Source organism: Sorex fumeus, unplaced genomic scaffold (genome assembly GCF_029834395.1).
Source record: "Sorex fumeus unplaced genomic scaffold, SorFum_2.1 ptg000047l, whole genome shotgun sequence".
NCBI classification, from domain to species: Eukaryota; Metazoa; Chordata; class Mammalia; order Eulipotyphla; family Soricidae; genus Sorex; species Sorex fumeus.
Genome location: NW_026606104.1, coordinates 53,810,384 through 53,881,808, shown reverse-complemented (window position 1 = coordinate 53,881,808; position 71,425 = coordinate 53,810,384). Strand labels below are relative to the sequence as shown.

Sequence of the window (71,425 nt, the reverse complement as noted above, 5' to 3'; positions counted from 1 at the left end):
ATACCGGGTGGTGCTTAGGGTTTACGCCTGGTTCTGGTTCTGTACTCAGGAATCACTCCCGACGGTGCTTGGGGAAACCGTATGGAATGCCAGGGACTGAACATAGGTCATACACGTGCTAGGCAAGCACCCTACCTGCTGTATTGCTCCAGCCCTGTTTGCTGGTTTGTTTTGTTTTATTTTGTTGGGTCACAACAGTGTTGTTCAGGGCTTACTCCTGGCTCTGAACTCAGGAATCACTCCTGGCAGTCTCAAGGGATACTGTGGATTGAACCAGTGTCAGTCTCATGGAAGGCAAGTGCCCTACCCACTAAGCTATCTCTCTGGCCCATCATTTTTGCTAATTTTTGTTTATTAATTTTTTATTTTGGTTTTGGGCCACTCCTGGAAGTGCTCAGGGCATACTCTTGGCTCTGTACTCAGAATCACTCTTGGCAGTGCCCTGGGGTGCCAGGGATCAAACCCAGGTAATCTGCCTGAAAAGCAAGTGCCTTACCTCCCATACTACCTACATGTGTATATGTATAATATATGCATTATATCTTATACCCAGTTGTGCTTAGAGCATATTCCTGGCTCTGTGCTCAGGGATCACACTGGTAAGGCTCAGGCACAATGGATCAGCTGCATGCAAGGCAAGCGCTCTGCCCACTGTACTATCTCTCTGGCCCTGATAAATTGTTCCGAAGCTAAGAAAATTGGCCTGAGATAGGAATGGTTTCCAATGGAGTATTTTACAGGCTGTCTTTTGCGTGTAGAAGAGGCTGACTTGCCAATTCATTCTTTTCTTTTTTTATAACACAAACACATTTATTTGTTAATCAAAGGGATGATCTTGATTAAACCAATACTTTAAAATAGATGCATGTAAAATACTTGTGATAAACATCATGGATAGAGTCACTTAAATCACTTAAATCACTTAACTTCCCGTTAGTCATCGATTTGCTCGAGCGGGCACCAGTAATGTCTCCATTTGTCCCTGTCGCGTGCTAGTGTAGCCCAATGGCATCTGTTCGCTCTGGGAACATGAAGAGCCTCAAACCCGATCGTTCATGATCTTGACGAAGAAGTCTGACCATCTTGTAGGTGGGCGGCCACGCGGTCTTTTGACATCCCGTGGAATCCAGTCAGTAACAGCTCTAGTCCAGCGGTCGTCTCTAAATCTCATTACGTGACCAGCCCATCTGATTTTTGACATCTTGGCAAATGAGACAGCGTCCTTGATTCTTGATCGTCAATGGATGTCGGAACTCCGGATTCTTTCTCTCATGGATAGAGTAATGAAGGGGAAAAAAAGCATAGAGATTTGCTCATTGAACTGAGCTTGTCAATCCTTGAAGCGAATTCCTGTTCAAAATGATGAAATTTTTATTCAACTTTTCATAGGTACAGGTGACATTATTCATGATGCATTCCACCACTAACTTTCCATTTTCCAATTTTCTGTTTCTTGTGCTTTCCTTTCTATCCCATTCTTGGTGCTGAACCAATACACTATCCTTAAAACTGCAGATGATCTGAGTTTTTCAGCCATCAGCTGTAGTCTCCTCAAAGTTCTCTCCCAGGTTAGGTGAAAACGGTTTTCAAAGTGCTCTAGGTTTTTACACAGAGGTTATTGCCATCTACAGTGATGGCAAAATCTGGCTTGGTCCTTGCACCCATTTTTCAAAGATTCCCACTCCGAGCTCCTTCATGTACTCGTCAAAGCCTTTGCTGTGCACCAGGCACCATCTCCCCACCAGATCCTGAATGCTGGCCATGGCGGGGCAAAGCATGAGCAGAGGGCACAGGGCGGCAGAGTGGGACCAGTTCATTTTTTTTTCTTTTTTTTATGTAGGAGTACTGCCATTTATTCAGCCACTGATTAGCTGATTGAATTGGGCATGAACTCCACCTTACTTATTTTTTTTCATTTTTTATAATTTTATTTATTGAATCACCGTGAGAGCAGTTACAAAGCTTTAGGGTCTAAGTCTCGGTTGTACAATGAAACACCCGTACCTTCACCAGTGCCCATTCTCCACCACCAAAACCCCCAGTATACCCCCATCCCACACCCTCCCCCTACCTGTGGGGCAGATGATTTCCACATTACTCTGTCTCTACTTTGATCACATTCAATATTTTGACACCAGGCCCACTATTATTATTTGGGATTTTACCCCAACATTCAGATCTGCTGAAAAGGTAACAGTAGATAATTTGTTTTCTATTGCTGTTTAAGAATAACTATGATGTCATGCGGCTGCAGTAGTGGCCGTGCAATTTTGAAATTCTGAAATTTTAACTACGGCTGGGTAGTGGAGGTAGTGTCGATAGTGGAGGTCTGCCAGTGGGGTATTTATCTGGGTAGGGTGGGTCTTCTGTGCGCAATCCGATCCCTGGGTGGTTGATGGAAGCACACAGGGCAGGGTAGGGTGGGGCTCCTGATTAGAATCCCTTTGTCACCTGTGGTTGGTGGGAGCAAGCAGAGAAACTCTGTCCCTGGGTCCACCGAGCTGGAGTCTAAGGTCTCAGAGAGTTCCACTTATCTTGTTCTGTGGGTCTTCAGTCGTGCGTGAGTCTCGGCCGGAGCTGCCACGCGGGTCCAGAAAGCGTCCTGGAGTGTGGCTACAGCTGGGTAGTGGAGGTAGTGTCATCTGTACTTTCAATGCACATACGCTAGCATCAGATACATCCATCGAGGACCTGATGGTACAAGCGCGAATGATCAAGTATGACATCATTGGTCTGACCGAGACAAGAAGGCACGAATCTCACCATGCCGTTTTCGACACTGGAGAAGAATTGTTCCTCGGAACATGCGATAAAAGAGGTGTTGGAGGCGTCGGTGTTCTTGTCAACACAAACTTGGCCAAAAGCATTGATTCATTTGAATGCCTAACAACCCGAATCGGATGTTTACATTTGAATAGATGTGGCTCACTGCCTGCAGTTTCTATCTTCGTTGTCTACGTTGTCTACGCACCAACATCTCATTATGATGAAAGAGAAATTGAGAAGTTCTACATGGAGCTGGAGAAGTTCTATAAAGAAGACCACACCTTCTACAAGATCATTGTGGGTGATTTTAATGCCAAGATAGGACCGAGAAGATCAGCTGAAGAACCTCACATTGGGACCCATGGCCTAGAATAGAACGAACAGGGTGAGAGACTGTCTGAGTTCATCATGTCGACCAAGACCATCCATGGTAACTCACAGTTCCAGAAGGCAGAATCTAAACGTTGGACATGGGAGTCTCCTGGTGGACGATTCCACAACGAAATAGACCACATCATATTCAATCGACGGTTTTGCCTGACCGATGTCGCTGTTGTCCCAAAATTTCGAACGGGATCGAACCACCATCTCCTTCGTGCAAAATTCTACTTCACAGAGCGGGGAGAAAGGGCTGCAAAGTTCAAAAAGAGAACTCCTAGAACAACCACCAACTGGGAACTCTTTGGCACTATTGCGGCAACATGGGAAGATGCCATTGTTGACAACATTGACGAGGAATACGATCGACTGGTTCAGCACCTCCATGAATGTGCGAGGAACGCCAAGAGAGAGAGATAGCCACAAAAAAAAAAAAACGCCTGTCTTCGAAAACTCTTGAGCTAATTCACCAGCGTGGTTTGGCGCATGCCTCAGGCAACCACAAGCTAACGTCTGAGCTCGCAAAGCAGTGCAGAGATGCAATCAAGGAAGACCTCAAAGAGAGAAGAGCAGAAGTACTGGTAGATGCGGCAGAAGCTGGGAAAAGTATTCGTTACGCCCACCTGTCCTTCACCAACTACAAGACCAAGATGACTGCCCTCCGACGCCCTGATGAATCCATCACATCCTCCAGAACGGCAATGGAGAAGATTATCCATGACTTCTACTCAAATCTCTTCGATAGCCATGTCCACTTGCCGACATACCAAATTCCACAGGATGGATATGTCGTTCACAACGTTCTCCCTTCCGAAATCCGACACGCCATTTCGTCGGTAAGGAAACAAACAGCACCCAGCCCAGACAAGGTCAGACCTGAACACCTGAAGAACCTGCCGTCAGTACTCATAAATACACTGGCTCGGCTCTTCACTCGCTACCTGTCTGAATGCAAGGTTCCGTCCCAATGGAAAACCAGCAGGACCGTACTACTGTTCAAGAAGGGAGACATCCATGACATTGGCAACTATCGCCCGATCTGCCTATTGTCTGTCATCTACAAGTTGTTCACTCGAGTCATCCTGAATAGGATTGGCAGAACACTAGATGAAGGACAACCATGCGAGCAAGCAGGGTTCCGCAAAGGATTCAGCACCATCGACCATATCCACACGATAACCAAGCTCATTGAGGTTTCTCGGAAGTTCAAGATGCCGCTCTGTTTAACGTTCATTGATTTAAAGAAGGCCTTTGATTCTGTTGAGACGGAAGCGGTCATTGAAGCCCTAGCCAATCAGGGCATTCAAGCCCAATACATTAGGATCCTCCGTGAGCTGTATTGCGGATTCACTACCAGGATCTCACCATTCTACAAAGAAGTGATCGTTGATGTCAAGAGAGGGGTGCGGCAGGGTGATACCATTTCACCAAAACTCTTCAGTGCCACCCTCAAGAACATCATGCGACGACTGGAATGGGAAGGAATGGGAGTGAAGATAGATGGTCGGCAACTACACCACCTCCGCTTTGCTGATGACATTGTTTTAATAACACCAAACATCAGCCAAGCGGCACAAATGCTGGCCGACTTTGACCGTGAGTGTGGAAAGGTAGGACTACAGCTGAATCTTACGAAGACAATGTTTATGAGAAACAGCCTCGTTCCTGACGCCCCATTCGCTCTCAATGGAACGACCATCTCCGAATGCAACAGCTATGTGTACCTAGGTCGAGAGGTCAACATGACAAATGACCTGGCACTTGAACTGTGCAGGAGGAAGAGAGTGGCTTGGAATGCCTTCAAGAACGTCGAAGAAATAGCTAAGAGGACGAAGAACCTCCGGCTCTGGGCACATCTCTTTGATTCCACTGTTCTTCCTGCATTAACATACTCCTCAGAGACCTGGGCCCTACGCAAACAAGATGAGAACGCCATTCAGGTCTCCCAAAGAAGAATAGAAAGAGCTATGCTTGGAATATCACGTTTCACTCAAATGAGAGAATGAATCCGGAGTTCTGACATCCGTCGACGATCAAGGATCAGGGACGCTGTCTCATTTGCCAAGGTGTCGAAAATCAGATGGGCTGGTCACGTAATGAGATTTAAAGACGACCGCTGGACTAGAGCTGTTACCGACTGGATTCCACGGGATGTCAAAAGACCGCGTGGCCGCCCACCTACCAGATGGTCAGACTTCTTCGTCAAGATCATGAACGATCGGTTTGAGGCCCTTCATGTTCCCGGAGTGAAGAGATGCCATTGGGCTACACTAGCACGCGACAGGGACAAATGGAGACGTTACTGGCGCCCACTCGAGCAAATCGAAGACTAACGGGAAGTTAAGCGATTAAGTGATTAAGTGAAATTTTAACATTTAAATCTGGAGGGATTTCTGCCAAAACCTGCTGGGTTCCAAGATTTGTTCCTGAGTCTCTGGGGTCATGGCCATTAAGCAGCCAGATCAAGAGCCAGAAAGGCCGTTTATGGGCAGTGACTCAGAGGTCTCGTTGGAACAGGGAGGAAAAGACCGGCTCCACCCCATCCCGTGAGGCCCCACGTGTGTCATCACTGAGGGCCCAAACATGACTGTCCAGTGGCCTCTGGAGGATGGTGGCCACCGAGCCATCTAGGGGCAGCAGGTGGAGGGACAACACCCTTTCTCCCTGGGGTGGCCCGGCGACAGTAACCTACTGCAGGGTCCGGGCGCATTTCTGCCAAAAGCCACTGTGTTCCAAGGTTTCTGAGTCTCTGGGATCATGGCCGTTAAGCAGCTTGATCAGGAGCCAGAGAGTCTGTTTGTGGGCAGCGAATCGGGGTCTCATTGGGGTGGGGAGGAAAGGACTGGCTCCACCCCCATCCCGTGAGGCCCTGTGTTTCTCATCACTGTGGGCCCAAACTTGATTATCCAGTGGCCTCTGAAGTTTGGCGGCCACAGGGCTGCCAGGGGGAACGGGCCAAGGCATGAAACCTATTCCCACCCGGATTGGCCCAGCGCTTGTAACCTACTGCAGGGACTGGACGCATTTCTGCCAAAAGCCGCTGGGTTTCAAGATTTGTTTCTGAGTCTCTGGGATTATGGCCATTAAATGACTTAATTAAATGACTTTTCAGGAGCTAGAGAGGCCATTCATGGGCGGTGACTTAGGGTCTCTTTGGGACGGGGAGTAAAGGGCCGGCTCCACCCCCATCCCGTGAGGCCCCGCGTGTCTTGTCACTGCAGGCCCAAACTTGACTGTCCAATGGCCTCTGGCACATGGCGGTCACCGAGCCGCCAAGGGGGAGCAGGCGGAGGAACAGCACCCTTTCCCCTGTGGGGTGGGCCAGCGCCGGTAACCTACTGCAGGGACCAGATGCATTTCTGCCAAAAGCCACTGGGTTTCGAGATTTGTTTCTGAGTCTCTGGGATCATGGCCATTAAGAAGCTTGATCAGGAGCCATAGAGGCCGTTCGTGGGTGGCAACTCAGAGTCCCGTTGGGGTGGGGAGGAAAGGGCCAGATCCACCCCCATCCCATGAGGCCCTGCATGCCTCTTCACTGTGAGCCCAAACCTAACTGTCCAGTGGCCTCTGGAGTATGGCCACCAGGGGGAACAGGCCAAGGCACAAAACCTATTCCCACCTGGGTTAGCCCAGCGCCAGTAACCTACTGCAGGGAACGGACGCATTTCTGCCCAAAGCTGCTGGGTTTCAAGATTTGTTTCTGAGTCCCTGGGATCATGGCCATTAATCAGTTTGATCAGGAACAAGAGAGGCCATGCCTCCAATTATATAGCTGAACCCAAGGTGGTTGTGGGTGTGTCTCCCACATACCTTACTTTTGGCTGTTTACTTTCTTGGTAAACTTTGCCCCAAGTTTTTGGGGTCTGGCCAAAGGCATAGCAGCAATTTTGGGGTATCTGGAAGTCTGAAGGTGCCATCAGGCTGCTGATGCACTCACCTCACAGGTACAGATTGACCTGCTGGCGGCACCATACCCCCACCGAATTCATTCTTTTTTTTTTTTTTCACCCAATTCATTCTTAAGTCTGAATTTCCCCTTGCAGCTGAAGATACAGTACAGGGGTTTTATTTTTGGCACCACATATGGTATCCTGAGCACTTCTAGGAGTGATCCCTGAGTACAAAACCATGAGTAGCCCCTGGTCCCTACAAGTTGTGGCCCCCAATTTTTAAAAAATTAAACTTTAGAGGTCTATTTAGAGAATCCAGGATGAGCTCATTTGTGACTCTTAAACTAATCACATATGCAAAGATCCCTTTTTCCAAATAAGGAAATTTGAAAATTTTCAAACATTTATTTGGAAATTTCCAAATAAGAAAATTCGGAATTTTTAAACATTTCAAAACACCCAGCAATCAGGACATAGTTTTGAGGCGGTCCCCTTTCACCCACTATGCATCATGTGGATATTCCACATTTTGTTTAACTATTTAGTTGCTTGCGGGGACATGTGGTTGTTTCCAAGTACTGGCTATTACAAATAAAGCATCTGTGAATAGTAACAATAAGTTATCATTCATCTGAAAGTTCACTCATCTGGCATTTCAATTTCTGGGTTGTATGAAAAGCTTGTTGAGGAGACACAGGTGTGTGTGTGTGTGTGTGTGTGTGTGTGTGGTGGTTTTCTTATTGTTTTTCTTATTCTAAGAGTCACTTCCTGGAGATGGAGCAATAGTACAGAAGTAAGGGCATCTGCACATGACTGACCGAGGTCCGATTCCCAGTATCCTATATGGTCCCCCGAGCACCTCCAGGAATAATTCTTGAGTGCAGAGTCAGGAGTAACCCTTGTGCATCACAAGGTGTGACCAAATAAATAAATAAAAATAAAACAAAAACTAAGAGTCACTTTCAGGAGGTCTGGGTAAAAAAAAAATTTTTTTTTTGGTTGGTTTGTTTTGGGCAATATCTGGTGTTGCTCAAGGGCTGTTCCCAGCTAAGTGCTCAGGGGTTGCTCCTGACAGTGCTCTGGGGATGCTGAGGTGCCAGGGATTGAACTCATGGCTCCCACACACAAAACATGGCTCCAGTCCATTCTACCTCTCCAATCCATGATTTTTCAACATTGTACCTGTTTTGCATTCTTGGAATAAACCCCTTTTGGTTATGTTTTATATATATATATATATATATAGTGGGGTTTTTTATATATTGTGGGATTCTATTTCTAATATTTGGTGGTTAAGAATATTTCTATTGGGGCTGGAGCGATAGCACAGCGGGTAGGGCGTTTGCCTTGCACGCAGCCAACATGACCGACACAGGTTCGATTCCCAGCACCCCATATGGTCCCCTGAGCACCGCCAGGAGCAATTCCTGAGTGCATGAGCCAGGAGTAACCCCTGAGCATTGCCGGGTGTGACCCAAAAAGAAAAAAAAATATTTCTATCAGTGATCATATGAAATATCTCTTTTCTGGTATTGTCTTTTCTTGTTTTGGTATCAAGTAATACTGGCGTCATAATTTTATTTTTATTTTGTTTTGTTTTGGGACCACACCCGGCAGTGTTCAGGGCATACTCCTGGATCTGCACATAGGGGTTACTCTTGGCAGGGCTTGGGAATCATAGGGGTGCCAGGGATCAAATAAGAATTGGCCATGTTCAAGGCAAAAGGTCCTACTCACTGTACTACCTTTCTGGCCCCTGGCCTCATAATTTTAGGAAATATTTCTTCTCATCTCTTTTTCTGGAAGAGATTGTACAAAATTGGTCTTAATTCTAAATGTTTGGTAAACAACATCTCTGGAACCTTTCAGGTATGGGGATTTCTTTTATCAGAGTTCTAAAAGTACAAATTCAGTGTCCATAGTTGTTATAACACTATTCAAATGATCATTTTTGTGGGAAAATGGCCCTTTAACTGACGAAGGAATGTAGCCTGCCCACAGGGCAGAGTCTGGCAAACTCCCCGTGGCGTACCAAATATGCCAAATACCAGTAACAATGATGGGTCTCATTCTCCTAAAGAGCCGTGAATATAATCTCAGGGCTAGGATGAAAGAGACGTTACTGGGGCCTGCTCGAGGCAATCGACGATTAACAGGATGATGAAAAAAATGAAATGAAAATATGAGACATATTTATAGAACCCAACACCCCTAGCTTTTAGTTTTGTCTTCTGAGATACTTTTATCCCTAGTGTTCAAAAATGCTCTCTCCCTCTTTATTGGTTTTGTTTTGGGGCCACACACAAAGCAGTGTTTGGAGGTAACTCCTGGCTCTAACTTCAGGAATAACTTCTGGCAGGGACCATGTGGGATGCTGGGGATTGAACCCTGGTCCCTGACAAGTGTCCTACCTGCTGCACTATTGTTTCCCTCCTCCCCCCCCCCCCCCACACACACACCTTTCTCTTATAATGTAAAGTGTTTGGAAAGAGTTTCACTGTTCAACAAAGTGATCAGAATCACCTGGAGATTCATGTCAAAGGCCCATTCCTGTGTGTGTGTGTGTGTGTGTGTGTGTGTGTGTGGTGCTCACTGGTTGTTCCAGCTCTGTGCTCAGAGATCGCTCCTTCTAGAGAGTTCATATATGGTACCAGGAATTGAACTACAGTTGGCCATATTCAAGGTAAGTGTCTTAGTCCCTGTACTATTTCTCTGGCCCCTGGCTCTATTTCTAGTTTTTCAGTTTTTATTTATTGTCAGTTGAAGAAGAGGATCCCACAAAAGGAAGTAAATTTTCTGGGTGGTTCTCATATTATATTGCAGCAATTTCTTTGGGCAGACTTGCCAGATTCCTGGCTATCCTAGCCAAGTAATATATGTGACTTGGGAGCAAGAAAGGTAATAGCTTCGAGAGGCAAATGCTACTGCCTTCCTGCTTGACCCAGCTCAGTCGCCAGGGAGGTGCATGGGAGGATTAATATAGGTAAAGTTTGCTGAGAGCATCCACACAGCACAGACATTAGTGACCCACCAGCCTCACCAGGCAGTTATCAGATGGTGCCCGAGCTCATCTGTAGATGCATGATCATCCTGTTTCCTATTCCAAGAGAAGGAAAGGAAAGAAGTCTGATACCATTAAATTTTCTTTCTGTAGGTCATGTGTCATTTCCTAGTCTTTAGTTTTGAGGAGTTTGATTATGAGGTGTCTTGGCATAGCTCTGTATGATTGAGATTTGCTTACTTTTGTTAATCTATAGCTCGATGTAGGTTTTGGGTCAAATTTGTGGAAATTTCAGCCATTATTTCCTTGAACACTCCTTCTTCTTTTTACCTGTGACACTAATTATATAATGTTTTATCTTTTGTGGGGGATGGAGCACAGCTGGTGGTAGTCAGGACTTACTCCTGCTTCTGTGTTCAGGGCTCACTCTGGCAGGAATCAAATGTGGTGGTAGGGATTGAACCTGGGTTGGCTACATGCAAGGCAAGTGCTTTAACCCCTGTACTTCCTCTTATACCCTCCACCTCTACTTTTTGTTTTTGTTTTGAGGTGGTGCTCAGGAGTTGCTACTGGCTCTGCACTCAGGAATCATTCTTGATGGCTTCAAGGGACCATAAGGAGTGCTGAGATCAAACCTAAGTTGACTGTATACAAGGCAAGCACCCTAAAAAGTAAAAGTAAAAGGTAAAGGCCCTCCCGTGGTTCGTCGATTTGCTCGAGCGGGCCCAGTAATGTCTCCATTGGAGACTTTGTTGTTACTGTGTCTGGCATATCCAATACTCTCGGTAGGAGGGGCGGAGGAATCGAACTCGGGTCGGCCATGTTGGCCGCTTGTAAGGCGAACGCTCTACCCGCTGTGCTATCGCTCCAGTCTTTTTCTTTTTTCTCTTTCTGTTTTTGGACCACACTGGTTGTGCTCAGGGGTTACTTCTTCCTCTGTGCTCAGGGATAATTCCTGGGTTTGGGGGCTGTATTGGATGCCTGGGACTGAACCCCAGTCTGCTGCATGCAAGACAAGTACCCTACCTGCTATACTATAGCTCTGACCCCATTCTGTCTTTAATTTCACTGGTTCTTTTTTTGGGCAGGGGGATGGGAGAGTAGACAGCGTGTCACACCTGATGATGCTCAGTGGTTACTCCTGGCCCTGCACTCAGGAATTACTCCTGGTGGTGCTCAAGGAACCATGTGTGATGCCAAGGATCAAGCCCAGGCTGGCCAGGAAAATGCTGTACTATTGCTCCAGCCCCTTATTTCATTGGTTCTTTCCTCTGTTCTCTCTATTCTATTGTTCAGCCTGTAGCACCGTAGCAATGTCCTCCCGTTGTTCATCGATTTGCTCAAGCGGGCCCAGTAATGTCTCCATTGTGAGACTTGTTGTTACTATGTTTGGCATATCGAATATGTCACAGGGAGCTTGCCAGGCTTTGCCATGAGGGAGAGATACTCTCGGTAGCTTGCCCGGCTCTCCGAGAGGGGTGGAGGAATCGAACCCAGGTCGGCAGGGTCAGCCACTTGCACAGCCAAGCCTGGCAAGGTACCCATGACGTGTTAGATATGCCGAACACAGTAACAAGTCTCACAATGGAGATGTTACTGGGCCCACTCGAGCAAATCGATGAACAATGGGACAGTGCAGTGCACTGCAGTTCTCCAACATTGCTAATGCAGGTTTTCCACATTGTTCAGCCTACTCACTGAATTTTTGTTTAAATAATTGTTATTAGGTTTGTTTTGGGACAATACTCAGTGGTGCAGGGATTACTCCTTCAGGGCTTGGGTGTCACTCCCAGTAGTGCTCAGGGACCACTGTGGAGTGCTGGACACCAAGCCCGGGCTTCTGCGTGCGAAGCATGGGCTCCAGTCCTCTGAGTCACCTCCTCAGTCCTGCTACTGTATTTTTCAGTTCTAAAATTTCCCACTTGATTCTTATTATTAGATTAAATTGCTCTGCTGTTTCTTTGCTGTGAAGTTTTTCTTCTTTCATTTGCTTCAAATGTGTTTGTCATTGAACACAGCGAAGCATCTTTATGATGCTGTCACATATGCTTGTCAATCAGTCTAAAGCCTGTGTCATTTGAACACTGGGGTTATAACCTGTCTCTTCTTATTCATTAAAGTACCCAATTTTCTGGTCTTGATATGACAAGTAGCTTTTTGATTTGTGTTTTGGGTCAAAGGTGCTGGGGTGCTCAGGACTATTTCTGGTTCTAGTTGTTCTTTGCAGTGCTCAGGGGGCCATTGTAGCTGGGGACCAAACCAGACCTCTTGCAGGCCAAGCCTGGGCTTCAGGGTTGACTGAGGATGAAGACCTGAACCTCTTGGATCTGTGTCACCAGCCAACCTGGTCTCCCCTAATGGGGCTCTGTGGGGGAACAGGGAAGCTTCCTCTTGACTGCCATGGCTGTGGAGGTCCGGGTCCAAATCAGATGCTGGAGGAGCAACCCTGACCTCTGAGTAGGGTGGGGTTCACATTCCCAGCAGGCCTTAGAGCAGAATGGCTAGAGCAGAGGTAGTACCTCTTTACTTCTCCCCAAGGCATTGCCAGGACTGGTGACCTTGTTGGCTATCAATGGGCGAAGGTGTGAGTTCTGGGCCAGAGCAATAGCACAGTGGTAGGGTGTTTGCCTTGCATGTGGCTGACCTGGGTCCAATCCCCAGAACCCCATATGGTTTCCTAAGTCTGTGAGGAGTGATCTCTGAACTCAGATCTAAAAAAGTAAACCCTGAGCACTGCAGGGTGTGGCCCAAAAACCAAAACCAAAGCCCCCCCCCCCCCAAAAAAAAAAAAACAGGGCTAGTTCTGAGTTTTGGGCCAAAAAACTGACTGGACACTTCTGCCTGGAAGCAGATAACAGTCACAGTCACAGGCTGGTGAGGAAAACCCTAACTGTCACATAGCTCCGCAGGTGGGATGAGGGGCTGGAGGGAAGGGGTGCTCTCTAATGATTGCCTGACCTCCCAGCTGCCTCCTTTGGACTGTTTTGGTTCGGCACTCGTTGGGGGGCCTTTGTCTTTACCCAGAAATGTTCCCTTTCCATCACAAAATTTTGCTGTAGCAGGAACTGTTCTGTGAGGACACAGTAAAATAATAATAATGAATGCATTGGCATAAAGGTAAAGGCCCTCCCGTTGATCGTCGATTTGCTCGAGCGGGCCCAGTAACGTCTCCATTGGAGACTTTGTTGTTACTGTGTCTGGCATATCGCACACACAAATACACACACACACACAGAGCTGTCTCAGAAGAGAGCCAGCTCATTCCTCCTATTGAGAAAGTCCTAATCATGTCACAAGTCAGAGTAACGCTTTCAACCTTTTCTGGAGGAAACACCATGGAGTGAACAGGAGAACACAGAGAGCAAAATCTTGGGTTCTCAGGGACTGAAGGTGGAGCCCTGAGAGGATCTGAAAAGAGCAAAGGTGCTGTGTTTTGGGTTTGCTGGCTTCTCCCAGTCTTACATTGTGAGGCAAAAGGAAAACTTCTTTTTTTTTTCTGCTTTTTTTTTTTAAATGGAGGAGTACTGCTATTTATTCAGCCACTGATTAGCTGATTGAATTGGGCATGAACTCCACCTTACTTTTTTATTTTCATTTTTTATAATTTTATTTATTGAATCACCGTGAGAGCAGTTACAAAGCTTTAGGGTCTAAGTCTCGGTCATACAATGAAACACCCGTACCTGCACCAGTGCCCATTCTCCACCCCCAACAACCCCAGTATACCCCATCCCACACCCTCCCCCTACCTGTGGAGCAGATGATTTCCACATTACTCTCTACTTTGATCACATTCAATATCTTGACACCAGACCCACCATTATTATTTGAGATGTTACCCCAACACTCAGATCTGCTGAAAAGGCAACAGTAGATAATTTGTTTTCTATTGCTGGTTATGAATAGCATATGATGTCATGCAGCTGCAGTAGTGGCTGCACAATTTTGAAATTCTGAAATTTTAACACTTAAATCTGGAGGGATTTCTGCCAAAACCTGCTGGGTTCCGAGATTTGCTCCTGAGTGTCTGGGATCATGGCCGTTAAGCAGCTTGATCAGGAACCAGAAAGGCTGTTCATGGTGGTGACTCAGGATCTCGTTGGGACGGGGAGGAAAAGGCTGGCTCCACCCCATCCCATGAGGTCCCATGTGTCTCATCACTGAGGGTCCAAACCTGACGGTTCAGTGGCCTCTGGAGGATGGTGGCCACCGAGCTGCCTAGGGGGAGCAGGCGGAGGGACAACATCCTTTCCCCCCTGGGGTGGCCTGGCAACAGTAACTTACTGCAAGGTCCAAATCAGGTGCTGGAGGAGTGACCCTGACCTCTGAGTAGGATGGGCATTTCTGCCAAAAGCCACTGGGTTTTGAGATTTGTTTCTGAATCTCTTGGATCATGGCCGTTAAGCAGCTTGATCAGGAGCCAGAGAGGCCGTTCGTGGGAGATGACTTGGGGTCTCGTTGGGGTGGGGAGGAAAGAACCGGCTCCACCCCCATCCCATGAGGCCCAACATGTCTCGTCACTGCAGGCCCAAACCTGACTGTCCAATGGCCTCTGGAGGATGGTGGCCACCTAGCCACCAAGGGGGAGCCGGCGGAGGGACAGCACCCTTTCCCCCCTGGGATGGCCCGGCAACAGTAACCTACTGCAGTGTCCGGGCACATTTCTGCCAAAAGCCACTGGGTTTTGAGATTTGTTTCTGAGTCTCTGGGATCATGTCAAGCAGCTTGATCAGGAGCCAGGGAGGCCGTTTGTGGGTGATGACTTGGGGTCTCGTTGGGACGGGGAGGAAAGGACCGGCTCCACCCCCATCCCGTGAGGCCCTGCGTTTCTCATCACGGTGGGCCCAAACCTGACTGTCCAATGGCTTCTGGAGGATGGTGGCCACCGGGCCGCCAAGGGAAATAGACCAAGGCATGAAACCTATTCCCACCTGGGTTGGCCCAGCACTGGTAACCTACTGCAGGGACCGGACGCATTTCTGCCAAAAGCTGCTGGGTTTCAAGATTTGTTTCTGAGTCTCTGGGATCATGGCCATTAAGCGGTTCAATCAGGAACCAGAGAGGCCATGCCTCCAATTTTATAGCTGAGCCGGAGGTGGTTTGTGGGTATGTCTCCCACATACCTAACTTTTGGCTGTTTACTTTCTTGGTAAATTTTGCCCCACGTTTTTGGGGTCTGGCCAAAGGCACAGCAACAATTTTGGGGTATCTGGAAGTCTGAAGGCATCATCAGGTTGCTGATGCACTCACCTCACAGGTACAGATTGACCTGCTGGTGGCACCATACCCCCTTTTTCTGCTTTTTTTGGTCACACCCAGTGATGCTCAGGGGTTACTCCTGGCTCTACACTCAGGCATTACTCCTGGCAGTGCTTGGAGAACCATATGGGATGCCAGATGCTAGGGATTGAACCCAGGTCGACTGCTTGCAAGGCAAATGCCCTACCTGCTGTACTGTCGCTCCAGGCCCTAAAGGAAAACTCTTTGCTGCGTCATTTTTGGGTCTTGCCTCCCCTACTCAGCCTTTCCCTCTCTCTTTCAGGTCTTCCGTTTGTTATATCTAAGTAGCCGGGGGTTTTAGCTGCACTTAGCAGGAGCAACAGGGAACCAATGCCTGTTCTCTCTCTCCAGAAGCAGGAGATACTCCACATTATTTTAAAAAACTAAATCTAATGGGCCAGTGAGTGACTATTGGGGTTAAAGTGCTTGTCTTGCACATGACTACCCCTGGTCAACCCCCAGCACCACATACCGTTCCCCAAAAGTACCACCAGGATTGATCCATGAACACAGAGCCAAAAGTAAGCCCTGAGCACTGTCGGATAAGGCACAAACTACCCTCACCCTTCATAAAAAATTAAATACAAGGCCAGAAGGCTAATTCAATGGGCTGAGTGCATGCCTTGCTTACAGGAGGCAAGTTTAATCCCAAGCATGAGTCAGGAGCAACTCCTAAGCATCGTAGCCCCTAATTCCCACTAGTTGTGGCCCCAAACAAACAAAATATAACTCAAGACTTTAAAAATCACAATTCTGGGATTAGGGTGATTGACAGGGATCACGAGTGTGCACGTTGCATTGATCCTCTGCACTGCAAGATCTCCCAAGGCTGCAGGATATGGCCCTGATGTTTCCCAGCCCTGCAGGGTCCCTGCAGTGAACTGTCTGACCCTAGCCAGCCAAATATTGCTGTGAGGGCTCCCAGCCCCACTAAGCACAACTTGGGAGGTTCCTCCAAAAAAAATCACAATTCTCATAAAAATGTAGACTTCTGGGGGCTGTAGGCATAGTACAGTGTGTAGGGTGCTTGGCTTGCACACTGGCAAAGAGAGTTCCATCCCAGGCATCCTTTATGGTTCTCCAAGTCCCATTAAGAGTGATTCCTGAGCATAGAGACAGGAGTAAATCCTGAGCACCACTGTATGTGGCCCCAAAGAAAAAATAAGCAATTGAAAATATAGACTTCTAGCTTCTCATGAAACCTGGGGTAATGAGTCACGTGGCCCACATTTCTGCCTGGAAACAGGTGTGGAAGCTGGCATTGCCTGCCTGCTGATGGGGGAAGGGCTCACTACAGGAGTCCTCTCATGAGGGCTTTCATTGTCCTTACAAAGCCTCGGGTCCCCTGATTCTGTTTTACCAAAGGAGTCTCAAGTCACATCTTTTGTAGCAGAATTTGCTTCAGACATCCAGGAAATATAGACTTTAGCAGAGACTGGATGTGATTCCCAGAAAGGAACCATTTGCAGGGACCTTAATGGATCTGGTGACATTATTGAAGAAATGTTCCTTTTCATCCAAAAATTTGCTATAGAAGGAACTAATCTCTAAAGACACAGTAAAAATAATAAATGCATAGGCATACTCACACACACACACACACACACACACACACTCACACACACAGATGTCTCAGGAGAGAGCCAGCTGGTTTCTCTTCTTGAGAAAAACCTAATCATGTCACAAGTCAGAGTTATGCTTTCAGCCTGTTCTGGAGGAAGCACCGTGGAATGAACAGGAGAACATGGACAGCAGTAAAGCCTTGGATTCTCAGGGACTGAAGACGAGGCCCTGAGAGAGTTTGAAAAGAGCGAAGGTGCCGTGCTGCTAGCTCCAGACAGGTAATCCCAGAAAGGTACGTTTGGGTGAGCCAAGTGGCCCCTTTTCCTCAGATTCAAACAAGTAGTTCCTGTCCTATCCCCCAGCCCTACTTGGGTGGCAGGTTTCCTACTGAATACACATTCTCATGTTCTTTGTTTCCATTGATTTGGGATTTCGTGATTCCATTGTGTTTATTCATGTCTTGCATATGAGAGACCATTCTATGTCTGTCTCCCTCTGTCTTCACTCATAATGCCATGCCTCAAATAAAAATGTTCGATCAGTGAAAGCAGGCTGGCTAATCTCTTTCCCATTCTGATGGAGACAGAAGGCATTCGCAGCCCTTCATTTTCCTGTATCCGCCAGGACCCCGGGCTCATGAGCAGCTTTATCAGAGAGAAAGCTCAATGGGCCAGAGCTAATGCTTCATATTTTTAAATTTATTTATTTTTGCATTTTGGGTCACACCCAGCAATGCACAGGGGCTATTCCTGGCTCGGCACTCAGGAATTACTCCTGGTGGTGCTCAAGAGACTATATGAGATGCTGGGAATTGAACCCTGGTTGGTCACGTGCAAAGCAAATGCCCTATTCACTGTACTATCACTCCAATATTTGGGAAGCCCGGGTTTAGTTCCCAACACTACACAGTCCTCAGAGGACCACTAAGAGCAACCCCCAAACACAGAGCTGGGAGTTGCTCCTGAGCACTAGTAGATGTGGTCAAAACCAAACAGGACAGGAATCAGAGATAGAACAGCAGGTAGAGCACTTGCTTTGCATGCTGCTAACTTGGGTTTGATCCCTGGCACCCTGTATGGTTCCCCGTGCCTCACCTGGAGTTATCCCTGATTTCAGAGCCAGGAGTAAGCCCTGAAGAGTGCTGGGTGTGGCCCCCCAAAACAAAACAAAAAGTCCCCAAGCAAAGAAAAATAGTAACTAGGAGCCAGCACTGTAGCTTGATCAGTGGCAGATCACATACCTTGCTGGGTTTGATCCCTGTCACATGCAGGAAAAGATAGGAGCATTGTTAAATCAACATCATTGAGTAGGATTTGAGGTCCAAATCCCCCTGCAAATGTTCCTCATGGTATCGCTTAGAGACACCGCTCTACAAGAAGGAAATTGCCTCCCAGAGAGGAAGGCTGGAGTGGGGGATGGGGTGTTGGGGGATGATGGAGGGAAACGGGGAACATTGATGGTAGGAAATGTACACTGGTGGAGGAATGGGTGCTGGATCATTCTGTGACTGAAACCCAATTATGAACATCTTTGTAATGGTCTATCTCACATATATTCAATTAAAAAAATTTTTAAAAAGTAATGTGCAGTTCATGCCCACTTCAATCAGTTTAACCAGTGGCTGAATAAATGGCAGTACTTCTACAGGAAAAAAAAAAGGAAAGAAACTCTGCTCTATTTCCCACACTAAGGAAATGCTATTTTCAGTTCCCTTTAAAATTTTGATTCTGGGGACTGAGAGATGATTCAAAGGACTGAGATGCAAGCTTGGATTCAATTACTGACACCGCAAGGTCCCCCAAATGCTGACGGAGTGACCTTCGAGCACCACTGGGTATGGTTTAACAATTAAAAAAGATAAAAGCCAGGGCTAGAGAGACAGTGAAGTGGGTAAGGCACTTACCTTGCACATGAAAGACCCAGCTTCAATTCCCAGCACCTCAACCTCGTCTATAAAGATGTCTGTGCATGCTGGCATGACCCCAAGCAAAGAAACCAAGAGGGCCAAAGAAAATGTTTATGTATAGGTCCTCAAAATCTCTAAAATACTTGAAACAGGGGCTGGAGCAATAGTACAGTGGGTAGAGTGTTTGGCTTAGACACAGCCAACCAAGGCTCAATCTCCAGCATCCCATATGGTCCCCCCAAGCACTATCAGGAGTGATTCCTGAGGGCAGAGCCAGAAGGAAGCCCTGAGCATCACCAAATGTGACCCAAATACCCAAATAATGTACACTGGTGGAGGAATGGGTGCTGGATCATTCTGTGACTGAAACCCAATTATGAACATCTTTGTAATGGTCTATCTCACATATATTCAATTAAAAAAATTTTTAAAAAGTAATGTGCAGTTCATGCCCACAAAATAAATGAATGAATTAATTAACTAAATACTCAAAAATTGGTGGCTACTGTGGAGGCTGGAAGACATGGCGAGCTTTTTCACTACATTTTTTCCCTTTGAACCATACAAATGACCTGTTAAAAAAATTAACTGAAAATTGTAAAGTTGTGAAGTTGTATAGTTGTGAAGCCCTGATTGGCATTTATGTGCAGGGTGTGTGCTGAGTTGCTGAGGAGCCAGGGTTACAAAGCATAGATAAAGGATGGAATCCCACATACCGAGTGCAGGGCAGGAGGGAGCAAGGGCATTAGTGATTCCAGGTGGACAGAGCAAGAAACTTGCTCTTTTAGAGAAAAGAGCCTCACAACTTTCTGGCCCTCCTGACCCCAACCTGCATTTCATTATGTACCTGCATCCACCCAGCTGGTGTTAAAAAACGGTATGAAAAGACACCATCCTACCTCTGTGGTTCTTACTCAAACTGCTCAAATGTCATGGAGCTGGATCCTTGTTTCACCAGTTCATAACATACTGTCCTACTTTCTTAGAAAAGCAATTAAGGCACAAAGTTGGCCAGATACACAGACAAAAGGCAGTGTTGCTTGTCCCAGAGCTGTTTGTGGGTAACTGATGTAAATGAAGGATTTTGCTATTCTGTAAAGACATCAAGGCAATGCTTTCCAACAAGCACAATTAAGTTCTCTGTCACTCACTGGTGACCATTAGGCAAAGACAATCCAACAGGATTTGGTTTCCTTTCATTCTACAACCCGGATCTCAAGAATAAAAGATAACTTGTATTAAAATGGCCTTGATTGATATTCTGCTTCCCTCTCAGGCATTTCCAATTGGCTCTCTGACTTCAAAAAAAAAAATGAGTGCACTGAATCTCATTGTGGACTTAAAATCAAAAAAGCCTGTGTGTAAAGAGCTCAACAAAACAACACAGGGACAATGCCTGCTTAAAGAACTCCCTTTGCTTCTCCACTGATTCATTACTGATTAGTTTAAGAAAATGCTGCTTGGGGCAGGGATGTGGCTCAGTGATAGAGCACTTGCCTTGCCTGTGTGAAGCCCTGGATTTCATTCCTGACATTGTACAAGTCTCTGAGTACTGGGAAGGAACCCCCTAAGCACCAAGCTGGAAAGAGCTCCCAAACACTGCTAGATGTGACCCCAAAACCAAAACCAAACCAAAACAAAACAAAAACAAAAAAGAAAAGAAATGCTGCTGGGGCTAGAGTGATAGTACAGGGGGAAAGAAAGGTACTTGGTTTTCACGCAACTAACTCAGGTTTGAACCTGGTACCATGTATGGTCCTCTGAGTCCTGCCAGGAGTGATCCCTGAGCACAAAGTCCTGAGCACAGATGGGTATGGCCCACCCATAACAAAACAAAACAAAGAGATGCTTCTTAGCTATATATTTTCCCTATAAAACAAGAAACAACCAGGAGCCTTTGATGCCAAATTCCTTCGTTCCAATTTTGAGATTAGGATACAGTGTTCTTTCCCTTTGGAGGAGAACTTTCTATTCAAGTCCTATATGGATTGTGGATGAGGCTCAGCGGTAGAGTTGCATGTGTGAGGCTCAGGATTTGACCCTAGCACGTAAAAGGGGGGAAAATGAAGTCAAGGGGAAAAAATACTGTAGCCTTATAGTGGGTGGGAAATTATAACTCAAAATGCTGCAAGAAAATCAACAAATACTCCAAAACAGAAAAATTACAAAAATGGGGCTGAAGTGATAGAACAGAAGGTAGGGTGCTTGCCTTGCTCACAGCTGACCCAAGTTGATCCCTGGCATCCCAAACCCACTAGCAATAACTCCTGAGTGCAGAACAGGAGTAGCCATTGAGCTCCAGGGGTACTAAAAAGAAAACCGCAGTGGCCCAAAAACAACAGCAAAAATTACAAAATTGATTTCATTTATGATATCATAATACCCTCCCACCCCTCAAAAAAGTCTTAGGAGTTAATAAAGGTAAAAATCTGTACAAATAAATTTTTTCTTTTTCTTTCAGTTTTCCTTTTGGCCACACCCAGTGATACTCAGTGCTTATACCTGGCTCTGCTCAGAGATCACTCCTGCAGTGCTCAGGGAAACTATATATGGTATTGGGGATCGAACTTGGGTCAATCACATGCAAGGCAAGCACCTTAATCCCTGTACTATTTCTTCAGCTCATAAACGAAAACTTAAAAGAAATTAAAGAGGGGGCTGGAGCAATAGCACAGTGGGTAGGGCGTTTGCCTTGCACGCGGCCAACACGGGTTCAATTCCCAGCATCCCATATGGTCCCCTGAGCACCGCCAGGGGTGATTCCTGAGTACAGAGCCAGGAGTAACCTCTGTGCATCACTGGGTGTGTGACCCACAAAGCAAAAAAAAAAAAATTAAAGAAGTCATAAATAAGTGGAAAGTTGTTAATGCTACGAAGATCAATACAACTCTTATTAAAATCCTCCTCCCCACACCAATTTTGTGGGGTTTGTTTTTGGTCTAAAGTAAGTAAAGTAAAGGCCCTCCCGTTGATCATCGATTTGCTCGAGCGGGCCCAGTAACGTCTCCATTGGAGACTTTGTTGTTACTGTGTCTGGCATATCGAATATGCCACGAGGAGCTTGCCAGGCTCTGCCGTGCGGGCGAGATACTCTCGGTAGCTTGCCGGGCTCTCCGAGAGGGGCAGAGGAATCGAACCTGTGATGCTTTGGTGTACTCTGAGCTCTGTACCCAGTGGTTCTTGGGGGACCACACAGTACCCGTGAACAAACCTGAGCGTACTGCATGCAATACATGCACGCATTCAGCCTGCTGAGCCCTCTCTGGTCCTCCAATTGTTATTCTTTGTTTTGTTTTGGAAGGGAGTTTGATCCCTGGCGTCCCGTATGGTTCCCTGAACACTGCTAGAAGTAATTCTTGAGTGTAGAGCAGGAATAACCCTTGAGCATGACCAGGTGTGGGTCAACAAATAAATAACAATAACCAACAAAACAAAACAAAACAAACCCACCCAAATAATAGGCCTTTTTAAGGAGATGAAGATACGGCTCTAGCGACAGCACATGCCTCACATGTAGCAGGTCCTGCATTTGACACTCAGTATTGCAACCCTGCTGAGCACTACCAGGTGAAGCCTGGTGACCCTGGAGTACCACAGGTTATAGTGTTATGGGGCCCCCATTAAAATAATGTTTACTTATTTTATACAAAATATATACTTTTTGAAATAAAGACATTGTTTCAGAAACTATATATTCTGGCCAAAAAGCACTTGAAAAAATGCAACATTACTAATCATTAAGGAAATGTGAATCCAAAGGAGCTCACCACACATCCGGAGTACTATACAGAAAGAACACAAGTGTTGGTCTTGATATGCACTATATAGCAGATCTTAAGGAATTAAGTATTTATTTTATGATCTAACAGTTACACTTCTGAGTGTACATTCAAAGAAAGTGAAAAAAGAGGGTCTCAAAGAGGTATTTGTAGACATAGATTCATAGTAGCGTTATTCACACTAGCTTAAATATGAAAGCAAGTGAATAGATAAGCAAAATGAATATATGCAATGAACACTTTCATATTAAAAGGAAATTATGAAATATGCTACATGAATAAACATTTAGATTATGCTAAATTAAATAAGCTACATAAAAAGACAAATTCCGTATGAGCCTATGTCTATGAGAGTCAAAGTCAAACAGAAAGTAAAATGGTGGTTACAAGAACTGAGAGTGAGGAGGGGGCAGGAATGGGAGATTATTTCATGGAGTGTTTTGGTTTTGCAAGATGACGAGTTTTGGAGATGCAGGATGGTGATAGTAGTACAACTCTATGAATGGGTTAAATACCACTGAACCTTGCACTTAAAAATGGCAGATGGCATTTTTTCATATGACTTCTGAATGCTCTAAATCACTAATCATCAGGGAGATGCAAATCAAAACAATAATGAGATAACATCTCACACCACAGAGGCTGGCACACATCAAAAAGAACAAGAGCCAGAGCGATAGTCCAGTGGGTAGGGTGTTTGCCTTGCATGCGGCCAATCCGGGTTCGATCTTTGGCATTCCATATGGTACCCCAAGCACTGCCAGAAGTAATTCCTGAATGCAGAGTCAGGCATAAACTCAAAGCATCACTGTGTATGACCCAAAAAGAAAAAAAAAAACAGTGCTGGTACAGGTGTGGGGAGAAAAGGAACCCTTATTCATTGTTGGTGGGAATGCAACTGGCCCAGTCTTTTTGGAAAACAATATGGTCATTCCTCAAAAAAAAACTAGAAATTGAGTTTCTATCTGACCCAGCAATACCACTTTTGGGAATATAGCCTGGGGGCCAAAAACACATAGCAGAAACACCATCTGCACTTCTATGTTCATTGTAACACTGTTCACAATAGCCAGAATCTGGAAACAACCTGAGTGCCAGAGAACAGACGACTGGATAAAGAAACTATGGTACATCTACACAATGGAATACTACGCAACTGTTAGGAAAAATGAAGTCATGAAATGGATGGTCATGGAGTGTATTGTGCTGAGTGAAATGAGTCAGGAGAGGAACAGGCACAGAATGATTGCACTCATTTGTGGGATATAAAAATACATAGATGAAGCTAATACCCAAGGACAGTAGAAACAATGGCTGGGAGGACTAGTCCGCTGTTGGAAGCTTTTCAAAAGTGGGGGTGAGGGGGAGGACAGTTGGGATAGACAAGGGATCACTATGACAATGATAGCTGGAAATGATCACTCTGGACAAGAACTGAATGCTGAAAGTAGGTAAAGGGATATGCATGATAACTTTTCAGTACCATAATGCTTATGGGGGTAGGGGAGAGAGAGACAGAGACAGAGACAGTAACACACACACACACACACACACACACACACACAGAGTTATTGCCATAGAAGTAAGGCCTGGGTGATGGGCTGGCAGGAGGAAAACTGGGGATATTGGTGGTGGGAAGTGTGTACTAGTGAAGGGATGGATGTTGGAACATTATATGACTGAAACTCAGTCATGAACAACTTTGTAACCATGTATCTCACAGTAATTTTTTTTTTTTGGCTTTTTGGGTCACACCTGGCAATGCACAGGGGTTACTCCTGGCTCCTGCACTCAGGAGTTACTCTGGGCGGTGCTCAGGGGACCATATGGGATGCTGAGACTCGAACCCGGGTCGGATGCGTGCAAGGCAAATTCCCTCCCCGCTGTGCTGTCACTCCAACCCCATCTCACGGTAATTTAATAAAAATAAATAAATAAATAATGGCAAATGGAAGAGCTGGATAGATAGCTCAATGGCTGAAGCATACGCTTTCCATACAAGAAGCCTGGGCTCAGTGTTTAGCACCATGCTGGGAGTAGCCCATGAGCACCACCAGGTGTGACTTCCTCCAAAAAACCAGGTATCTAGTGGACCCAGAATAGCATAGTGGCTTAGACACCTGCTCTGCAAGTCTAAAGTTGCTTTTAGATTCTCACTTATCACCACATGCACCAAGCATAATTTTGGCAGCTTTGCTGTCTGGGATCTCTGGTACTATAAGCTGTTTCCTGCCAGACCACGGCCAGGTGTACACCAGCACAGCCAAGAGGTATGACGTGGAGAGAACTGCAACTGGAGGTGTTTGAGAGCCATAGCCAAGAAGTGCAGCCCCTGAAGAACAGGTGGAGGCCCTGGACCCTGGGGAGTTCTACAGGACTCGAAGCAAGCACAGCTAGCAAGAGTGTGAACATCCGCACAACAGGAGCCTGTGAGGAGCACTCGCCAGGGGCATGAGAGCCAGAGTGCAGCCCTCAGGGAGCACCAAGGCTAAGTGAGAGCAACTGATCCCAATGTTTGACCCCCTGGCCAGCACCCGAACTGAATGTGCAGGCCCTGGAGCCAGGTGTGTCGATCCCTGCTCCACAGAGGAACAATGAAGATGAGGAGAGAAAATGAAAAAAGGGAGGATGTGCAGCTTGCCTTGCACATGGCCAGACAGATTCAATCCTCAGCATACATACAGTTGTCTCTCCCATCCCTACCTTCTTGAGCCTAACTAGGAAAGATCCCTGAGCGTAGAGCCAGGAGTTAGTTCTGAGCACACCAGTTGTGGCCTCCACTCCCACACCTCCCTACCACCAAAAAAAAAAAAAGGAAAACTAAGGGACCTGAGAAATTATTCAAAGGGCTAAAGTGCATGCTTTGTCTCTGGGAGGCCTGGGTTCAATTTCAAGCACCACATGGTCTTGGAAAGCAGTAGAACAACTCCAAGCACTCATTTGCTATTAATCCTTAAGAACTATCAGGTGTGTCTCCAAGTTCAAAACCAGAAACAACAAAGACCAGAGCTGTCTCGAAGGACCAGATGCATGCTTTGCATACAGGAACTATGCGTGACACCGCATAGTTTCCCAACACCAATCATCACCAGGAACAACCACCAAGAAGTTGCACTGTCAGCTGTGCATGACAACCCCACCTGTAGCCTAAAATGCAGATCCTCAGAATTTTTTTTTTTTTTTTGCTTTTTTGGGTCACACCCGGCGATGATGCATAGGGGTTACTCCTGGCTCTGCACTCAGGAGTTACTCCTGGCGGTGCTCAGGGGACCATATGGGATGCTGGGAATCGAACCCGGGTCGGCCACGTGCAAGGCAAATGCCCTACCCGCTGTGCTATCTCTCCAGCCCCCCAGAAAATATTTTTAATAAAAAGAGGTGATACATTTTTGCCTTATACCTATTTTACCACAATTAAAAGAGCTGGGAAAAAATGCCTTAGCATATCTAAAATTTCCATCATAGTCTATTTGTATTTTGCTTGTTCTTTGGCTTTTGATAACACCCAGATGTGCTCAGGGCTTACTCCTGGCTATGATCAGGATCACTTTAAAATTTTTTTTTCGGGTTCACTCTTTATGGTGCTCAGGGGACAGTACGTGGTACCAGGGATTGGGTTGAGCCCAAGTCAGCTGCATGCAAGGCAAGCACTTTAACCACTGCACTCTCTGACCCCATATTAATTTAAGGCTCACATTTTTTTTCTAAATCTTTTCTCTTGTAAACATGTCAACAAAAAGATGACATGTTAACTATCCTAATACACTACCAATATAAAATATAACATAGCAAACCAAACCATGGTATTGCTTCTTCAAAATTAAGATTCCTAAATTGGGCATTCTCTTATCCTCAAGTTAGATTTCTTTTTTAAAAAAAAATATTTATTTTTTGCTTTTTGGGTCACACCTAGTGATGCCCAGGGGTTATTCCTGGTTCTGCATTCAGGAATTACTCCTGGCGGTGCTTAGGGGACCATATGGGATGCTGGGAATCGAATCTGGGTTGGCCGCGTGCAAGACAAGTACCATCCCCCTTGTTCTAGCTCTCTAGTCCCTAAATCCCATTTTAATGGAAAACAAACCAGAATTAAAACGCCAAGAATGCAGACTATTACACAAATAAATATCTTACAAATATCACATATAAGTCTGAGGAGCACATAGCAAATGCTTAAAGGTTGTAGCACATGCTGCGTATGTGAGAGCTGCTGGCTCAGTTCCCAGCACCACATGGTCCCCCACCACCAGCAGTGTGTCCCCAGTTGAAAAAGCAAAACAAAAGCAACAAAACTACCACACGTACATTAAGCGGTCATTAAGCGTTGCTTATTATTTCCCAGATGCTAATTATAATTATACACAGGTAAAGGCAGTTTTCCAAAGTTAAAAAAAAAAAGGTTTCAATCTCATTATACAAAGACAAGTCCAATAAATAAATAAATAAATAAATAAAACAAATAGGGTGGAGTAAATTTTTATTTTCAGACACTTTCACAAAGAAGCTTCTCAGTGGCTAAGCTCTCCAGTGGGGAGAAGAGCAGGGTTCCCCGCAGCGTCCCCAGCGGCTCCGCTCAGGGCCGGGGCTCCTCTTGGCCAGAGTGGTGAGGCGGAGGAGTGTACTTTCCTTCCTTTATTAGCTTATCCCGCTGCTTCCTGATGGCATTCAGGCGACGGATCTGTCAGAGAAAAAAAAACAACACTTATTTCCTTTAGAAATAAAAACTGGGGGGGGGGGAGGGGAAGGGCAGGGAAGGACTGACTACACCGAGAGGTGCTCAGGGGACCATATATGGTGCTCAGGATTTGAACCAGGGCTGGTAGCATGCAAGGCAATGTCTTCCTGCTGTACTATCTTGCTGGACCAAGAGGAAAATAAGTATTTAAATGAGGAAGAGCACTAGAGAGGGCTGGAGAAGTGGGTGAAAACTGTTTTCATGTTTAAACTATGGAAGCTCTTCACCGTAAAGGATCTCTGAGACAAAGTTATCTTTAGCGAACTAAGTTGAGGACCTACGTTGGGGTTCAGTGGTAGGGGACCTGCATGAGTCTAAGAGTTGGATCCCAGCCACCTCCCTGCGTGCCAAGTGTGCTGCAGTCACTCAATCATTTTGGGGTCTGTGGCACCAGAACCAAGTGTGTCTGAGCCCTGGTCATTGCAACATGAAAGAAGTGGGAAAAATTATTTTAGTAAAAAACAAATTAAAGGGGCTGGAGCTATAGTACAGCGGGTAGGGCGTTTGCCTTGCATGCAGCCGACCCGGGTTAGATTCCCAGCATCCCATATGGTCCCCTGTGCACTGCCAGAGTAATTCCTGAGTGCAGAGCCAGGAGTCACCCCTGTGCACCCTGTGCACTGCCAGGTGTGACCCAAAAAGCAAAAAAAAAAAAAAAAAAAAACAAAAAAAAAACCCCCAAAAAATTAAAGAAAAATAAATTGAAACCAGTTCCCAAGGTTGTTTAATTTTTGGTTCTGTTTTCCCTAGAACCAATGCTCATAGTTGGTGTATGCACAAGCAGTGCATTACAGACGGCAGCAGAAAAGGCTGGACACTGAAAGCTGCAGTCCCAAAGTTTTTAACAATATCTTTGCATACCGCTTTGAAAACTAGTAATGAAAATGTTCCTACTCTAAGGCTGCAGAGATAGTACAGGGGTCAACACACTTGCTTTGCACCTGGCCAACCCACTTGATCTCAGCACCACACACGGTACCCTAAGCACCACCAGGTGTCATCCCAGAGCACAGCAGGTGTGGCCCCCAAATCTCCCCACACCAAACAAACACCATAAAACCATTAAGAAACACACTTGTACATGGTAAAATCTTTAATGTTAAAGTCGAGGCCCTACAGGTCTGTATTCCTGACCGCTCTACTGAAAGTGACCCAGCTGCTGCTGACTCTTTATTCTCCAGAGAACGAACAGGGAGAGCCCACGTGAGGGCATTTACCACAGTGAAATGAAGAGTCATCTAGGCTCGGCCACTAGTCATTGCTGAGCCCTGCCTCGCCTTCTCTCTGCAGAGGACTTGCTTCCAGGAATGCCAAACTCCCCAAGACTATAGGAGAGTCACAGTTCAGGATCAAGGATTCCATGATACAGAAAACAAACAAACAAAAATCCCCAATAGTACAGTGGGTAGGGCACTTGCCTTGCACACAGATGACCCAGGTTCAATCCCCAGAATCCCAGATGGTCCCCCGAGCATCCCTGAACACAGAGCAAGGAGTAACCACTGGCACCACCAGGTGTGACCACACAACAAAACCAAAAATATGACACAGGAAACAGACTACCCGATTCTGGAAGCAACTTCCTATTCTCAAAAACCTGCAGCAAGGGGCTGGAGCGATAGCACAACGGGTAGGGCGTTTGCCTTGCAAGCGGCCGACTTGGGTTCAATTCCCAGCATCCCATATGGTCCCCTGAGCACTCAGGAGTAATTCCTGAGTGCAAAGGCAGGAGTAACCCCTATGCATCGCTTGGTGTGACCCAAAAAGAAAAAAAAATCAGCAGCAAGAAGAAATCTGAGGGTCCAGGGAACGCTCCGTGGCTAAAAGCATGTGCAAGTGTGAGACCAGGAGTCGGCTGCCCAGTACCACCCACAGGCACCAAGTACAGTCCTGGGAGCACCTGCTGTTCAAGCACACGTGAGGAGCAGTGACACCACCCAGTGAACACACAGCGAGAATGTGCATGAGCACCAGCAGATGTGATCTCCTGTGGGCAAGGGTGCAAGCCATGCAACTAAACTGTACGACACCTGATCATGACAATAATTGCAACAAAGGGAAGAGGAGGACAGAAAAAGGAAATTGAAACTGATTTATTACTTATAGGGCCTTCTTTTCAAGACTTTATATCCCAATACCCTTCCCTAGATTTCTCTCTCCAGCTCATGCACTTAATGTTTCCTCTGCCGGGAACATTCTTCTCTCGTATTCATGTGGTTCACTTCTTTTTTGTTGTTTGTTTTGAAGACATACCCGGCGATGCTCAGCTGTTACTCCTGGCTCTGCACTCAGAAATCACTCATGGTGGGCTGGGAGTGACCATATGGGATGCTGGGGATTGAACCTGGGATTGGCTATGTGCAAGGCAAATGCCTTACCCACTATACTATCATTCCAGACCCAATGCCGTTCACTTGTTAAGTTTCTGTTCAAATGTCTTCTGCTGGCTAAGCATTTCTCTAACCATCCTCTCTTTAAAATATAAATAAAAGAGGGGTTGGAGTAATAGCACAGCAGGTAGGACATTTGACTTGCACTTAGTCAACCTGGGTTTGATACCCGGCACCCCATATGGTCCCCCAATCCAAGCTATGAGCACTGCTGGATGTGGCCCAAAACAAAATAATTAAGAAGTAAATAAAAGAGCATCCTCTTAGCTCCTACAAATGAGTCAGTGCTTTTACCCTTCTGCTGATTCTCCCACTGTAGTTTTCAACACTTGACATGCAGTTTTTTTCTAATTAAAAAAATTTTTTTCTTGGCTTGCAATCCTATCATTAGTGGTTTCATCTTTTTTTTATATATATAACCATTTTTTTTAATTGAATCACCATGAGCTACAGTTATAAAACTTTCATGTTTGAGTTTTTTGAGTTTCAGTCACACAATGATCGAACACCTGTCCCACAACCAGTATACATTTTCCACCACCAATGTCCCCAGTATCCCTCCCCTCCACCTCTATGGCAGACAACTTCCCTCTTACTCTCTCTCTACTTAAGGGTATTGTGGCTTGCAATACAGATAGTGAGAGGCCATCATGTGTAGTTCTTTATTTACTTTCAGCACACATTTCCCATCCCGAGCGATCCCTCTAGCCACCATTGACTTAGTGATCCCTTCTCTATCCCAGATGCCTTCTCCCCCAGCTCATAAGGCAGGCTTCCAACCATGGAGTAATCTTTCTGGCGCTTGTCTACTGTGCTTGGGTGTTAGTGTCATATTATGGTATTTTATATTCCACAATCATTCGTGGTTTCTTATGGACATCATTCTGACACCACACCCACCTCCCATCTCAATTGTGTCAGTTCTCCTACCTTTGGATCTTTGTTGCGGCCTCACTGTGTATCTTTAAGTTCCACATATGAGAGAGATAATTCTGTATTTGCACCTTTTATTCTAACTTCACTCAGCATGATATCCTCTAGTTCTATCCACATTGCTACAAACTGCGTGAGGTTGTTCTTTCTCAGAGCTGCCTGGTATTCCTTTGGGTATATATATATATATATATAAGTTCTTGATCCATTCATCTGTAGTTGGGGCATTATGGTTTGCAATACATATAGTGAGGGGATTGTTTGGACTGTTTCTATATCCTGGCTATTGCACTAAGTGCAGTGATGAACCAAGGTGTGCATATATCCTTTAGAATTAATGTTTCCGTGTTTTAGGGATAGATGTCAAGAAGAGGTATTGCTGGATCATAAGGGAGTTATAGTCCTATTTTTTTTTTTTTGAGAAAACTCCATATTGCTTTTAATAGAAGTTGAACTAGATAGCATTCCCACCACCAGCGGATGAGGGTTCCTTTCTTCCTTTCTCACTACAACACCACCAACACTGGACATACTACTTTTTTTTTTTTTTTCGCTTTTTGGGTCACACCCGGTGATGCACAGGGGTTACTCCTGGCTCTGCACTCAGGAGTTACTCCTGGTGGTGCTCAGGGGACCATATGGGATTGCATTGCTGGGAATGGAACCCGGGTCGGCTACATGCAAGGCAAATGCCCTACCCGCTGTGCTATCTCTCCAGTCCCTGGACATACTATTTTTAAACTTGAGTTTTCTGCTCTTCTTGGAATATAAGCAACACAGAGCACGAATTACTTGCCATTTTTCTTGTTATATTCCTAGTGCCTAAATAGTTCCTACTATAACAGGTGATGTAACAAATATTTTCTAAGTGACTGACTACATTTTCACAAAGATATAAAGAGTTAGTACATAATTTCAACAGAAAACTTCTAGGTATCCAAAATACTGATATAAATCGTAAGCATTACTTATTTATTTTAGATGTTGCTGGGAATCAAACTCAGATATCACATACATAAGTATTCTACAACTGATCCTATATCCTGGTCGAGAAAAAAACTTTTTTTTTTTAATGTAGGAGTACTGCTATTTATTCAGCCACTGATTAGCTGATTGAATTGGGCATGAACTCCACCCTGGTTGAAATTTTAACCATTTTTACGTGTGTTGTGTGTGCATATGCACCCCAGGGCCCCAGGCCCTCTCACACTCAGGAATATGCTACCCCACTGAGCTACATTTCCAGCTCAGGACCACTCATTTTCCGCCTTTCTTTCCCACCTGTCTTTTCTGCTATGCTAACTGCACACGCAGGTGCTGTTCTGGTACACATCTGGTTGCAGAATGACCCCTGGTTGTGGTACTTGCACTCTAGGTTCTGGTGCTGGTCAGGGAGCACACTTTGTTGGCATGCCACCATGCCCAAATGGCAATACCCCTGAGCTGCACTTGGCATGTGGGACAGTGCTGGGGATGAACTCACGGTCTAAACCTTGCAAGGCAGAGACTCTACCACAAAACTCTCCCATGGCCCCCAAGACTACATTCTTACAGAAACCAAAACCCAAATAAATGGGGGCTGGAGAGATAGTTCAGGGTTGACGCTTGCCTTGCATGATGTCAACTCCAGTTTGATACCCAGCATCATACCTGGTCCTCTGGAATAGGCCCTGACCACTGCCGACTGTGGCTCCCAAACCCAAAACAAATAAACCAAAATCAAAAATAAATACATTGCAAACGCTAGCTATGCACTGGCTAATAATCATTCACTATCCTTCAGTATTAATCATTTAAAAATCAATATACATGCCCAAGCGATACAGTACAGTGGGTAGGGCATTTGCCTTGCACATGGCCAACTAGGGTTCTATTCCCGGCATTCCATATGGTCCTCCTGAGCATTCCCAGGAGTCATTTCTGAGTGCAGAGCCAGGAGTAACACCTGAGCATCTCCAGGTATGACCCAAAAAGAAAATGGAAAACACACACACACACACACACACACACACACACACACAGAGCGTGGGGATAGTATACCGGGTAGGGCAACAGCCTACAGCCAACCCGGGGTTTCATCTCCAGCACCTGAGCCTGTCAGGAGTGATCGCTAAGTGCAGAGGAAGAAACAAGCCCTGAGCACAACTGGGTGTCGCCCCAAAACAACAATGGCAACAACAAAAATAATAATATACGGACACAATATAAAATTGTTACCTCTTTCCTTCCAAGTTTGGTTTAACTTTAACCACATGCAAACAGCAGATATTAAAAAGATACAAAATTAGAAAAATCTTGGTTCTGGGGGTCATACCAGAATGTGCCAGGAGCTAATCCTGACACAATGCCCAGGGTTACTTCCTGAGTGCTAGAAGTATCATGCACACCCAGGACTCCTTGTGCAAAGCAAGCACTCCAGTCCTCCAAACCACCTCTCTGGCCCAGAAACCACAACTGAGGGATATGTCCGTAAGAAAGTGTAAGCGCGACATCTTATTATGACATCTTATTATCTCATTCCTACTTCAGACAAACTGGCAGGCTTCCGAATGTAGCCTGCCCACACGGCAGAGTCTGGCAAACTCCCCGTGGCGTACCCAATATGCCAAATACCAGTAACAATGATGGGTCTCATTGTCCTAAAGAGCCTTGAATATAATCTCAGGGCTAGGATGAAGGAGACGTTACTGGGGCCTGCTCCAGGCAATCGACGAATAACAGGATGGTTGTGATTCGTAAGAAAGTACATGCTTAGGATGTATGAGGGCTTGGATACCATCCCCAGCAAGGAAAGAAAAAAGCTCTGGCCTGAGAAAAAGACAGCTACTGTTAGGGCCAGAGTGAAGCATGCTGGGTAGGGTGCTTGCTCTGCCCATGGATAACTCAGGTTCCAAGCCCGGCATCCCATATGTTCCATGAGCCCTGCCACAAGTGATTCCTGAGCAGAGCCAAGAGTAAGCCCTGAGCACTGCCACATGTGACCAAAACAAAACAGAACAAAACCAAAATAAAAAAGGGTGAAAAAAAAAAGAAAACAGCTCGTCTTTCCATCACTTTCTCACCGTTTTCTGCCGAAGCAGACATTCGACGAAATCATCGTATTCTATCTTGCACTCCTTCTCTGCTCGCGTGCCACCAATCCCATGTGCGCACTCTATCCATTCTTTTTCAAAAGCATGGCATCGACTTGGAATCTTGTGAGGCTGCTCAGCGCTCTGGATTGTCATCCAGCGGTCTAAGTTAATCCCCAGTCTTTTCTGTACATCGAAGAAAGGCATGGCTGAAATGGAAGACAAGAATGCTGTAACACTGCAATCAGACCAGCAACTTCTATTGTTTTGTGTTTTTTGGAGACCACCCCCAGAAGTACTCAAGCCTTACTACTGACTCTGTGTTCAGGGATCACTCCTCACAGGGCTCAGGGAATAGACAGTATGATGCTGGGAACAGAAACCACAACGGCCACATGCAAGGCACATGCCTCACCCACGTACAATCTCTCCAGCGCTCCCCCCCGATCAATAATTTCTAAGAATGAGATAGTCACGCTAAGGATATTTTATACTATTCTCCCAATTCCTTCTTTTTTTTGGGGGGGGGGGAGCACACCCAAAGGTATTCAAGGCTGACTATTGGATTTATGTTCACAGATCACTCCTGGCCCTACACACTGCACTACTGCTCTGGTCCTCCAAATTTGTTATTTTTAAAAAAGTTAACTGTATTTTATATATTTATTTGGGTTTTGGGCCACAATCAGCAGTGCTCAGGGAATAAACCTGACAGATTTGGGGACCATCTGGGGTCCCAGGGATTGGACCCAGGTCAGATACATGCAAGGCAAAAGCCCTACCTGCTATACTATTTTTCAGCAACATTCTTTCAATTTCTTCACAGCAAAATTTTTCAATAGATTCTTTCTGTATACAGTAGATGAGTAATTTTTTTTAAGTGTTTTTGGGTCACTCCCAGCAATGTTCATTACTCCTCACTCTGCACCCTGGTGGGCGCGGGGGACCACATAGGACAGCAGGGATTAAACCTGTGTTGGCCATGTATAAGGCAAATGCCCTATGTGCTATACCATCTCTCTGACCTGATGAGCAATTTCTGGGCCTTCACAAGACCCCAGGAAAAGAGAACCGGAACGGAAAAACATGTAATAATCCCCCAATAGTAGTCATCTTTACCAAACGTTTAAAAACAGTGGGAGTGTTTTGACCTAATAATCCTAAATCTTTGAAAGAGATCTAAAAATATAACTAAAAAGATTTAAAATGAGAAATTACAGGGCCTTACAGGATGGGGGTGGAGCCGGCCCTTTCCTCCCCATTCCAACGAGACCCAAAGTCGCCACCCATGAATGGCCTTTCTGGCTCGTGATCAAGCTGCTTAACGGTCAGGATCCCAGAGACTCAGGAACAAATCTCGGAACCCAGCAGGTTTTGGCAGAAATCCCTCCAGATTTAATTGTTAAAATTTCGGAATTTCAAAATCGTGTGGCCACTACTGCAGCCACGTGACATCCTATGTTATTCATAACCAGCAACAGAAAACAAATTGTCTACTGCTGCCTTTTCAGCAGATCTGAATGTTGGGATAAAATCCCAAATAATAATGGTGGGTCTGGTGTCAAAATATTGAATGTGATCAAAGTAGAGAGAGTAATGTGGAAATCATCTGCCTCACAGGTAGGGGGAGGGTGTGAGATGGGGGTATACTGGAGTTGTTGGGGGTGGAGAATGGGCACTGGTGAAGGTATGGGTGTTTCATTGTATGACCGAGACTTAGACCCAGAAGCTTTGTAACTGCTCTCATGGTGATTCAATAAATAAAATTATAAAAAATGAAAAAAAAAAAAGTAAGGTGGAGTTCATGCGCAATTCAGTCAGCTAATCAGTGGCTGAATAAATAGCAGTATTCCTACATTAAATAAAAGAGAGAAATTAAAAAGACTGTACAATTTTTCTATTCACACCAACTTGGGTGAAAGACACTTCAAAAAAGTTGTCTGAGATCTGCATCCCTCCTCATATCTCTGAGGAGTACTTAGCATACCACTGTAACATATGATCTCCTAGAACGCTTCCCCCTTGAACAAGTGTCATGAAGCCAGCGATCTGATGGAGGCTCAGTAAGAGCTGGGGTGGAGTGAGAAGGCAGGAGCTACAAAGAACTTAAGCACATAACAAGGTAAAATGGATGATTAAACCCAGAACCCACCATGGGCCGAAGAGATAGTACCAAGCTAGGATGCTTAACATGCATGTGGTCCACCTATGTTCAATCCCCAGCAACCCATGGCTCCTCTCTCCTCAGTACCAAGGACCAATCCAGAAGACAGAGTTGGCATAGCCCCTCAACATTTTTGGGTGTGGCCAAAAAAACTCCAAACTCCAATTAATCAATCCAGTATACATTTAGTAGAAGTGTGTTGGGGGAAATAATATACATAGAACATAGTTAATTGGCATGGCACTACAACTTGTGTTAATTACGCCACATCCAAGCATGAGTCACCAGTGGTAAGCTCCAGCGTCAACGTGTTAAATGAAAAAAACGGGGGGGGGGGGGGTCATGTATAATGTGAAAGACAGTATGAAAGATATTTACATTTAAATTTTTATAGTTAAAAAAAAATTCTCCCCTTCGCTACATCCAGTGGTGATCAGGGGTTACCTGTGGCTCTACACTCAGGGATCACTCCTGGTGGACTCAGGGAACCATACAGGGTACCGGAATCAAACGTGGATTGACTGCGCACAGCAAGCGCCTCACTGAAATGTTGTTCTGGCCCCCTAAATTTAAATTCATTAATTTTTCTACCTATTCTCTCAGTCACTTGTGACATATCATTCCAGGTACTGCGTTGGGGTAGAGGAGCAAGAGGCTGCCGCAGTCCTAAGTACAGGGATGCAAACACACACACACACACACACAGAGGGATGCAAACATACACACAGGATGCTACACACACAGGAATGCTACACACACACACACACATACACAGAGATGCTATACACACACACAAACAGGAATCTACACATACACGGGAATGCTCACACACATACACACATACACACACACACACAAGGATGCTACATACACACATACACAAACACACACCCCACCACCCACCACCCCCGGAAGTAGGAGATTGGTAGTCAGGGGGGTAAAAAGTGCCCAGATGCCCAGAGTCTAGAAGATACTTTTCATACGGATCCAAGGGTTGGCGAGGTCATAGGGAACGAGCATATGCTTTGCATGCAGGAGGCCCATTCGGATCAGGTACCGGATGGTCCCCCAACAGTACTGGGCGCGACCCTCGAGGGCTAAGTCGAGAGTAACCCTGGACTCAGTGGGTCCCCCCAAATAAACCAACAGCACGGGCTGAGTTCGCCGAGCACGGCTGGGTGGACAGACCTCCACTCCCGGGTCACCGCGCGACTAGCAGCAGGAAACGCCGGGGGCGTGCGGGGGCCGAGGCGGGCCGGGACCCCGCCGCAGCAGGGTGCGTGGGGGCCGGGAATGAGACGCGCCGAGAACGCAGGGCAAAGGAGCGTCAAGAGAGACGCAGGTGGTCTGCACTGAGCACGCAGTGAGCCTGGAGAGAGCCCCGAACGGGCGCGGTGCACAAGGTGGGTGACATTGGCTCTGCAGGTCACGGGGCCTGGGGACGCAGGAAGCAGGCCCGGGGCCGGGCCTCGGAGCGCCGGGCAGCCGGCGAGGCAGAAGGAAGGGACAGAAACCGCGGAGGGGAGGACCCGCGACTAGACCTCCCCGCGGACGCCGCCGCTGCCTCACCGTCCTGCCTCCGTGCCCTTGTCTCCTCGTTGGCGCCGCTCCCCGACGACCCGCGGACCCAGCGGAGACCTGCCGCAAAGGACGCCGGCAGCACGACACTTGCAGCGCGACGCCGGGAGGCAGCCTGCTCTCCGCCCTCGCGCCCCCGGTAACCATAGAGACCAAGCCAGTCGCGCTGCGCCTGCGCCGGGCGTGCGGCTCGCTCTGTGCCCGACGGCTCCGCAGCTCGGGGGCTCGGCCCAGGCTACACCCGGGAAGTAACTTGCACACGAGCCGGGGAAGAGCGCGTCCAGCGAGGAGCGCGCTTCCTTGGCACGCGGGGAACCCGGGTTCTATCTCCGGTATCCCCTAGTGTTCCCCGAGCACCGCCAGAGTGATTCCGGAGCGCAGAGCCAGGACTTACCCCTGAGCATCGCCGCTCGGATGTGGCCCAGACCACCCCCCAGACCACCCACCATTCCCTTCTCACCGCCCCCAACAACAACAAAAAACTGCACACACCCTCCCGGTATGTGGTTAATAAACTAATGGCCTGTGCACCGGGTCTGGGTTCAGATTTTGACTGCATTTCTGTAGGTCCTTGAAAAAGTTTCGGCTCTGCGTTTAGGAAGGGGTTGGGGGACCCTATAAAGTGCAGGGAATTGAACCCGTTGGGCTGCGTGCAAGACAAGGGCCCACCCGCTATACTATCTAGTTTTTTTCTCTCCCCTCCCCTTCCCTTCCCCCCCTTCCCTTCCTCCTCCTTGGGAAAGCTTCTTAGCCTCACTACGCTTCAGTTTCTTCCATTTTTATTTATTTTTCCCCATCCAGAGAGCCGTTTTTGGTTTTGTTTTCTCTGGATTTGGGGCCACAGTTGGTGGTGCTCAGGGCTTACTTTTGATTCTTTGCTCAGGGATCACTGCTGACAGGCTCAGGAGACCATATGGGATGCTGGGGATCGAAGTTGGGCTGACTTTATGCAATGGAAATGCCTTACCCACTGTACTATCTCTCTGGCTCCTGTACTTGATTCCCTCACCCCTGAAATACCAGGCTGCTGACAGGAATGGTGTTGGCCCAGGAGTGACATGCTTCCATTTCTGCTACTCCCCTGTAAGTGATCCCTTTTGCTGACTGCCCAGACACCAAGGCTCCTGCAGACAGAAGCGGTTCTCGCAGCCTGCTACCTGTCAGGGCTCTCACTACATCTCCCAACACTAGCAGACTTCACATTGCCAGGTCTCTGCTCAGACCTGGGCTGGACCTCATCTGGAGGGTCTGAGCAACCCAAGGTGTTGGCAGAACCAAGTGCCCACTAGGGTGTCCAAAGAACTGAGTCTAGATATTGGACTTGGGAGCTGACTTGAGAGGGAGCCCCTCAAGTTCCTTCTGAATGCACAGGTATTCCCAGTCAACGGCTGTGAGTGCGGTGCACATGATTCCGACCAGCCACTAGTCACGGCAGAGCTCAGGAACTCCAGCACCAGCAGCCCAGAAGATGAAAGACATGGATAGTGACTGTAAAATCCAGGTAGTGCTTCTCTCACCAGACGAAGTACAGCAAGCCCAGGGCACAGGCAAGGGTTAAGCACACTGTGAAGAACCAGCCTGGATGGGGTGGAAAAGCCCAAGATTTGGCTGTCAAACATGGTCCAGTGAAGATTTGCTCTACACCAGCCAGCCTAACACTAGCCACAAACCTGGTAAGCCATAATAGTCAGCATGAAGACAGTTGGCCACAAGATTAGCAAAGGGTCATAAATCTAGCTGTGGAAGTGGCCTGCCATGCCTCCAAGTATAACAACGAGGCCTGACCTCACTGACACTCAACATTTTCCTCACATTAAGATAATATTGCCCTCCAGGGGCTTGGGAGATAGCACAGTGGGTGAGCACTTGCTTTACACGTGGCTGATCCGGGTTTGTCCCGGCATCCCATATGGTCCCCCCAAGCATAGCCAGGAGTAATTCCTGGGCACAGAGCCAGGAGTAAAACTCTGTTCACTGCCAGGTGTGTCCCCAAACAGAAAACAAAACAAAAAACTGTCCTCCAAGGTCCTTGCCTGTGGCCAAAGCAGGTTTGATCCTCAGCATCCCGTATGTTCCCCTGAGCACCCCCAGGAGTGATTCCTGAGTTCACTGTAGTACTGCACTGTCCTCCCATTGCTCATCGATTTGCTCGAGCGGGCACCAGTAATATTTCTATTGTGAGATTTTTTGTTACTGTTTTTGGCATATTGAATACACTACAGGGAGCTTGCCAGGCTCTGCCATGCGGGCAGGATACTCTTGGTAGCTTGCCGGGCTCTCTGAGAGAGATGGAGGAATTGAACCTGTGTCAGCCGCATGCAAGGCAAATGCCCTACCCGCTGTGCTATAGCTCCAGTCCTGGAAATAATCCCCGAGTACCACAGGATATACCCCCCCCCATCATCCCCTCTTCCAAATTACCTGTGGTGCTCAGGGGCTACTTCTAGTTTTGTGCTTATGGGTGATTTCTTTTTCTTTTCTTTTTTCTTTTTTTGGAGGAGGGGGCACACCTGACAATGCTCAGGGGTTACTCCTGGTTCTGTACTCAGGAATTACTCCTGACAGTGCTCAGGGGACCATATGGGATGCTGAAGATCAGATACAAGTTGGCCTCTCAGAGGTCATTTCATTTCTTTGTGTGTGGGGGTGGGGTGGGCAGGGGACACACCCGGTGATGCTCAGGGATTATTCCTGGATCTGCACTCAGAAAATACTCCTAGCAGCGTTTGGGGGAACAAATGGGGTGCTGGGGATCGCTGCCTGCAAGGCAAATGCCCCACCCTCTGTATTACTGCTCTGGCCCCCTGTGGGTGGAGGTTATTTCTGATGATGCTCAAGGGTCCATGCAATGTTAAGGATAGAATCCCGATTGGCAACATGATACAAGGCAAGTGCCTTAACGCCTAAGGATTGCAGTTCTGAGGCTGAGAGCACAGAAGTGAAGGTGCTTACCTGGCTTGCAGCTGATCCCTGTTTAATTTCTAAGACTGTATACAGCCCCCACCCACCACTAGCACCTGTAGGTCTCTGAGCACCTGTGGGTACCACAATGCATGAAGGTGTGGGAAGAGAATATTAGGGCACTTCTAATTCTTACATAATCTTGTATTTTGTGAAGTAAAATAGTTTTAGAGAAATAATTTTTTTACTTAGAGAAATTTACTAAGTAATTTTACTTAGAGAGTGAAGAGAGGAAGGGAGGGGTAAAGAAAGAGAGAGATGTTTGAAAGGAAACAATTGTGTGTGGGGGGCGGGCAGAGAAAGTACAGTGTGTAAGGCACTTGCCTTGCACTTGGCAGATCCGGGTTTGGTCTCCAGCACCCCATATGGTCCCCCAAGCACCGCCAGGAGTATACCCCTGAGCATTGCTGGGTGTCGACTAAAAATAAAAAACAACAAACAAAAAAAAATAATATGGTTTTCTCCAGAGGGGAATAACTGAGTACACATCTTGAGATGTGGGCGACCCTCTATGAAGAATTCCTTTCTAAAATTTTTTAACTTTCATATATATATAAAAGAACTGACAGAGGAAACCAGGTGTGTGGGACCCGGGGCTGAGATCTCCAAGCCTGTACAGTTTGGGACTGGACCTGCCAGTAACTAGACAGTTACACCCACCAACTGCCGTGTAACTCCAACAACGGCCAGGATCCAGAGATCATCACACTCAGCTCCTGGGAGAGAACAAGACAGAGTCTCCTACCCTATGCCTGACTGTCTCCACCAGGGCCCAACAGCTGAAGACCACCGAGGCCCAGCCAAGGCCATGCTGAGAGCACTCTCCACACACTTGGATGAGCCTCACGCATAAAAGAACTGACAGAGGAAACCAGGTGTGTGGGACCCGGGGCTGAGATCTCCAAGCCTGTACAGTTTGGGACTGGACCTGCCAGTAACTAGACAGTTACACCCACCAACTGCCGTGTAACTCCAACAACGGCCAGGATCCAGAGATCATCACACTCAGCTCCTGGAAGCGCGCGGCCGCATTCGCGGCCGCGCGACATCTTATCATCTCATTCCTAATTCGGTCAAACTGGCAGGCTACCAAATGTAACATGCCCACACGGCAGAGTCTGGCAAACTCCCCGTGGTATACCCAATATGCCAAATACCAGTAACAATGATGGGTCTCATTCTCCTAACCCTGAAAAAGCCTTGAATATGGCACTTAAAAAAAAAAAAATCTCAGGGCTAGGACGAAGAAGACGTTACTGGCACCTGCTCGAGGCAATCGACGAACAACAGGGTGGTCGTGATGATGATGATTCTCCTAACCCTGAAAAAGCCTTGAATATGGCACTTAAAAAAAAAAAAAATCTCAGGGCTAGGACGAAGAAGACGTTACTGGCACCTGCTCGAGGCAATCGACGAACAACAGGGTGGTCGTGATGATGATATATATATATATATATCTTGTAGATATAATAATAAATGGATTTGGGCTATTTCCTTTGCAGTGGTATGCTCTCAGAAAGTTCAGCCTTCCAAGCTTTCTGGTTATACCGTCCAAAGTCCTTGGCTGAAGAACACTAATAGCATGCAGTACCAAGGTATTACAGACATGGAAACATTTTGCTCTCCCTCCCCCTCGATTGACACCGTTTCCGCCCTGTAATCATCCTACAGGTGTGTATGTTCTCGCCAATGACAGGTAATATTCACTGTTGGTAGGACGGTCCCCTGACTTGGACTTCGCGCTCAAGCCTCTAGTAGGCGGAGCTGCCAAAATTGGAAAACTGGAGCCCAGGGCGATATACGGCGGGTAAGACGATTTACCCGGGTTCAAACCCCGCACTGCATATGGTTCCCGGCCCCGCCAGGAGTGATACCCGAGCGCAGAGCCCAGGAGTGAGCCCTGAGCACGGCCGGGTGAGGCCCCGCCTCCAACGGGCAAAACCCGGGAAACTACAATTCCCAGAATCCCAAGCCCCGACGGGGCTTGCGTCGTTCCCATGGTGACTGCGGACGCCTGCCTGGATTCCCGGGTGCGGTAACTTCCGGCTGAGCGGGTACGCCCGTGCTCCGGAGCATCCGCTCACCTTCGCGTGGTCCTCCTCTCCCAGGCAGATGGTTCAAGTCCTCATCTCCCAGGCAGATGGTTCAAGTGAGCCTTTGCTCTCTCCAGCGCGATTTTACAACAGAAAAATCAAAGGGATGGGGCTGGAGTGATAGCACAGCGGGTAGGGCGTTTGCCTTGACCTGGGTTCGATTCCCAGCATCCCATATGGTCCCCTAAGCACCGCCAGGGGTGACTCCTGAGTGCAGAGCCAGGAGTAATCCCTGTGCATTGCTAGGTGTGACCCAAAAAGCAAAAAAAAAAAAAAAAAAAAAAAAAAAAATCAAAGGGCTGCGCAGAGGCAGGTCTGAGCTGTGGCCTTCGTCCGTCCAGTCAGATAAACCGAAGCTGGGGATGGGTGGAACCAGACCAGGCAGTCCCTGAAGGGGTCTCTCTCTCCTTCAAAGAACAAAAGCATAAAAAAGAAAAGAAGCATGGCAGGATTGACTCTGTGACGCCCATTCTCACTTAAAACTAGTCTAAGCTTCGGGCCGGAGTGAAGGTACCGCGGGTAGGGCACTTTCCCTTGCACGCGGCTGACCCGGGTTCGACCCTGGGCCCCCATATGGTGCCCCCAGCCCCACCAGGAGAGATCCCTGAGCGCAGAGCCAGGAGTTAACCCTGAGCACCGTCCGGTGTGGCCAACAACCAACACCAAACAAAACGGCTAAGTTTCTGTGATTTCAGTTGTCTGGCGGTCACCAGCTGTCTGAAGTCCTCCAGGCCTCCTTTCGCAGGGTTTTGTCTTGATCGCTAGGATTAACTCGTTGAGGGCCCAGGCAGATGGTTCAAGTGAGTAGAGCACATACCTTCGTAGGGGGAGGCCCTGGGTTTCATCCCTGATATTGCATGGCCCTTCCCCCAGCCCCTCCAGCACCCTGGTGTAGGCCTGATGACCTCTGAGCCCTGGAAGCTTTCCCTCATTTTCACTGCCCTCAAGCACAATAAGGTGTGTGGCCCCATACAAAAATTTATTTGGGCTGTATAGATAGCACATTGGGTCAGGCACTTGCCTTGCATGTGGCCAACCCTATTCTATTCCCCCACTCCCACATGGCATATCATTCCCAGAGCACTGCCAGAAGTGAGCACAGAATAAGGAGTAGCCCCTGAGCATTATCTGATGTGACCCCTCCCCCCCAAAGAAAAGATTCCCAAGGCCACAAAGACGGCATCACTTTGTAGTACAAATCCTAAACTCGTTAGAGAGGAGAAACTGAGGTACTGCCCAGGTACAAAAACTCCAGGCCCCACCCAAAGAAGGGTGAACCCCCAGAAAAGAAGGTATAGAAAAATCATGAAATATGGAAAGACCTTCAACAATGCAAGGGATGAGATTGACAATGGTCCTGTGACAATGCCCATATTAATCTTTTTGTTTTTTGTTTTGGAGCCACAGCTGGCAATGCTCGGGGCTTACTTTTGGCTCTGCACTCAGGGCTCTTGGCAGGTCATATGGGGCCATACTCGTGCCAGCGATCAACCCTGACTAGGTGCAAGGCATGTACCTTACTTGCTATATTCTCTCCAGCCCCAAGTTGGGAAATGAACTAACCTTACTCCCACCCATAATTCCTAAATCCTAATGTAGACTGGACACAGCGAAGTTAATAAGGAAAGTAATCTGAAAAAAGGAGGCAGTTGGTTCCAAGGCTTGGGATGTAAACAAAGTCAGAGAGATGATTAAAATGAAAGAATGTGGCACTGGGGGTGGAGATGATACTAAATTGAATGTGACAGAACCATGAGCCACTGAAGCCAACTGAAGTGGGGAGGAAGTGGCCAGGCTTGTTGGAAGGGTATCTCTTAATGCTGGTACACATTCCATCCCTAGAACAAACTCCCCTCTGATATGCAGAAGTACTGTTTGATTTTTAATTAGGCTTCCCACCTAGTATGATTACATGAAGAAAACACAGTTAGGGCCAAAGGGGCAGTCTACTGCACCTGACACATTTCTCATCGTAAATCAACACACAGGAGTCTGGATTTAATAGCCCAATATAGCTTTATTAGTGAGTCAGTCTGCCTGCGTAAGGATGGGGTAATTAAACCACCTGGGGGGAACCAGCCAGGGCAGTTGAGTAGCTTTCCCTGGGGAAACACCCTGCTCTGTCCAGATACACAGGACAACTATCACAGGAAGGTATTTTGTTTTTCGGGTCCCAGCAGTCTAAGGGTCTACTCCTGTTTCTTTGCCCAGGGGTCACTCTTGGGGGTGCTTGGACTACGTGCTGCCAGGATGGAACTTGGGCCTGCTTCATCCTTTTGCAATATCTCTGTATCCCTCAAAGCAAGTTTAATCACGTCTCTGATGAAGACAGTGAGTTTCTCTACAATGAAGACCTAGAGAAGGTAGAGACACATCTTTTGGCTAGAACTTAAAATTATTTGAACCCAGAGGCCAGGGAGAGTTCCAGGTGGTAAACTCACTGGGAAAGGAACTAGCCACATATTTAACCATCCACCAGAAATGATGTCTCAGGGTACCACTAGGAGCTCAGCATAAGGGTTGCATACCGGTGTTTCTCAACCTTTTCTCCCTGTGGCCCCTTTCTGACCTTCCTGTATACCCACCCCAACCCCTATCCAACAAGCTGGCCTCCTATTGCCGAACCAAAGCTCCCCCCGCTTCCCCTCCCCATTTACAGTTTTCACTGGTGGTTGCCTTGGAATATCCTGGAGGAATACAGGAGGCCATATGGTCCCAGATGAGAAATGCTGATGCAGACACGCAAATGCTTTTCACTACTATATAATAAAGGCATAAAATGCAGTGCTAAATGAAAATGCGTTGTCAGTAGTATACTTCTGCAGAAGTCTTCCTTACAATCCAGTCCACACTTGCGATGCTTACCATTACCATTTTATTTTCTTTGAACACTTAACTTCTCAGATTCGCTTGTTTGGGGATGCTTCAAAGTGCTCCTGTGATTCCCAGCCACCACCACGCAAGCAGTTCAATGCGAGAGCTCAAAGACAGGGTGCTACTTGGACTGTGTGGTGCTGACATCTCTGGGTGATGCTTCAGTGAACTAGCTCTAGGATTAACTTTATTTGGCTTCTGGGCCCTACTTGCAGCGCTTAACGGACTATGTTGGGGATCAAACCTGGGTCTCCTACATACAAAGCATGTATTTTAATCCTTTGAGCCACCACCCCTTTCTTAGATTAATTTGTTTCCTAGTTTGTCTTGCCTCACAAGAATAAGCACAGGGGCCAGAGACAGTACGGGGTTAAGGCACATGACTTGTCTGTGGCCAACCCCGGTTCATTCCCTGGCACCACATATGGTCCCTCAAGTACCAGGAGTGACCTCTGAATACAAAGCTAGTAGCAACCTGAGCATAGTTGGGCATGGCCCAAGCCCCCCACCGTCACCTCCCGCCATTCAAAAGAATATACGCACAAGAGCAATGATCTTATCTGTCCATTTCAGTGATCAATTCCTAGTGTCTAAGGCAGTACTTGGCAAATATTAGGGGCTTGCTATACATTAATCAAATGAAGAAGTAATTTTACTTTTGACAAGGAAGCAGGAAGACAATTGCATCTGCCCATTGTGAAGCAATTCAGTTCCAGGTAGAGAAATGAACAGTAAAAAACCATAAAAAATTGTGCCAAACCGTAGCTAAGTGCAGTTTGAAGAAAAAATTTTGATAATTCACAAAAGAACAGTCAATGGTTTTAAGAGAATCTGCCACCTGTCCCTCCATCAGCTCCCCCACCTCCCCTTCCTCCCCACATGGAGTACAGTGGCAACAATGAAATAGTGCTGGATTAACTCATGGAGAAAACCAAGCCAAACCAAGAAAAGGGAAATGAGAAGGGAAATGAGATTAGATTACTTAAAAAAAATTTTTTTTGGGGGGTGACACCCTGGCTGTGCTTAAGGATCTACACTCAGGGATCACTGATGGTGCTTAGGGATTGAATATGCAGTGGTAGAGATTAAACTGGATTTTTTTTTTTCTTTTTGGGTCACACCCGGCAATGCACAGGAGTTATTCCTGTCTCTGCACTCAGGAAATACTCCTGGCGGCGCTCAGGGGACCATATGGGATGCTGGGAATCGAACTCAGGTCGGCAGCGTGCAAGGCAAACGCCCCACCCGCTGTGCTATTGCTCCAGTCCCAAACTGGATTTTTTTTTTTAAATAAATGTTTTATTTATTTTTGCTTTTGGGGTCACACCTAATGATGCTCAGAGATATTCCTGGCTGTGCATTCAGGAATTACTCCTGGCAGTGCTCAGGGGACCATACAGGATGCTGGGGATCAAACCTGGGTCAGCTGCATGCAAGGCAAATGCTCTACCCACTACTGTATTTTGTTCTGGCTGCTGAACTGAATTTTTTGCAGGTTCAATTTTTTTGCGGGGGAATAGTTGGGTTTTGAGTCCACCCTGCGTATTCAGGCCTACTTGTGGCTCTGTGGTCAGGGATCATTCTTGGATGGGTGCTCAGGGAGTGTGGTGAGGAGAATTAAATTGGGGTGAGTTTCATTCAAAGCATAGAACTTGACTTCTGTACTATCTTCTCCACCCCTCTTCCCCGCCTCCCCCTTTTTTCAATTAAAACACCGCGAGGGGCTGGAGTGATAGCACAGTGGGTAGGGCGTTTGCCTTGCACGCAGCCAACATGGCCGACACAGGTTCAATTCCCAGCATCCCATATGGTCCCCCGAGCACCGCCAGGAGTAATTCCTGAGTGCATAAGCCAGGAGTAACCCCTGAGCATTGCCAGGTGTGACCCAAAAAGCAAAAAGATAAAAAAATAAAATAAAAATATAACACTTTGAGATTTTTCCCTTCACCAGTGTATATTTCCCAGCACCTACATCCCCAGTTTCCCTCTTTCTGCCCTCCACCCCCAGTCTCCCTTTATGGCAGGCAGTATTTGCTCCTTGTCTCCCTCCCTTTCCTTTTGGTCAACCTCTCTTTTTGTTTTCTAATACCACACCAGAGCTAGTACTTGGTGGTTACTCCCAGTGGGACTTGGTGGGGATGGGTGTGTGTGGGGTGAAATGCAGTATGAGAAATTTAACCTGGGGCACCTGCATGCATAGCACGTGCTCCAGCCCTTTGAGCCACCTCCCCAGTGTTCAAGAACTAGGCAAAGCCAGAAATACACCTAACCACCCTTCCCAATCAACGTAGATTATCTCTGACTAGATACTGAAAGAGGCTCTTAAATGGGGAGGTGGCTCAGTGGTAGAGTACCTGCCTTGCTCACATGTGGACGACCCACCTGAGTTTAATCCCCAACCCTGCAAGCATACAAAAAAGAGGCTCTTCACTGGTCAACTTGCTCCAACTTTGGCATAGATCCTTCTATTATGTACTGACCTCTAATTTTCTCCCAAACTCTCAGCTGCCCATTAAATAAGGGCCATTTTCCTAGTAGGAGAAGTGCGTCAGCAAAAGACAGTCCTGGGGCTGGAGCGATAGCACAGCGGGTAGGGCGTTTGCCTTGCACGCAGCCAACATTGCCGACATAGGTTTGATTCCCAGCATCCCATATGGTCCCCCAAGCACCGCCAGGAGTGATTCCTGAGTGCATGAACCAGGAGTGACCACTGAGCATCGCCGGGTGTGACCCAAAAAGCAAAAAAAAAAAAAAAAAAAAAAAAAAAATAGGCCGTCCTTACTACCTAAGGTTTCTCTTTCCCAGGATAATCTCAGAGTTAGCTCCTCTGGCTAAACAAGAATTGTCCTCTTTAGGAAAAGTGGGAGCAGGGACTTAGGGACAGCTGTGGATGAATGCGGATACTCTGGTGGTAGGTGTGGTGTTGCGACATTCTTCCTAAAACATCATCAGTATTGTAAATCATGTTCCCACATTAAAAAAAAAAGTCCTTTGTGCATACCACCCCAATTTCTCACTACCCACTCCACTCACTTCAAGTCTCAATTTCTACTTTTGCCTGAGCTACCTGAACTCTGTTTCTTCCACCAGTCTTCCTTGATCACGGCCTACTTCCTTAGTCATCCTTTTCCTCAGTTCACTATCTGTACCCTCCAAAGTCAATGGTAACCTTGACTTTGCCTGCTTAGGGTTTCTTGCTAAGACAAGTCCTATTCAATAGACTTTTAATTTCAAGTCATATACTCTGTATACATCTACGACAGACAAAAGCTAAATAGGCTAAACAGACAAGGGCATTATTTTGTTAGGCCTTCAGAATTCCAATCTGTTCTTCACAAATAAAGACCTCAGAAGATACAAGTAATGCTTAGCAAATAATTAAAAACACTTAAGCTATTTTCCCCTACTTATTTCTCGTAATCATTGGAACAAAGCCCCAATGGAAAAAAGTCTGTTAGAACTTTGACTTGGGGCTGGAGTGATAGTTCAGTTGGTAGGGCGCTTGCTTGGCACACAACCAACCCAGGTTCAATCCCTGACACCCCGTAGGTCTCCTGAGCCCCACCAGGAGTGAGCCTCGCGCACCACTGGGAGTGGCCCCCAAACAAACAACAAAAATATGTGTGTGTGTGTGTGTGTGTGTGTGTGTGTATCAAGAGAGAGAAAGAGAGAGGGGTAGGGGAAAAGAAAGAGGAGAGAGAGAGAGAGAGAGAGAGAGAGAGAGAGAGAGAGAGAGAGATAGCACATCAGGAATTTGGATCAACTTATTGCACCACCAGATATGGCCACGCCCCCTCGTTGTTTTTTGTTGTTGTTGTTTTGAGGCTCACACCCAACACTGCTCAGGGCTTTCTCCTGGCTCAGCACTCAGGGATCACTCCTGTGGGCTGTGGGGAATCATATGGGGTGTCAGGGTTTGAACCCAAGCTGGCCACATGCAAGGCAAGTGACTTACCCACCATCTTTGCTTTGCTTCTTGCCCCCCAATTGTTTTGGATTAACGTGCAGGGGGTCACATTAAAACGTTTAGGGAGCAGAGAAATAATACAAGAGGTAAGGCACTGGCCTTGCATGCAGCTGCAGTAGCCAATAATCTTGGTTAAATCCCAGCACCAGGAGTCACTGAGTTCAGAGCCAGGAATAAGCCTTGAGCATCACTGGGTATGGCCCAGCCTCTGCAAATGTAAATGGGGCTTTGGAAAGTGGTGATTCCATGGTAGAGCACACTGTCACTGTCACTGTCACTGTCCTCTCGTTGTTCATCGATTTGCTTGAGTGGGCCCAGTAACATCTCCATCGTGAGACTTCTTGTTACTGTGTTTGGCATACTGAATACGTCACGGGGAGCTTGCCAGGCTTTGCCGTGCGGGTGAGATACTCTCGGTAGCTTGCCAGGATCTCCGAGAGGGGCGGAGGAATTGAACCAGGCTTGGCCGGGCCGGCTGCGTGCAAGGCAAACGCCCTACTGTTGTGCTAATCCTCCAGCCCAATGATAGAGCACATACCTTGTATATGTGAGGTGACGGGTTCAATTTCTGACACCACAAAATAAAACAAACTTTTTAAAAGGGTTAGGGAGACAATATAGGAGGTAAGGCCTTATAATGTGCCAGTCTTCCTGGCACCAAATATGGTTCCCCCAAAATAAGCCAGGAGTAGCCCCTGAGCACTGCTGGGTATGGCGCAAACGCTCTGAAAAAAAATTTTCAGGCCATACCTGGCTGTGCTCCTGCCCCTAAAAAATGTTTGTTTGTTTTTTGCCACACCCAAAGATGTCTAGTGGTTATTTCTGGCTCTGTACTTAGGAATTACTCCTAGTGGGCTCAGGGGAGCTTATGGGGTGCCAGGGATCAAATCCAGGTCTGCTGTGTGCAAGGCAAGCATTCCTATCCGCCTTACTTTTCCTCCAGCCCCAAGTTTTAAAAACATAAGCTGGGGCTTGATCCCTGGCATGTCACTTGAACCCCTCCAGGTGTGGCTCAAATATAAACAACAACAACAAAAAATTAGATAGAAAAAATCTTTTAACTAGGTAATTCACTGTCACTGTCCTCATTGTTCATCGATTTGCTCGAACGAGCCCAGTAACGTCTCCATTGTGACACTTGTTACTGTGTTTGCTGACCTATAATTAACATTTTGGAAATGCACAGGGGTTATTACAGGTGGTGAACCCAGGTGTGTGTGTGTGTGTGGGGGGGGTGGTGAGCAGGGAAGGGCAATGGGATACCGGGGACAGCAGTATCACTGTACTCTCTCCAGCCCCTTGAGCTAAAATTTAGGTGAGAACCCAGAATACATAGAAATTAAAGGCTCTTTCCCATAAGGCATTTGTTAATCAGCACAAAGACACAAAGCCTGAGTTACACATTTGAGAAGTCTTGCGGATTGAAGATAAAAATCAAAACCTAAGAGCGGGAGACCACACTAGAGACACAGTAAGCTTTAGTTTTCAAAATGTTATACTTTTTTGGGAGGAAGGCACATCCAGCAGTGCTGGTCCTATGGCTATTGCTGGTCCTATGGCTCTAGGAGTCACTCCAAGTGGTGTTTGGGGAACTACTGAGTAAAGGTGAAAGAGAGTAAGTACATGCTGTAAGGTGCTTGCCTTGTGTGTTGCTGAGCTGTTGAGTCTTCAGCACTGCTTATGATCCTCCAAGCATGGACAGGAAGCATTTCTGAACTCAGAGCCAGGAATAGTCCCTGAGCATAGCTGGGTATGACCCCAAACAAATTAAAGAAAAAAAAAAAGGAAAACAAAGTAAACTAGTCCTTGTAGACTTGGTTGTGTGCCACCTGGAATTAAGTTTTGATACTAAGGGCTGGAGTAATAGCATAGGGGATAGAGCACTTGCTTTGCAAGTGGCTCACCTGGGTTCAATCTCTGGAACCTTATATGGTTCCTCAATCTCCCCAGGAGTGATCTTTGAGCCCCAAAACAAACAAATAGGTTTGATACTATTGCAAGGAACAGGAACAGGCAACCAGGAATCCTTCCTAGGTATATGCCCTAATTCTTGTCCTATTTATTCCTACAAATTTTCTTTTTTGTGGCTGGGAAGTGACTGGGCCATACCTATGGACGCCAGGAGACCATGCGGTGCTGGGGGATTGAACTAGGGTTGGTTGCATGCAAGGCAAAGACCTTACCTCTTTTAATTCCTCTGGGTATACTCCTACAATTTTTCATATATCCCGCCCAACTCATAGATAACTTGGCATATTAAGAAAATTAGTATAAGCAAGAAATCTATGAAGACTTTAGCTTTTAATATTTTAGGGTCAAAATATCATACCCTTCTTCCAACAAAGAAAAGCGCTATTTGAAATTATGGTTTGGGGGCTGGAGAGAGTAGTGGGTAAGGTATTTGCCTTGCACATATCTGATCCTGGTTTGGTCCCCAATGCTCCATATGCTCCCCTGTGCCCGCAGCAAGGAGTGATCCCCGAGTTCTGCTGGGTGTGGCCCCAAAACAAAACAAAGTATGATTTGGAACGAGTTGCTGGAGCTTTTTCTCTGATAAATTTGATTAGGTGCAAACCTCATTCAAGGCAGTTTAACGGTAGCTAACGCTTACTTTGTACTTTGTATTCAGTTGTTCACACTGAATCAGCAGGGAGGCAGAGAAGCCACTTTTTTTTTTTTTGTTACCCACACTATTATTTGATAAACACTAATAGTCACACCCACTTGCAGGTAACATTTCAAAACTAAAATGCTATTAAATCATTCTATACCTTTCTTCCCATAATATGCTGCCTGTTCTCATCTTCGAGAATTACTGCTTTAAGAAGTTATCTTTTTAAGATATTCACTTGGGTAACTGATTGTAAGCAGAGGTTTATTCCTCCCCCGCACTTACATATTTGAGATGTAAACTCCCTAGGAATGAGATTAGGGCATACCAAGCCATTGTGTAGCACTCTTGTCTTTTTTGGTGTGTAGTGTGTGTGTGTGTGTGTGTGTGTGTGTTCTGGTTGTGGGACAAACCTGGCAGTGCCTCTTGCAGGCAAAAAATACCCTTTCTCTTCAGCCTCTTGTTTGTACTCTTTGAATATCTATCAGTGTTTCCATACAAGGACAATTTTTCCTGTAAGCGGAGTTTTTTCTACTGTAGTTGTACTGTATCTGTCACACCTGCTCAAGTTTGGAGTTGCAGTGTGGAAACAGCCAGATGCTAATGAACAGGAGTGATGACAGTGTTCTAATAAAACCTCATTACAAAGACAGGCCATAGTTTGCTGACTTGTCATAGTAAGTAGCAAAATGTAGAGTCACTAGAAGTGTTTCCTAAATTTGTCCTTGTATTATTTTTGTTTTCTTATAGTCAGACATCTGTGAATACATATTCTAGTGAGAGAATGTGAGAATTGGAAGTTAACAAAGGGCTATATTGAAAAGTTGAGAACTAGGGCCAGAGTGATAGTACAGCAGGTAGGGGGCGTTTGAACCTTACATGCGGGTTCAATCCCCAGCAACACATATGATCTCCCTCGGCCCCCCACTCCCAAGCCTGCCAGGAATGACTGTTGAGCACAGAACCAGGAGTAAAACCCTGAGCACCACTGGTGTGACCCCACCCCCCCTCAAAAAAAAAAAAACGCCGAGAGCCACTGCAATAGAAGTATTTTGGTCTTTAGCTCTGATGAAGACTACTGTGTAAAAGGAACACACTGTGGGGACATATGGCCCCATGAGCACCACCAGGAGTGATTTCTCAGTGCAGGGTTAGGAATTACCCGAGCATTGCCAGTTGTGGCCCCCAAACTAAGAACACCCCCCTCCCAAAGCCTCCATTTATTATCAAGTGCATAGTCTATGTCTGGTTTTCAGTTACAAGTGTGCAGAAACAAAAAGGTTCAAAACCACTAATCTGTGTCCCATACTATGCTCAACCCTTTCTCCTTCCTTCGCTTTTTAAAATTTTGGAGAGTGATCAGGGACTACTCCGGGTACAATGATTAGGGAATCATACAGTGCTGGGGATCAAACCTGGAGCTCCCACATGTAAAGCATGTGCTAGGCTTGCTGAACTATTTATCTGGCCCAATTTATCCCATGTAATCTTGCATCTGGGAAAACAAAACAAACACAATGATCTATATAAAATGAAAAAGGAAAATTGGCTCAGAAAGTTTAGTAGCCTAGAGGGCTAACATAAAAGATTGGTTGCAGAGCAGACTACAGGGCTGCAATCATGCGAAGGCCATTCCTTTTTTTTTTTTTTTTGCTTTTTGGGTCACACCCGGGGATGCACAGGAGTTACTCCTGTTTCATGTACTCGGGAATTACCCCTGGCGGTGCTCAGGGGACCATATGGGATGCTGGGAATCGAACTCGGGTTGGCCACGTGCAAGGCAAACGCCCTACCAGCTGTGCTATTGCTCCAGCCCCTCAAAGGCCATTCCTTTTAATTATGCCTAGCCAGCCATTTTTTTTTTTAAAGTTTGTTTCACTGTTATGTTTTGGCTTTCTTTTGGGTCACACCAAGTGATGCTCAGGGGTTACTCCTGGCTCTGCACTCAGGAATCACTCCAGGCGGTGCTTGGGGGAACATGTGGGATGCCAGGGATCAAATCCAGGTTGGCCAAGTGCAAGGCAAATGCCTATCTGCTATACCATCGCTCGCCAACCAATGTAACTGGGCAGAAAAGATTCACCATGGGAAGTTGGCTCAAATTCTTGCAACCCCTGATGTTTTTTTCCCCTTAAGGAGTTCTTTTGGGAGGCAACATGGGTAGGATTTAGGGGTTCCTCTTGGCAGTGCTTGGGGGCATATGCTCCATCCTATTGAGTTCTCTGGTCCCTACTTTACAGAATTCTTAGTAATTATGACTGCCTGGGCTGAAGATATTTTACACCAAGTAGGACAACTTATCTATGTCCGAACCAGCTTTGATCCCTGGCACCCCATCCCCCACCCCTCATGGTCTCCCAAACACCGCCAGGAGTGATCCCTGAACAGAGAAAGCCAAGAATAAGCCTGAGAACTGCAGGGTATGGTAGAAAAACAACAATTATCATTGCCATAGGAACTTTGATCTCCCCTCTGATCAAGACATAGGTACATAATCCTTTTGCTCCCCTTATGCTTTAAAACTTTACTAAAAGAGGGTAACAACTGGAATTAAAACAGAGGACAATTTTAACTAGCTCAGTAAAAATACCTGTTCTGAGATCACAGGTTCCGATCCATCCTTAGAGGTCTCTGCAAGTTGACATTTTCTCTGAGCACCAACCCACCTTCATAGGATAGATACTTCCTAGCACGGGGCAGTTTTTCAGTTCAAATCCCAAAAATAAGCCTAAGGAAAAACTCTTTAGCTAGTCTAAGGTATGCCTCAAAGATTCCCAACTTATCTCATAGGAATTGTTTTTCCTTTGGGTTAGACCCTGAGCTAGTAATAACAACACATAGCAATGGTCAGGGCTTACTCTTGGCTCTGGCTCAGAGGGCCAATGGGGTGCTGGGGACTGGACCTGGGTTGGCTGAGTGCTAGGCAAGCACCCTACAATCTCAAAACCTAGCTATGGTAGTGTGATCTGACTCTGTACCCCCAAAGGACAAATGTACCATAATGTAACAGATTCTAGAGAGAGGGTAGGAATTTCAGAAATCTACTCTACCTTTAGAAAAATCCAGAAATCATTTAGTACAAATAGGGCTAACACCTGCAAGAGAGAGTGAGCACCAGACGGATTTTTTAAACACGACTTTAGTGTCTGAACCCCATTCCTGGTTAATCCTTTAAGACTTTTTGGGGAGTGGGGGGGTAATGTGGGTTCCCAAACAATGTTCAGGGTGCCTGATGGTCACTCCTGGCAACATTTGGTTATAATGTACAGGACTGAAGGTACATCACTCAGGCCTGGCAATTTGGTGCTGCTCAGACCAGCGATGATGGTGCTCACCAGGATAGCCAGCAGTGCTCAGGGGACCATGCAATGCTGAGAATCAACTCTGGGGTCTCTGAAGGCAAGGCTTGCCTTCCAGCCCTCGGGTTAGCTCCCATTTATGACTTACTTTAGCTTATTTTTCAGGCCATACTTGATAGTCGTGGGGAACCATGCGGTGCCCGTGTCTTACCTTAGGAAGCCAGACCTCCCAGATGCAAAGCATGCACATTAGTCCTGTTAACTAGCTCTAGGACCTCCATTGTTTTGGGACCACTCAGCAACAGTCAGGGGTTACTTCTGGCTCTGCACGCGAGAATTGCTCCTGGCAGGCTTGGGGAGCCATACTGGATCACAGGGATCAAATTCAGGTCAGCCACATACAAGGCCAGCACCGCAGCCCCTGTGGCTCTGGCCCCTATCTCCTAGCCCTTAAGGACTTTGACGGCCCCTACTACTGCCCTTCCCATTGCTTGGGATGACCATCCCACTGTAAGGTGACAGCCACTGCTTCGCTCACCTTCCTAAAACAAATGGGAAACTGGCGGGGAGGAGGGAGAGATGAAACAAACCGCCCTTCAAACAGGAAGTAAAACAATTCTTTAATTATGAAAAGATCACTGCTGGGTTTTTTGCAAGTCTGTATAAATGGTGAACTGAGGAAATGGTTATAGCAGCCTCACAAATTATTTGAATTAAGAAACATTATCACAGTATTAAGAAGGCAAGGTAAACAAATAGCTTAAGTATTTTATTTGTTTGCAACTAAGCTTGTTAACACTATATAATGAAAATGTACAAAGAATAATGTTGCAGTTTTTGGTTAGATTTAAGTCAGACATTCATTAATAAGGAATCTTCGAATGTGAATATTCCAGAAACTTTTCTATACCATCTGATCTGAACAACCGTCTCTGAATATTACCTTACTTTGGAAGGTATTGGCATACATTTGAATTAAACTCAGAATTTTTCAAAATAAGCCCTAATTTAAAAAACTATTCTATATTCAAACTAAAAGAATTTTAATAGAACTTTCTTTTCCACAAACAATAATAAAGGAAACAAGGCATTTTGTAAAATGTGGTCCTGAACAAGTCACAGTAAAAAATAAATGCATACTTAACTTCCACCTCCTCAAAACAGAGGCTCCTTTCTGTTCCACAGCCTTGGAAGCAAGGTGCAGAACAGTCTAAGCAACTTCGGGTAGGGGGTTGCCAAAACAAAGCTCAAGCAGTCGAACACGAACACCTCTTTTGAAAGTCGGGAGAACCTGATCAAAGGACCCCAATTCTACTAATAACTGATACAGAAGTGAAATGGCTCCTCCCAAGTAGCAGTGCCCCAAGGGCCTGGCCCAGCCCCGTGCTCACCCTAGTTTAGGCTCCAAAGCAAACCCTGATGCTCCTGCTCCAGGGGAGACATTTTCTTTTCAGAGGTTCAGTGTGTGAATGAGGTGAGCACAGACTCCACGTGGGTATTTTAAGGCTTGGAGTCACAGCATTTTTCTAACGAGGGCTAGGCAGAGTTCACTGTGTCAAAAGGCCCATCCCCAGATGGTTCTAACTCCTCACCACTCAATTGTAGATCTAGGACCACAGACCTTTGCTATGTCATCATAATCACATCTAACGTCCATCCTAACTTATAATTCGTATTCTGTGCCTGGAAAAAGTCCCTGTATTTAACAATTATACCTACACAGAAAACAATCCACTGTTACAACTTGTATGGTCACAAAACATTAAAGATCGTCTGTAGATCAAGCTAATGTCTTTAACCATAATTGTCGTGCATCAAATTCACAGCCAGAATCCCCAAGTTCAAAATAATTTGCACAATACAAATAATAACTTAAAACACACATACACACATATACACACACTCGCGCACACACTTCTTACAGAGCTGTGCTTGGGGAAACTCCATTTGCTGAGTGCCACTGAGGGCATATTTTACTAAACTGCTGCTCCAGGGATTTTGTTTGGAAAATCTATCACAGTAGGGCACAGCTGTTTATTGGATGAGCAGAAAAGAAAGATATGCTTGTGGCAACCAGAAAGTTTTAAGGTCTTTCAAGTTGTATAAAATGGACCTGCAGAAACATTTAAGTGTTCTCAGGATGCAAAGTTGGAGCTGAAATGTGATATCAAACCAGTTGCAAAAAGTGTACAGCAGCCATCTCTTGAGGTCGAACCTGGTACCCAGATATGCAAGAAGCTTCAGGACACATCTACAGATTAGGAATAAAAAAAATAAGAATGTAAGGATGACTAATTACAAATGCAACAAGCTTATGTTTTGAGTAACTGTTTACATCTTGCCTAAACAAGTATTTTATTTCTTTTTGGGTCACACCCGGCGAAGCACAGGGGTAGTCCTGGCTCTGGACTCAGGAATTACTCCTGGCAGTGCTCGGGGGACCATATGGGATGCTGGGAATCGAACCCGGGTCGGCCGCGTGCAAGGCAAATGCCCTACCCGCTGTGTTATCGTTCCAGCCCCCGAAATAAGACGTTTTAGAGTTGAGAAATTCTGATCACATCTGATAAGCAAACTTAAAGAATCATCTTTTGTGAATTAATAATTGCAGCTATCTTTCTGGGGGAAAAGCAGAAAAAAATTGGCACTGGAGTCGAAACTACTTAAGTTTTCAATCCTGGCTGACCCACTAATTATTGAGACTGGGAAAAACCTCTAAGTGCTATCATTATTTGAAAAACAGGGCTAGTCATATTCCTCCTTCAGGAAGTTACTGCAGATTAAATAAACATCATCAAGATTTTAGGTCTTAACACACACAGTTCTGGGCATCTATGTATTCTTTAGATGTTAGCTATTGTATCTAATAGGAAATTTTAGGTTAGGAGATAAGACAATGTCAAAATCTTGTTTTCAAAAGTAATCAATTTAAAAAAAACCAACTACTTGGCAATACTTACAGCTTGTTGGCCTTGTCCCATATCGTCGCATAATCTGATCATGTGTGAATTTCACAAAAGATTCATATTGTTCTGTGAGAGGAAAGACAATACATACTATTCCTAGAACCACCTCCTCTTCACCCACCACCTTCCAAAAGACTCCTGTCCCAGAACCACGGCGAGCTTCCCAGTTTGACTTAGCCTTCTCGGGTCCCTCTTGTCATGGCCACTTCAAAACCATGACTTCCTCTTAGATTCCAAATCCTTTCCGAATAATCTAGCTCCTCTCATAACTCCTAGGACTGGCTCAAGACATACAGATATGCTCACTACTACAGGTTATCAAATTTCAGGAAATCACCAAAGGACATGACATTTGATTTTTTTCTATATTCTACCTTTCCAATAAATTTCAACATACACAGGACTGAGGACTGCAGATCAGTACTAGAGCACCTGCCTTGCATGCTTTGCATGTAGAAACCCTGGACTTGATCCCAAGCACCACAAAAATACATTCCAAAAGAACACATTTGAGTCAGAGGTGGGGTGGCTTAGAAGACCGTCCTCCTGTTGTTCATCGATTTTCTCGAGCGGGCCCCGTAACATCTCCATTGTGAGACTTCTTGTTACTGTGTTTGGCATATCGAATACGTCATGAGGAGCTTGCCAGGCTCTGCCGTGCAGGCGAGATACTCTCGGTAGCTTGCCCTGCTGAGAAGAGCGATAGCACAGCGGGTAGGGCATTTGCCTTGCATGCAGCCAACATGGCTGACCCGAGTTCGATTCCTCCGCCCCTCTCGGAGAGCCCGGCAAGCTACCAAGAGTATCTTGCCCTCATGGCAAAGCCTGGCAAGCTACTCGTGGCTTAGAAGATTAAAAAAAAAATTCCAGAAGCTAGAGTGGTAGTGCAGTGGGTAGGGTGTTTGCCTTGCATGTGGCCCACCCGGGTTCAGTTCTCAGCAATCCATATGGTTCCCTGTACACTACCGGAAATAATTTCTGAACACAGAGTCAGGAGTAACCCTGAGCTTGTGGCCCTCAAACAAGAAAATTCCATACCATCTACATGTTCCACAAAATGGTTCCACAAATTATCTTTTAATGAAAAATCGATTACATATTTGTTATTATTATTGTTCTGGTTTTGGGGCCACACCCAGAGTGCCAGGGACTAATCCCCAGCTGGCCATATCCAAGGCAAGAAGCTTATCTGCTGTGTTATCTCTCTGGCCCCTATTATCATTATAATTTTTTGGTTGACTTTTTAATTGGAAGAAAGGGGTGCACACTCAGTGGTGCTTAAGGGCTATAGCTCTATTCAGGGGTGACCCTTGGGATGCTCAGGGCAACTTTTTTTTTTTTTTTTGGCTTTTTGGGTCACATCCAGCAATGCACAGGGGTTATTCCTGGCTTTGCACTCAGGAATTACTCCTGGCGGTGTTCAGGGGACCATATGGGATGCTGGGGATTGAACCGCCAAGTGCAAGGCAAACGCCCCGCCCGCTGTACTATCACTCTAGCCCTGCTCAGGTCACCTTACGTGGTGCTGGGAATTCAAATCAGAATGAACAGGATGCAAGGCCTTAACCCTTAAGATTCTCTCTCCAGCCCTTTTAAGAATAGAAAGAAGGTTGTCTGAGATCTGTGAACAGAGAGAAATGACCCAGAGCAGGAATGAACACATTTTGGCAGTGGGAGTGGGCCAGAGCAGGTGGTGCTGGGGGCTGCACCCAGCACAGTACTCAAACCACCATGCAGTGTTGGGGAAGTCAGAGCTTCCACATGGGAGAAAGCACAGGCTCCATCCTCTGAGCCAGCTCCTTGTTCTGATAATTTTGGGGAGGTGTAAAAAGGTGACATACTAGAATCTTTTCTTACAGTATGTATTATTGATATACTTAAGATCAAAGAAGTTCTACATAAAAAAAAACCCATTTAACTTTGCTGTTAGCTAAGTTTAAAGCAGCCTAGCCTATTAAAATTTTGAGGAACAGGTACCAAAGAGACCAGGGATATTACAGGAAGTAAGGTACTTGTCTTGCAGATGGCCATCCCAGTTTTAATAGGCCCAGCTTTGATCCCCAGCACCTCATACAGTCCTGAGCCCTGACAGGAGTAGCACTAAGCATATTTGGGTGTGGCCCCAAACCCTCCACCCAAAATAAATGAAATTTTGAGGAACCATATGATGTGGGTCACCAGATTAGGAAACAGTATTGTTACAGGAAGTTGTTGCATAAAAACTCTCTGATCACAAGTTGTTCTTTTTCGCAAAATAGGTACTACTTTCCAGTCTGAACTCAGATCCTCTCTCTTTCACAAAAGCTTTGCTTATTGCCATCACTAATTAGTGCCTTTGTTCTTGCCTGAGCTGTACTTTTCCAACTTTATATACCTCCAACTCATCAGATGCCTGACTTCCCACATCTATAAACTGAATCCTCACAGGAAGTCAGTGTGTTGACTAGATGCAGTATCTCCCAACCACCTGTTGGGAGTTGAGCACCATCCCAACAACCATCTGTTTACCAGCCAGCCAGCCCAAATAACCTCCTCAACGCCATCATTCATACGTAAAAAAATTCAAAATAAAAACTTGGCTTATCTTGTTACTGAAATGTAAATGAAAAGTTCTTCCATACAACTATAAGTGAAATGTTCACAATCACCAGAAGGGAGTAACTTTAACATAAAAGTCATTAAACCTTCCTGCATTAAGTACTGCCAATCGTACTTCTCTAGCTAAGTGTCATTGAAATGGTTTTAAATCTTACTAAAACCTATAAATAAAAGCAGAACATTGCCTCAGCCTACCTGCTAGCTTGGTATTGAGGATTTGCTCGTACTCCTCCCGAATTTTATCTTCATAGTCTTTTAAGAGACGCTCACAGATTATTCCAACTTGCCGGAGGGTAAAGGTGGGCTGGTCCTTTTTCATCCAGGAGGAGCCTGGCCAGAAGACAAACGATTTACACAGAATATTCTAGTTCTTAGGTTCAGAAGTAATAACTATACAAATAGGCTTAGTATATAAAAACTCATTCCAAAAAGCATTAACTACTTTACGTGAAATGTTTTCAGAAAATCCTCTAAGTTTCTCTTGTTTTACAAAACAAGGTAAAGGTAAGGTGGAAAGTAGAAGGAAGAATGAGACCTAGATATGCCAGCTACATACAGAAAAATAGTTTCGATGTTCTAACAGTCTGAACCAATACTCAATGCCCTTTTGGCAAAAAATTTGAGCCCTAGCACCACATTGTTCCCCAAGTACTGCTGGGAGCAACCTGAGAACAGAGCTGGTGTGGACCAAAAATAAACAAAAATTTAAGAGGCTTGCTATAATCATTAGAAGATCATCACTCATGTATGTGTAAAAGCAACTAAAATGGTACTGTGGGGCCACATAGTACAGGAGGTGAGGTGCTTGCCTTGCATGTGGCCTACCCCTCAGTTCAATCTCAGTTCAATCTCCAGCCCTAGATATGGTCCCAAGTGCCAATATAGGGGGTCACTCATTTTTTAACCACTAGCCCTTCGGGGTCACTCTTGAGCACAGAGCCAAAGAAGAGTCCCCACTAAGTGCCACTGAACGTGTGTGTCCTCTCACCCTCCCCCAAAATTAGAGTATAGTTCCAAATCAAATCGACACCAAGGGGGAAAGGGGGCTGGGAACAGCTACTCAAACAGAAAAGAATGTTCCTTAACATGCACAACCCCTAGATTTTGATATATGGCACAACCACACCCCCTCCCCCAGCACCAAGAGCCAGAATATCCTATTACTGCCCCAAGCACTCAGGAGGGCACTATTTTAGAAACAGAGCAAAAATTCCCTTTGGAGGTGAAATATACACACGAAAAACTAATCACTCAATGCGATCAATTCAGGAGCACTTAGTCTAGTCACAATGTTGTACAAACAATCCCCTTAAGCAGTTTCTCTCCATTCCTCCCTCCTTTCCTCTATATCCTGACCTAACAATTTGTATTCTATAAGGAGACGTTTTTTAATATATAATTTAAAGTCCAAGAGTTATTAAATATGGAATGAAGATTATATGAAATAGAACTGATATAGAATTCAGTTAGTTTATACAGATTTCAAAAAGAATTAGAAAGAAATAAAACCCCCTATTAGGAGTTGAGGCAGACAAGCGTTTCCCACTCCTGCAGATGTTGACTATTTGCAGGGATATGGTAGGCAAGGCCGGAGGCTCAACTATGTGACCACGGACATTTCCTTCAACCCCGAGAGTCTATTTTTGAGCACATCCTCTGACCACCTGTCAATGTTATAGAATAGTGCTGTCAAACGACTTTCTGCAGTGATAGAAACGTCCTATAGTTGTGCTGTCTTAATACCACAGCTACCACATGCCTACTAAGCACTTGACATATGGCCAGTGCACTGGAGAAACAAAATTAATTTTTAAAATTTTAATTAAAAATTAATTAGTCACAAGTGGCTCGTGCTACAGTATTAAGACACTGCAGTTATGGGAGCTAGAAAAACAGTAAAGGGGTTAAGGTGCTTGCTGTGCATGTGGCAGACCCAAGTTTGATCCACAGCATCACACGGTGCTGCCAGGCACGCCCACCCCCCAGACACTGAAGTTCAGGGCGTTCTGCACTGGATGGGTGAAAGCTCAACCAAATCAGTCTAAGGCTTTTTCCAATTTTAGGACACATTAACAAAACTGTATGTTAAGTATTAAAACACGGCACACATCTAACCTGTTTTATTATTTCAGAAAAAATCAATTCTAAGTTAGGAGAACATCACTTAAAGCACCATTTACAAACTCTTAAATGGACTTTGCACACAAATTCATGCTTACCTGGAGAATTAGGTGCTGTGAGTGCTGAGGAGTGAGGGTGACTTTCTGAAGTACCAGCTTCACTCTGATTAAGAACAACTTCTAAATGTCTCCACCTCTGATAACGGCTATATTCTTGTTTAATGTTCTGAAAAATTTGCTCTAATGAAAAAAAAAAAGAAACACATTTAAACATTTACTTTATTCTATCATTTCCTCAAATGCCTTGTCCACCCCCCATGTTTTTAATTATTAACAAGAAAAATGTTTACACTGAATTAAGCACTCCTCCTATAACCCCCAACCCCCAAGATTGTCATAACGTCCTCACATTGCTATTTCAACAATACCCAGAAGAGCAGCTATTTTGGCATAAACCACCGCAAACTTTGCTGGTTTTGGTGGGGGAGGGGAGGAGTGTGTGTGTGTGTGTGTCTGTGTGTGTGAGAGAGAGAGAGAGAGAGAGAGAGAGAGAGAGAGAGAGAGAGACCAGATTGCTGTTTTTGCTGGATAATTAACTAGTACAACATACAAATAGGAAGGGAAAAAAAAAGTTCCCCACCTAACAGGAATCTTTGTGTGTGGGGGGGTGGGAGAGGGGGAGGGTGTTCGCAGGGAACACACCCAGCAATGCTCAGGGGTTACTGCTGACTCTGCACTCCAAAATCATTCCTGAGTCTGGGGGAACTACATGGGGTGCCAAGGATCAAACCCAGGTTGGTTGTGTGCAAGGCAAGCACCCTACTTGCTGTGCTTTCTCTCCGGCATCATGGGAACTATTTTTGATCTACTAGTCTTACAATTTCACAAACTAGGATATTAAGAATGAGTACTTTATCACCCAAGATCTTCTAACAATAAAGCATCTGTCCATATTAAGATCTTTCTGGAAGACAAGAGACATCATTAGGTTCAAGCCTGGACAATGACCAGGTAAAGACCTAAGACTTATTGCTCACAATTGATAACCTGGGCTTAGAGAAGAATTTCTTGGTCCCCCAAGAGGCAGGATTTGGTAGGACTCACATTACTATTCTGGGTCAAGGTAATCATAAACCAAAATTTTTAATGCTATTAAAGGGAGCTCAAAACACACAAACCACTGACTACCTTAAAGCACATTCCTAGAAATAGAAAATTCAAAAGGATGTAGTTAAGTATTCCCTTTAGGGGATAAAAGTGTTTTCCAAAGAGAGTGAGGCTGCCTGCTGGGGATGAGGTGAGGCACTGGAATGATCCAGGTGGGTGGTAGTGGTATAGCCTCTGGTGCAATTTAGTCACTTAAAAAGAAAGGTTTAACAAAAGAAAAAGATTCAATTTCCCACCCCCTGAAAAGGGGGCAGCAAGCCAAAATAAATTTGGAAACCTCTGGGGTAGAATATATGTTTTCACTACAAAATGATAAAGTCATAAAATATGAAAATTATATTACTGTCCCAACTCACATTATTCTAATATTAGAATATATAATACTGCAATAACCACTTTTCAAGGAGGAGAAGTATTAATAATACCATTTTGCTTTTTCCTAGCTGTGTGACCTTGATGAGTCATTCAGATCTTTAGCCTCATTTTTCAATATAAATGTTACATGCCTTCTGGATAGTTGTGATACCCCAAATTTGAAATATTGACAATGCTGCAACAATTAATACAGTCCAGGGACTAACATGACCTCAAAATAGCTCTAAATACAGATAAATTCCTAACTCTCAGCCTAAATGCTGGAATAATGTAGAATGACAAAGCCTTAGGAATACTAGGACGGAGCAGGAAAAATAGTACAGCAAGCAGGCAGGGCGCTTGCACTGCATTCACTTGGCGCAGGGTCAATCTCAACACTCTATAACCCCACTCCCTCAACGCCCCCCCCCCCCCGCGCCCCACCCCCCATTCCCAGAGTGATCCCAAAGTGCAGGAGTACAGCGAAGCCAGGAGTAAGCCCTGAGCACAGCAGGCTATGGCCCCAAAACAAACAAGATTATGATGGGGTCTGGGGTAGAGAACTCAGTAAGAGGTGCTTGCTATGTGCTCAAACACAATTTCAAACCCTGGACACCACAGGACCTGGCCCAGCACCTGCCCCTCGATGTGGATTTGGCGACTCCAGCAACACCGCATCACAGGCAGGACCCCAAACTTTGAACAATCTGCTCCAGCTGGATGGAGTATCATCAGGAGCGGCCCCTACACGCTGCTTAGGAGCCCCTCACTCGGCAACAACAAAAAACATCCTATCATGTTCACATCCTAGATCCCTGAATTTATCTAGTCTTCACCTTTAAACTGTTTACTCTCCAAGCACATAGTGGCCAGATTCAATAGAAGGATGTAAGGAAAGACACAGACTTGAAACAAGAAAGGACAAGTATGAGGACAATACTTAGAACAGAAGCTCTTTGATAAACCTTTAACCGCCTGCTGTACGGCAAAGTGAACAAATGAAAAGAACTTGGGGATAGCAGAACTAGCAAGTGCAAGAATCAAAACATGGCATTCACAAGAGGGGGGAAAAAGGAAATAAATGTGAATGTCTTCCCAAGAAAGGAAAATAGAAAAATACATTTCAAATAAAGAAAAAAATTGGGGGGAGGGGGTGGGCACACTAGAGGTGCTCAGGGACCGAACCTGGGTGCGCCACAAGCAAGGCAAACACCCTGCCCTCTGTACTATTGCTCCAGCCCTGCAAAATGTCTTTATAATGGTGGTTAATAATTTTTAATTCTTGCCTGACATCTTTGAGATAGTGCTTCTAGGTTACTATCAGGATACTTCAATCCTCTAATGATTCTTCACTACAAAACAAAATCCAAACTCTTAAACATGACATTTCATGCCTTCAAAGATTTCTGCCCCAAATGATTTTTTTTTTCAGTTTCATCTCTACAATCCAGTTGCACTAAACTATTCTTAACGTGTGGGTTTTCAAGACTTTGCTCAAAAAGTCTGTGTTTGAAAAGGAACGGTATTTTCCCCCAATATTATTCACGACCGACCTAAAATGTTTCCGTGACCTGGAAATTATTTCTCAACATTCTTTAGCTGCTCTGCATCTAGTCAGTCTATGTTTACAAACTCCCTGAGACTAGCAACCCTCTTCCATGACAGGTACCCACCAAGTTCACTCAAGCCAAGAGAATTTTACAGGGCTTCCCACAAAAACTACTGTAACACCTTTTTTAAAGTGAAATAAAGTTAATTTCTTAGCCATTTCTGAAAGAACTTTACAACCTCTGGGCTAACTTATTCACTTTCTCTTTCTTGATAGAACCACATGCCAGTAAGCTAAGAAACAAGCAATCAATCTTGACAAGTATTCAAAACATAATAATATAAAACAACCAAGAAGCAGGTCTGCATTACCTATGCAAAAATTAAATTTTGAGATAAAATAGTAACACCATGAAACAGTACTCTGACATATTTAAATTTCCAAATATAATCAACAATCATTTACTACACTGTATTTGCTACAGTCTAGAGGGCAGTGTTGGCAGAAATGAAAACATCTAGATAGGGGTAAATATCAACTCTGCTTTGCAGGAGAAAGACCAGAAAGAATATGACTATTCTGGGATATCTGTAGCAGTGAGTAGAAGGAAAAAAAAAAACGGTTCTTTTAGAGTACATCTATGTCCCCTGCTTTTGAAAGGCTCTTTACAAAGAACTTTTGCAAACATTATCTCATTCAGTACATAAGGCTTTGCAACATTAATTGGTCAAGGAATTTAAAAGTAGAACAAAGTTCCTTATGGGGCAGGGTTAGGCTGATAGTGGATGGGAGACGTCAAGGAAAGACGGTCCTGGAGTTACCCAACAGAAGGGGAAGCACCATGGAAGGCAGGAATGCACGCACAAGGCTGGGGAGAAAAGCAAAGGAATGTTTTTTGGGGAAAAAAGTCTGACAGGCCTGAATAAAGCAGCTGTGCACACGAGGAAGGATATCTAGTGATTGGGGTAGTGCCCGGAGACTGCGGAAATCTTGATGCAAGAAGCTTGAAATATCCATTGTGGCTGTGCAGAGGAAGAAGGAAATCGAGACCCAGACCCTGGTAACGGAGCTGAAAAGGGTGGGGGGGAAATCATTTTAAAGCCAAGCCAGGTCTTCTACTCGCACTGGGGTAATAGAAAAACAAAGAAACGACTTGTCAAAGTCCCGTTTTGAGATTTCCCCCGTTTCCAGCAGGCCTTTAAAAACAGCTAAATATTGTGATGCGCTTTCTCCTTCACTTGCACAATGGCTGTGTGTGTTGTGTGTGTGTGTGTGTGTGTGTGTGTGTGTGTGCGCCTTTCCCCCTGCCCTCCGTTATCTCGTCCCTTCCCTGGGCCAAGGTGGAATCTCCGATTAGACCGAGTAGCCCGTGTCTCAGGGAACAGTCGAACCCGTGCCCACCGAACCTCAGGATCCGGACGGATTCGTCAATTCCAGCCGGAGAACCACCGGGTCCCGGCCACCTAGAGCACAGGACAATGGCCACACGGTGGAAGGGCACGCCGGTCCCGGGCAGAGTCGGGCTGGCATCGGATTCCGCTGACTTGGGCCGCACCCCGCCCCCCCCCCCCCCGCGGCCGCCCCCCACCCCCACGCTCCCGGCCGGCCGGCTCCGTGAGCAGAATAATCCCATTTTCCCGGGGGGCGCCTCGAGTGCGGGGTCGTCGTCCCCCCCCTTCCCCGCCGCTAGCTCAGCGCCGGGGAAAGCCGAGAACCGACCTGGTGGCCCCCCTTGCCCATCCCGGATGTCCCTCATCCCCGGAAGCGACCAGGCCCGGCCGGCGGCACCCCGGGCTCCCTCTCCTCGGGACCGAGACGGGGTCCGCGGGGGCGCGGGTCTCGCGTCCGCATCACGCCCACCCCGGGCCCCGCGCCCCACCCCCACCCCCGAGGAGGAAAGGAAGAGAAAAAAACACGCCCGGGGCTGGCACGGTGCCAAGGCCGCGGCGGAGGTTACCCGGGGTGGGGAGGCGCCGCTCGCCGCCGGGCGGGCCGGGCTGCTGCAGAGGCGGCGGCGGGGTCTGCGCGGCGAACAGCGGCGGCGGCGGCGGCTCGGCGTCCGGGGGCCTGAGGCCCGGCGCGGGGCCGGGCAGAGGGGCGCAGCGCCGCCGCTTCGGGGAGCCGGGGCTCAGCAGCGCCGCCTCGAACTCCATCGGCCGCTTCAGCGTCGCCCCGCACGCCATGCCGCCGACGGGCCGGGCACCGGAGCCGACGCGGCTGGAACTGCGGCCCAACCTCCGGCTCCGCCGCGGAGCTCCCCAGCCGAGCCGGCTCCAATGGCGCCTCCGGCAGCCGGCAGCCGCGCTGGCCCCGCCTCCTGTGACGTCACGGCCGCGGCCACCGCCCGGCGGAGGTGGGGAAGCCGGAAGAGCGCCGCTCCGGGAGGGCGCGCGGCCGCGGCCGGCCCGCGGCGCCCCCCGCGGGAGCCGTGGAACGGCCGGGGCGGGAGCTCGGTCGCCTAGCAACCGCGGGAAGGCCCCCCCCACCCCCGCCGCCCGCGCCGGCTCCCCTCTCCCGGCTCCCCCGCCCCCCAGCGCCCTCCGACGCGTCCCAAGCCTCGGCTCCGGGGGCGGGGGGAGGGGGACCCGAAGTTTCCGCACCTGCGCGGCTTGGTTTGGGGGGGCGGGGAGGGGAGAGCTTGAAGGGGCCGGGGATCATCTGCTCCCTGTCGCTCTAGTTCCCAGGGGAAAGGCAGGGGTGATTCTGGAAGGTCCTCAAGGCCATTCCCCGGGCTCCCGGGAAGTCCCTGAGACGTATCACGAGCGCTGAGGATGGGCTTTAAGCTCGCTGACCCCAGGAAATTGGGTACCAAACTGTGCATGTGTTTGTGGATGGATGAGCCCTACCTTTCCCAGATCTTCAAAGGAGGGGTCTGTTTCTCCAAAAAGTTACAAAACATGGGGGGAGGTACAAGAGATAGGCCGCTATCTTTCAGATTTAAAAAAAAAAAAAAGCAGGTAAGGTGCTTGTCTTGCATACTGCTGACCCGGGTTCCATCCCCGGCATCGCTTGTGGTCCCCCAACCACCACCGGGAGTAACTCCTGTGTGCAGAGCCAGGAGTAAGCGCCGAGCAACGCCGGTGTGGCCCTAAAACTAGAAATAAAATAAAAAGTTGCAAAACAAAAGGAAAACAAGCTTAAAGCGTCCAAGAATGGTGTCAGAGAGCTAAGAACCTCTGCTGATTTGCTGTTCTCCGCTTGTGACCTGACAGTCTAGGTTCTTTCCTGCTCTCTCCAACTTTTTTACAGCTGTGCAGGTTAAAGTGCCTTTCACATTCTGGAGCAATAACAGGAGCATTGTACTTTCCGGAACAGAACTATGTGCTAGTGTATAACTAAGAAGCAGACTTAATGCTTTCAATAAATGTCAAAGGGATCTACAATTCTCTCAAGTGGTTAAAACCTTAGCTATGTCTCAGTGATGACATGCCCGCTGGTATCTCTCTGCTTCAGCGTAGCTCAGCGATTTCCTAGGACAACTCAAACTTCAGACACTCTTTTCTAATTGAGTAGTGTACCTTAATAGGTACATACCACTTCAGCCCCTTCTTTCCCTTTTATGTTGGTTGTCTCTGGTCCTTACTCTGGAAGTGCTCGAAGGACCATGTAGGATGCTGGGAACTGAACCTGGGTCAACCTGTGCAAATCAAGTTCTCTACCCAACATATTATCTCTCTTGCCCTCATGATATCTTTTTTGTGTTTGTTTTGATGTTGTGGGTTGTTTTCAGAGGGGCCACACCCGGCGGTGCTAAAAGATTACTTCATGCTCTGTACTCAGAAATCACTCTGGCCAGGTTCGGGAGACCATATTGGATGCTAGGGATCAAACCGGGGTCGGCTGTGTGCAAGGCAAGTTCTTTCCCAGATGTACTATCACCCTCTGCCCGCGGTATCTTTCAGTATATCTTGTTATATGAGAGAAATTATTCATCTGGGAACATGACCCCGTATCACCATGTTCTAAAAGAAATCTCATGCGGTTTTGTTAGGAAGCAGCAATTATTAAATCAAGAGGATCTAACAACACAGAACCTAGACACCACACACACACACACACACACACACACACACACACAGAAGATTTGAACAAATGTAAAAGTGAAAGTCTCATGGATTTGGTACTTCTTGTATGTTTAGTAGAAACCAAGGCCATAAAAAAATAATCAAGTCTAGGTGAGAGAGAAAGAGAAAGACACACAGAGAGAGAGAGAGAGAGAGAGAGAGAGAGAGAGAGAGAGAGAGTGCTCAAGGCTGAGTGGCACTTTGCATTCAGGAGGTCCCCTGCACACCACTGGGAGCAACACTTGAACAAAGCCAGGAATACTGGGTGTGCCCCCCGAAACAAAAAGAAATAAAAGAGAGAAAGAAAGAGAGGGGGGGGAGGAAGGAAGGAAAGATAGAAAGAAAGAAAGAAGGAAAGAAGGAAAGAAAGAGAAAGAAAGAAAGAAAGAAAGAAAAGAAAGAAAGGGAGAGAGAAAGGGAGGAAGAAAGAAAGAAAGTAAGAGGGAGAGAGAAAGAAAGAAAGGAGAGAGAGAAAGGGAGAAAGAAGGAAAAGAAGGAAGAAATAAACATCCTAGTGATGGTTGTTTTTTAAAGGTTTTCTCTAATGTGATCCAAGGAAGTTGTTTTCTTGTTATAAACTGATCCAAACTTAGACCTTGGAAGGTTTGAAAGCATGTCCCTTGGATACAGTCATTCTAAATAATATTTCTAGCTAGGGTTTTCCAAGTGCTTTGATACTCTTATCTGTCATCCTTTAAAACTTCCGGCATGCCTTTTAAAACTAATGTTTTAAAAACAGGAAGTTATAATTTGTTTACATGTCTGACTATGCTTCAAACTATAAATTCTTTGAGAGTTATAAGCAGGCCTCATTCCTCTGTATTTCCCCATCCTGAGGACAATATAGGGGTAGGCACAGAATAAATAATGGTTCGATGAATAAATGGTTAATTATTTCGAGGCTGCTCTCTGGCTCCTTGACAGCTGATTGTCTACATTGCTGAACGAGGGTGGATTCAGATGATTCAGCAACCAAACAAGTAGGTGGTATATCCTATCGTAAGTTACAGTTGACAGTGGCCCAACCAGAGGGTGTCCTTGACGGAAGCAGATGGGCTGCTCTGGCAGCAATATAGTGTAGTGGTGTCACCAAGGGCCCAAAAAGAGATGGCGATACTTTCCAATGAGTAAAAAGCTTTGTCATGGGTCATGCAATGGGAAAAGATAATTCAAACTGAAAAGAAACTTTATCCCCAAGTAAGGAGTGCTGTGATTTTTGTTCCCTGAGTAAGGGGAAATGTTCAGTGCAAAGGCCAGCATCATAGGATATAGAAGTGGGGTTGGAACGGCTCATGTACAGCTTCCTGCTATGCTGTGTAATGTTCCCTTCACATTCTGCCATGGGCAGAGAATTCAATGTTAAAATAA

General features: G+C 46.3%; 2 protein-coding genes and 2 pseudogenes across 4 annotated transcripts; all 4 read right to left on the bottom strand.

Annotated features, from left to right (window-relative positions):
- Positions 1–1,313: 1,313 nt before the first annotated feature.
- On the bottom strand, positions 1,314–1,763 carry LOC130031934 (fatty acid-binding protein 5-like; annotated as a pseudogene).
- A 25,260-nt stretch (positions 1,764–27,023) lies between these two features.
- On the bottom strand, positions 27,024–37,572 carry NDUFS5 (NADH:ubiquinone oxidoreductase subunit S5). Of its 2 annotated transcripts, none has more exons than XM_056123404.1 (3): positions 37,426–37,572; positions 33,684–33,901; positions 27,024–27,241 (listed from the first exon to the last, which is right to left on the bottom strand). In XM_056123404.1, exons 2-3 carry the CDS (start codon positions 33,897–33,899, stop codon positions 27,137–27,139), a joined length of 321 nt encoding a protein of 106 aa, XP_055979379.1. In that variant the 5' UTR covers positions 33,900–33,901; positions 37,426–37,572; the 3' UTR covers positions 27,024–27,136. The 2 variants fall into 2 exon arrangements, with proteins under 2 accessions (XP_055979379.1, XP_055979380.1); XM_056123405.1 differs by having other exon boundaries at positions 33,684–33,903; positions 37,452–37,559.
- A 1,170-nt stretch (positions 37,573–38,742) lies between these two features.
- Positions 38,743–39,191, bottom strand: LOC130032118 (protein SYS1 homolog; annotated as a pseudogene).
- Positions 39,192–55,993: 16,802 nt separating this feature from the next.
- Positions 55,994–68,300, bottom strand: AKIRIN1 (akirin 1). Of its 2 annotated transcripts, none has more exons than XM_056123354.1 (5): positions 67,951–68,300; positions 63,023–63,163; positions 60,999–61,133; positions 58,186–58,271; positions 55,994–57,477 (listed from the first exon to the last, which is right to left on the bottom strand). In XM_056123354.1, exons 1-5 carry the CDS (start codon positions 68,174–68,176, stop codon positions 57,274–57,276), a joined length of 792 nt encoding a protein of 263 aa, XP_055979329.1. In that variant the 5' UTR covers positions 68,177–68,300; the 3' UTR covers positions 55,994–57,273. The 2 variants fall into 2 exon arrangements, with proteins under 2 accessions (XP_055979329.1, XP_055979330.1); XM_056123355.1 differs by having other exon boundaries at positions 57,254–57,490; positions 58,200–58,271.
- Positions 68,301–71,425: the final 3,125 nt, after the last annotated feature.

What these genes read in the sequence shown, in the direction of transcription:
- NDUFS5 (XM_056123404.1), bottom strand. Translation starts at nt 33,899, where the DNA reads ATGCCTTTCTTCGATGTACAGAAAAGACTGGGGATTAACTTAGACCGC. An exon ending in GTCTGCTTCGGCAGAAAACG is followed by an intron (nt 27,242 to 33,683) that starts GTGAGAAAGTGA and finishes TTTCTCTGACAG; the next exon opens with ATCCGTCGCCTGAATGCCAT.
- AKIRIN1 (XM_056123354.1), bottom strand. Translation starts at nt 68,176, where the DNA reads ATGGCGTGCGGGGCGACGCTGAAGCGGCCGATGGAGTTCGAGGCGGCG. An exon ending in CCTCAATACCAAGCTAGCAG is followed by an intron (nt 58,272 to 60,998) that starts GTAGGCTGAGGC and finishes TTCCTCTCACAG; the next exon opens with AACAATATGAATCTTTTGTG. An exon ending in CAAGCTGTAAGTATTGCCAA is followed by an intron (nt 57,478 to 58,185) that starts GTAGTTGGTTTT and finishes TGTGTCCTGAAG; the next exon opens with CTTCTTGCATATCTGGGTAC.